The sequence below is a fragment of the Canis lupus genome, chromosome 17, assembly GCF_003254725.2.
Source record: "Canis lupus dingo isolate Sandy chromosome 17, ASM325472v2, whole genome shotgun sequence".
In the NCBI taxonomy this organism is placed as follows: Eukaryota; Metazoa; Chordata; class Mammalia; order Carnivora; family Canidae; genus Canis; species Canis lupus.
This window is the reverse complement of record NC_064259.1, coordinates 12,802,707-12,874,795: the sequence shown is the minus strand read 5'-3', so window position 1 is coordinate 12,874,795 and position 72,089 is coordinate 12,802,707.

Below are 72,089 nucleotides of genomic sequence, written 5' to 3'. Positions count from 1 at the left end.
GAAATATAAAGTGCTCCTTACACATTTCCTTAAATCACGCTCCTTCAAATTATTCATGTTGCTGATTGTTTGAATCTCCTAGTTTCCTTTTATTGGAATAGACAGTTTCTCAATTAGTAAGAGTATGACAATCAGAGAAGGACAATCATCATATGGTTTCACTCATATGGGGAATACAGGAAATAGTGAAAAGGATCTTAAGGGAAAGGAGGAAAAATGAGTGGGGAAAAATCAGAGAGGGTGACAAAACAGGAGAGACTCCTAACTCTGGGAAACAAACAAGGGATAGTGGAAGGGGAGGCAGACGGGGGATGGGGTGACCAGGTGATGGGCACTGAGGGGGGCACTTGATGGGATGAACACTGGGTGTTATACTATATGTTGGCAAATTGAGCTTCAATTAAAAAAAAAAAAAAAAAGGAAGAGTATGAATACCATTGCCCTGGTCAGGCTGTTGAACTTTTCATGTCAGTTTCTTATGTCACTAAAACCTTTTCTGTGTTTTAATTTCCACCTAAAGTTAACTCCTGGATTGGCTGAGAGCAAGTGTTCCCCTCATGTATCACTGCATAGCAAACTACTTGAAACTTAGTTATTTTATGCAAACATCTTCTTTGGCTCATGGCCCTAGGTTAGGAATTCAGGAATGCTTCATCTGGTAGTTTGTATATGGCATTAGCTGGGATGGCTGGGGCCTAGATGATCCACTTCCAGGATGGCTTCTTCATTCCTACCTCTGGTACCTCAGTGTTCCCTGGCATCTTTCTCTCCAGCTAGCATGTTTAGGCTGCTTCTAACTGGCTCTTGAAGCATGATGGTCTCAGGGTAGCCAGACTGCCTACAAGAAGGCTGACTTCAGTTAGTGTGAGCATTTCAGGAGATTTTTCCCAGAGACCAAGGTGGAAGCTTCAAAGCCTTAAGAAGTTCCACAGTATCACTTCTGGTACATTCTGTTGCTTGTTCAGGTCCAGGTAAAATTCACTGTGAGAAGTAAATACAAAAGAAAGTGAATACAGGGAGGTATGATTCACTGAGGAGTCATTTTAAAGAGCAGTTCTCATCGGCATTTGTTTGAACAAGAAATCCTGCCCTCCCCTCCTCTCTTCTCCACTTCCTCCCCCCACTCCTTTCCATTTCTTGACTTACTGAAAATTGCCAGGTTGCTTTCTCAGAGCTCATCAACCTAGACAAACGCTATGCAAAGAGAGCATGTTCGGCATGATAGGTATGGAAAAATGTGAATGGCCAACTCTTTCCTTTTCCCAGTACATGTTGGAGATTTCATCTCAGTTTTCAGTGGGGTGAATGTTCATGAGCACACTCCCCCCTTGCAAAGTGAGCTCACATGAAGCCAGGAAATCCTCAATGGAAAGAACAATTAATGGATTAGGTGCATAGTGTTTTCCTTAGACCTCTTAAGACACTGGCAACAAATTAAAATGGCAATTCATTTACATAAATCAAAGAAAACCAGGGGACAGATAGTGAGATTAACAACATAGAGTATGAGAACAGGAGGAGTTACACATAAAGAGGTCATGAGAAATGACCATACACTGCAATTGGCTCGAGGCAGAGAAAAGTAATTCTACGCTTTATGGCAGCACTTCAATTATTCACTATTGGTGCCAAGAAATATTTGTCAGCTCTCAACTTGTAAATGGAGATAAATCTTACATGTTCAATTCTGTCAGGTTATCACTTGGTCTACACTAATTAAATTTGTAATAGACCAATCCAGGTCCCGACTCCACAAATCTGACTACTCCAGCTCTACTTTATCTATAGTCTAACATTGTCTTGACCTCATAGCTCGTATCCCAAGTAGTTTTATATGATTCACTTTGATTAACTCACTAGATTATGTTTTAAGGCCTCAGATAAGCATTTCTCTTTCACTATGCTTTCCCCACTCCCTACCCCTATTTAATGCATGAGCGTACGTGTACACACACACACACACGCACACACACACACACACACACACAAATCTTCTTCTTCTCAGTTCGGGCCTAAAATCCATTGGAAGCAATTAACCAACACTGAATAAAAGAATCGAGTTCCCATATGTTCAAATCTTTACTACAGAAGCAATCCATAGCTGTTACTGCTTCGTTTACAGTACAAAGTTACGATCTAACTTCAGGTGTTATCACCAGGGATAGCTTGCCCTGTTCTCTACCAACTGTGTTGGTGGTAGTAGTTTTTCATTTATTAACATTTCCCAAAATGATTCCTTTGAATATAACTTTGAGATGTTATACATGCTGTATTGGGAGGCCTACAATTCATATTAGCATATTGCTGTGAGAAGACCTACAGGGGCACCTGGGTGGCTTTGAAGGCATCTGACTTCCATTTTGGTCTGGTTCTCAGGGTCTTGGCATGGAGTCTTGCTTAGGGCTCATCACTCAGTGGGGAGTCTGCTTACCCCTTTCCCTCTGCCCCTCCTCCTGCTCATGCTCTCAAATAAATAAATACAATCTTTTTTTTTAAAGACGACCTGCAAAAAGCCATTTGTTTAACTAAATATTTTCTAAATTATTTTTGAGCATAGAGCACTCTTTCAAGAAAAGATAATAGCACCTACTTATTTTCCAAGGGAATGGTGTTTTCTGGAATACATTTTGGCAAGAAATATCCTTCACATTCCAGCTTTTACTCTTTGTGTTCCTTGGTCTTATGCTTCCACCACTGTCTTGGCTGCCTCCCCATGTCTCAGACTGAAGGCTTAACTTCTGCCTTTAAGGAGGCAGAAACTTTGAGAACACACAGGAAGATGACTCTTTTTTTTTTTTAAGATTTTATTTATTTATTTGAGAGAGAGAGAGAGACAGAGATAGTGACTGAGTGAGCACACATTGGGAGAGGGAGAAGCAGGCTCCCTGCTGAGCAGGGGGTCTTGACCAGGGCTCCATCCCAGGACCCTGGAATCATGACCTGAGCCAAAGGCAGATGCTTAATCGACTGAGCCACCCAGGCACCCCCAAGGGAAGATGACTCTTTGGGCTAAGTAACTTAGCATTTCTGGGGACTAAAAAGGGCCTTGAAAATACCATACCCAACCTTTCATTTTAGAACTGAGGAAATAAGTACAGATGAATAGAAGTCCGCTGCACCCATAAATGTCAAAACTGGGACTAACATCCAAGTCTCTGAGTTCCAAGGCAAGAATATTTCTCCCTTCTATTTTTTCCTCCATTTATATAGAACTTTCCTAGAGAGTCAGCATTTGGGCCCTGCTGGCTTCATTGAAAATAAACAGGCCCAAAAGCTGGTACGAAGGATCATGATTTCCACAGAATATAATTAGTGATTTTGAGGATTTCAATGCATGCCCTGGAAATGGAGCAGATTAGTAATAGGAGCCCATACTTTTGGCAGAGGATGAATGCTGCCTCTAAAACTCAGAAGAATTCAGTGTATTAACTGCTCTGCCTCTCACCTTGAAATAAAGGCTTCTGACTCCCATCGGCCAGGCAAAGCAGGGAGGAAACAACTTGATTTTCAAGGAAAGACCTTTGAAAAGCTTCTCAGGAGATAAGATATGTGGGAGCACTACCAGTGGTAAATGATGACATGGCCAGCAATGCCATGTTTGATCATGGCCCCCAAAGACCTAGATCAAATTCCCAAGGGATGTGTGAACTCCAGAGGGATAAGGCATGCTTTGGAAAACAGTTTAACCTTATGAGGCTAGGCTGGCTACTTCCTTTGGGGTGGCCTGGTGCAGGTGGGTTTGTTCTAATAGATTTATTTGTTTGTTGGAAGCTCTGTGGTAAAGATGATGTTAGAGAAAGGTGAGGGAGGTAACTAGAGCCAGCTAGTGAGTATTGGCTAAAACTCAGACCTTCCTAAAGCTCCAAGATCTAGTTAGAACATCAAACCCAGGGAGAATCTTATGGTGAAGATTTCAAGTTGGCAAGAAAGACAGTGGGAAGGGAAGACTCTGGTGTGGTCTCCCAGGCTCCTGTTGCAGTTAGCTGCATGAGGCCTTGGGACTTCAAGGTCCTTCCGTGACTATTGAGAGACAGTTGTGTGCTGATTGCCTGTGAATCACAAATTGTTTCTGTCCTGAAAAGATGAGGACAATGAGTAAACTATGCTCAACTTTCCAGTGTCCTACTGGTTCACTTTAGTGGGGACAAGGGAATGGGACTGAATCCACACACTTTCCATACCTGCCCACGTTGCCTAAGCCATAAGAGGCCAGTCACTAAGAAGCTTTATGCCTTTGAGCATATCGAATTCTCTGGAGGATTATCCTTTGTCAATATGGTAGTCATGTAACAATACTGGAAGCCAAATGCTCTGGCCTTCACCCTCCTCTGCCCTATGCAACAGACCTCCACCTGCACACACACCTGCACACTCATGCAAATACATCTGGGCAAGGAGGGAGCAGCCCAGAGTCCCTCAGCCTTGGGTTTCTCCTCCCTATCCCCTTTAGACCCTTGGGGATGTGGGTCCTGGACTCAGAGTGAAAGAATCCAGCCATTGTGGAAGGAGGCAGAGGTGCTGCTGTAGAACATACATCAGCGAGACCTTCTCTGGGTGGAAAGCAGAATTTACAGAGGACAGAAGGGTTTGTGGGGCTGGCCCTTTAGGAGGCTCTGCTCTCATTCAGACCAAAGGCTGTAGGATCATGGATACTCTGGCACAGCTGTCCTCAGGGGTTGTGTTGTGTGGAATTGAGGGGATCCATGTAGGCCCATGTTCTGTAAACCCTGACAGTTGGTTTTTCTTCATTTTTTGTAATGCAAGTTCCTGACTTAATGCTCTGATTGCTGAGGCATCCATTTCAAAGAGACATTGCTTCAAAGTCAGCTCTCTGAAATAAACATTGCCAGCTGCAGGACTCACTGAAGAGCCAGGCCACTGCTCCCCACCCAGGCTCCTTTGCTTCGGAGATCTTGCGGATTTTGGTAACTGACCATTTGGTCTCCTTACCCCTACTCTTCTCACACTTTAAATTCCCACCCCTGTGTTTCAAATTCACCAATTAAGAGTGAGCCTGCAAACCTGAGGCCCCACCCTGGACCCCAGTAAAAGCAGAAAGCACCCGCCTGCGTGCTCTTTCTGTCTCTCTTTCTCTCTCTCAGTGACCTCATTGTGTGTCCCCAGGTGTGCTGTGCTATTTCCAGATCCTGTAAGTAATAAGCCTCCATCTTCAAAGTTTCCTGATGGTTATTTCTGAAGGGCATCTTGCAACAATAATAAGAACCACAGGGATTGGTCCAGTTATAATATCGTCTTGGAAATGTTTGTGGGAAGCTTGGGGGGGCAGGTAAGTGCCCCTAGGCATTTCTAGCCATTATTATTACTACTTATAGACTGAAGTCTGTGCCAAAACAGCCAGAGGATGGAGAGTGGGTCTTCTGAAGGTGTAATTCATTGACTGAGACTTCCCAGGATTGTTCTATGCCAGGGAACAATTAACAGGCCCTGGCCCCTCTTGACTTGCTCGAAACTGCAGGGATCCTAAAGAACCCAGAAAAAGAATTTGAAATATGTGCCAAAAAGTGTTACAAGTGCCAAGGCAGCCCTAGCAAGTAGAAAGGCAGAGCACCAGCCTGAGGATGGGAAGGAAAACTATATGTTGGTGGGGCTGAGAGGAAAGAACCGAACCATGACTAAAAGTCAAGTATTGTGGGTTTAGCTTCTTTATTTTTTATTTAAATTCAATTAATTAGCATATAGTGTGTTATTAGTTTCAGAGGTAGAGTTCAGTTATTCATCAGTCTTTTATAACACCCAGTGCTCGTCACATCACGTGCCCTCATTAATACTCATCACCCGGTTACCCCCTCTCCCCATCCCTCTTCTCTCTGCAACCTTCCGTTTGTTTCCTAGAGTTTAGAGTTTCTTATGGTTTGTCCCCCTTCCTGATTTCTTCCCATTCAGTTTTTCTTCCCTTCCCCCATGATCCTCTGTCTTTTTTCTTAACTTCCACATAGGAGTGAAATCAGATGTTATTTGTCTATCTCTGACTGGCTTATTTCACTTAGCATAATACCCTCTAGTTCCATCCATGTCATTGCAAATGGTAGCTTCTGGTATAGGCAGAAAGGTTCCTTGTAGCTGGAAATGTGGGCTTGCCTTTTCCACTCAAGATGAGTGTCCTGTGCCTCATTTGGTCTCTCCTGTTCCTGTCTTTACAAGGCTGATACACAAACCTAGCTTCCTATAGGTCTAGACTGAAGCCACACAACTGTTCACTGGAAGTCAAGGTCCCATCTTGGAAGTTTCCTTCCATCCATGTAGTCTCCCATTCATTCACTGAAGGCACAAGGACTCCATACCACACTGTGCAAAGGCACAATATGGACACATCTGAGATGTCATTTCTAATACTGCTTCCACCACATACCCTTGTTATAATGAGAACAGTAACTAACTAATATGTCATGGGGGCTTCTCTGGAATCTCAGAGCTAGAAGATCTATCAGGAAGATGGTCTTTCTGTATCATGCAGGAAACACATTGAAAGGAGGTTGAAAGAGGAGAGAAGGTTGGAAGAAGACACGAAGAACATATGGATAAGTCAATTGGAGAAGGACAAACATTATATGGTCTCATTCACTTGGGGAATATAAAAAATAGTGAAAGGGAATAAAGGGGAAAGGAGAAAAATAAGTGGGAAATATCAGAAAGGGAGACAGAACATGAAAGACTCCTAACTCTGGGAAACAAACTAGGGGTGGTGGAAGGGAGGTGGGCAGGGGGTGGGGGTGACTGGGTGGCGGGCACTGAGGTGGGCACTTGACGGGATGAGCACTGGATGTTATTCTGTATGTTGACAAATTGAACACCAATAAAAAATAAATTTATTTTAAAAAAAAGAACGTATTGGGACACGAGCTGCTATTCATGTCATCGTTCCTGTTATTACTTTGGGCCCCACAGTGTTCCAGGCACCTTGCTGACCACATGGTAAAAATCCCATGAGAGACTGAGACCGCAAGACAGAAAGTAACTTGCCTAAGGCCACACAGTGAGTAGATAGGTGACAGAGCTAGGATTCAGACCAACATCTGTCCGGCTGTCAAATCTGTTGTTTCAACCACACTACACAACCTCTGAAGGCAATTATGATTTCCCTCTTGGGTTTTCTCTTCTTCTGTGAAACTGATATCCTGGTGGAAAATGTTTTTCCCCTCCTATTTATCGAGTCCTTTTTAAAAAAAACTTTTTAAAAAAAGATTTTATTTATTTATTCGTGAGAGACACAGAGAGAGGCAGAGACATAGGCAGAGGGAGAAGTAGGCTCCCTATGGGGAGCCTGATGTGGGACTCGATTCCAGGACCCCGGGATCACAACCTGAGCCCAAAGCAGACACTCAACCATTGAGCCATGGAGGTGTCCCTGGACCTTTTGACTTAAGGGAGACTCTTTGCCCTGGACCCTGGAAATTTCTGTGCCCTTCCTGGTGGGCCACAGCAACCCTGAAACTGTCCTTTCCATCACCTACAAGGGGCGGCCATGCAGGCTACAGGAGTGGCAGGCATGGGTAGATATCACTCATTCCTGCGAACAGAGGGAAATATTTACAATTCTATTCATAAAATATTTACCAGGCTCTTATGTAATTTGTTGATAACAAACAGATTTTAGTTAACTTGGAGGTGATGAGCAATCCTGTTAAACAGATGGGACCAATAACAAAATCCTGATTAGACAAATGTTTTTGTAGAACAGTGCTGTACCACGTTAGATTTGCCGCTGGAAGGATAATTCCAAACAGAGAAGTGCTCCCAAGGTGAAAATAGCTTTGGATTCTTTAATGCGTTTGTGTGTGTGTGTTTTCCCTCTTTTTTTTTTTTTTTTTTTTTTTCTGCAGAAAATTTCTCTTGTATTCCCAGTCAAGGGGCTGTTTTGTGGGATGCGTATTCACCGTAAGCCCCACTGTCCAATTACGGAAGACAATTTTAGGGCTAAGGACTCTGACCTTGTTCTATTTGCTTTTCCCCATACATCCAGCTCCCGTGCACACAGCATTTCATTATTGAATCCTCTGCAGCAGAGTTTCCCTTTGCTCTCAAGCCAGATTGGCTGATTTCCAATTTCGATTGTCTGAAAACTTGATATTGCCTTCCCCCCTGCTCCTCCCTTCTGCATGGAGCAAGCAAGCTGGTGATTTTTTTTTTTTTAATTAAAAAAAAAATTCTCTTAGGTAATGATTCCCAGGCAGCAGCATCTGCCTGTCTGCACCTGCAAGGCTCCCCAGCCTCCCGCAGATCCGGTTACATAACAGGTGCCTGCAGGGCTGCAGCTCTCTCCTGCGGGGAGCCTGTGGGGCTCCCTGTCACTTCCCGCAGAATTTACTTCCTCAGGGTTCCCCACTTTCTCCTCTACCCCATTGCTTGCCAAGTGCAGGGTGCCCAGCAAAAGCAGACTTCTATTTGTTTTTGTTTTTTGTTTTTTTTGCAGACTTCTATTTGATTCCAGGTTCTTCCTGGTACCAGCAGTGTGACCTTGAGGATATAACTGACACTCGTGGCAGCTTCCTCGTGTGTAAAGGCAGGGCTGCCGTGAATGGGCACAGAAGGGCGGGGAAGTTATGTCTAGCACAACGTCTGACACCTGACACGTGCTCAACAAATGGAGCTATTATTTATATCAAGAGGATGGACCACACTACATAAGGATTTGGATGTTTTATTTTAGCTTTGCTGCTTAAGGCAGGCTTTGTCCTTAGACTTAGCCTCCAGTAGAGAAGGGAGTGGCAGTCAGGCCACACAAGTCTCAGATTTTCTTTTTTGAGATTTTTAAAACTTATTATTTATGAGAGGCACACACAGAGAGGGGCAGGCTCTCTGCAGGGAGTCCCATGCAGGACTCTATCCCAGGACCCAGGGATCACAACCTGAACCAAAGGCAGATGCTCAACCACTGAGCCACCCAGGTGTCCCTTGTCCAGAACTTTTCTTTCTTTCTTTTTAAAGATTTTATTTATTTATTCATGAGAGACACACAGAGAGAGGCAGAGACCCAGGCAGAGAGAGTAGCAGGCTCCCTGCAGGGGGCCCGATGTGGGACTCCACCCCACTGGCATCATGACCTGAGCCAAAGACAGATGCTCAAACACTGAGCCACCCAGGCATCCCAAGTCTCAGATTTTCATCTGCTACATGAAAGCATCATACAAAATGATTCTTGTGATCCTTTATAGCTCTTATGTGCTTTATTGAAGATGCTTGAAGAAAGGCTGTGACAGGCATCACAAACTCTGTAATAATGATTTTAGGAGATCGATCGCCTGCCCCTTATTCCATTTGGGGTTGTCCAAACCCTCTTCAGGACACAGTCCTGCCCTCATTCACCTGATAAAACCTCTCAAAATATCCTGCCTGTCCACCCCCAAGCTAATGGCAGAGTTTGTGTTCATGTAGGTTGACTCTGAGGTCCACTCTCTTTCTGCTAGAATTTACTGCCTTTCTGGAAGGTGGTCTTTGACCGTGATTCACTCGTCAAAATTTGGGATCCAAGCATTTTGAGGATTGGTCACTAACTTATAAATATTCTAATGGTATTTATTATTTATTTTTAAAAGGTTTATTTATTTGAGAGAGAAAGAGAGAGTGTGCACGAGGGGAGGGGCAGAGGAAGAGGGAGAGAGACAACTCAAGCAGCCTCCCTGCTGAGTGTGAAGCCTATGTGTGACTCAATCCAATCCCATGATCCTGAGATCATGACCTGAGCCAAAATCAAGAGTCAGTGGCTTAACCGACTGCACCACCCAGGTGCCCTTCTACTGATATTTAAAATATATTCTGTGTCAGGATTGTAACATGAGAAATCTCTTGGAGAAAGCTGTCATGGGGAGAGGCACATTGCCTAATCAAAACCACTAGTTTCAAGCACTTCCTGAGGTGCTACTGGGGACTTCATAGTTCAGATTTCTGGGTCACAGTAGGTGTTTGAATATAGTGTTGACTCCAGAATTGTCCTGCACTGAGCAAAGGAGAAATATCTTATGCAGGGATGCCATTAATTCAGTACCCCATTGATTTGAAATCTGCAGTTATTTGTGCTCAATGTGTAGGGAACAGATTTGCTTACCAAATTAATAACATGTAAAATTGCCAGGGTCTCTTTATCTATTCAAGGAAACTGGCTTTTCAAACTTGGTAATTCTTTGTTGTGGTTTTCTGAAGCAAATCTTCTAAGTAGCTTTGTACAATTCTCTTGAATCCTTTGAAATTTACCATAATTCAGACATTTTTATGTTTGCCTCTCTTTCGCCTTTAGTTAGCTTATTTTATTGGGGCTTAAAAATACATTTTAATGTATTTTAAAATCTGTAGGACTGCAGAAGGGGGTGTGTCTCATCGCAGCTTCTGCCCTTCTTTGATCTTGCCAGTTCTCTACTCCAAGAAGGGATTGATAACCTGATTGCTCAATTCCCAAGACACTGATTGGGACACATTTCCTTTTTGTTACTAGGAAAAATCAATGTGACTAAAAGGCAGGAGTGCAAGTAGCACTTTCTCTCCTTTCTGAACTACACGACAGGGTAGCAGTTGAAGTCAAAGGCCCTCTCTTGAGTACTGTCATTCTTCTTTTTGCAAACACCTCTTAGCACATTGTCTTCATTCTGGCATGCGCCAGGGAATGGGAGGATCTGGGGACATAAATTTATAATTAAGAGATGTATGAGACCTCATGTTGTCTTACAGGCTAAACCTTAGGCCTTGACCTAGCTTTTCTAGACTGTTTTAGGGTCATATTAGACACTGATCTAGGAAATATTTATTGATAGCTTTGCCATTTGTCTGTATATATTATATCTTATAGAGCATAAAGGTAGGGAGTGAATGAGTGCAGGTTGTTACTGGCACATGCCATCAAATGCCCCCACTATGATTGTTAGCAATCTGTGTAGAGGTATCTGACATTCCAGGTCTTCTCAAGCTTCAAAATACAAATTTTGAGAATTGTAGCCAATTTAGGCAAATTCTACTTACCAGTAGAAATGGTCTTCCTGCTGCATCCTGCACAAGTGCCTGTTGGGCTTTTGTTTGGACTGTCCCAGTGGCAGGAAGACCACCAATGATAAAACGGCCTGCACACTTGCTGGATGACTCCGGGATGTGGGACATATGCTGGCATTGTCCTTTCTCTAATTTTAATAATTGGCTCTTTATAATAATTTGAAATAACTTTGGAAACAACCAAAATTCAGGCTGATCCCTGGGAAATGCATAAAAATACCTAGTGGTTTCTGCATTTGACTAAACTTTAGGCTCTCCAGATCTACCACAGAGCTTCAGAATAGCTCCCAGCATACTGTTAATGTGACAGAAGCTTTGGGAAGTATATGTTGGCACTCAGGGGGATCTGAGCCAGCTTGTCATTCAGAGGTTGATAAGCACATAGGTATTGCATGCCCGTCTGTGTCAGGCATCCATCAGCTTTCTGGGAGCCAGAGATATTGCAGTGAGTGAGACAGATAAAATCCCTGCCTGTAAGAAGCTTATATCCCCTTGGTGGAGAAAGAGGCAATAAACATGTACACTAAGGTATAAATGACTAAGGTGATTTCAAATGCTCATAAGTGCTCTGGAGAAAATAAAATAGTTACTGCAATAAGCAGTGGTAGAGGTGGTGAGCTCTGGTGGTTAGGCCAGGCCTCCAAGTACCACATGCTTTCATGCAGGTACAGGGCCTCAGAGGTGAAAGTGAATTCTGTGTGTGTGAGGAACAGAAACCAAGCCAGGATGGCTGGAGTGCAGTGAAAGATGAGGAGAGCAGAGGGAGATGAGGTGAAAGTAGGCTGGGACCAGAATGTGGGGCCCTTCTAGGCACGACTGGCTGCATTTTTTGTGGGGCCTGATGCAAAATGAAAATGCAGGGTCCCTTCATGGAAAATTTTTAAGGATTTCCAAATGATGACATCAGAGAAGTAGAACAGGCACGGTCCCTTCTAAATGTGACTGCACAGACTACATACTCATGAAGCAGGCCCAGCCTGTAGGCCGAGGTGAGGAGGCTGGATCTGTGTTAATTGCTAGTGGAAGCAATTAGAATAGAAGCAGGAGGAGGAGGATCTAGAAATCATGTAACTCAATTACTTAATTTGAGAGAAAGTTCTATGATGCAGCACAGAGAAGACAGTGACTACATATCTTAGGTGTTAGGAGACTGAATGCTTCCAGCCTCTTGCTTGTCCTGTGGTTTTGAACATGAAGAAGCCTGATATGTTCCTCCCACTCCTGCTCTCTTCAGCTCTGGCGCCTCTAGAAAGCTGGATTCTGGAGCAGGGCCTTGGAATGTGCATTCCTAAAGATCTCTGTGTGCGTCTAATGTGGGGTCAGATTTAGAAATGATAGCACCGAGGCATCTATGGCAATACCTATTCATATGTAAAACATTCTCTGCTTATCTGTTGACTCAAGGTGGTCTTTAACAGATACCCTGGAATTTTCAAGGTAATGCTTTGCCAGTTCCAGAAAGAGAAGGCTTTATTGCTAACATTGAATTAGCATGTTAGTAATGCCCTGGTAGGAATGGTGCTTCCCGGGCATGTGTGCTGTGTAGACAATGCCAAGAAGAGTCAAGTCAGGGGTGGCCCAGGCTCAGCGCCACTGTGCTCCCATATCCTAAAAAGGTAGACTCCTTTACTATGTTAATTAATTTACTCTTTGTAGGGAAAAATATTTATCATTGTACTTTGCCATTTTTTTTTTCTGAATTCAGTTTCTATTTTAAGATTAGGCAAAATGATAACTTCCTTTGCGCTCTCTCAGATTGGAATTTGACATCTCCCCTTAGCTATGTTCTGACACATGGTTGATGATGCTGGGGACACGATAGCAGCAGATTCAGCATTTTCTAATCATCTAAGCTTCAATTTTAGGAAACGCCGACAATCAAAAATTGTAAAATTAGTGAACATGTGTGCAAAATCTCTAAATAGTCATAAAATGTTCAAGGACCATTTTCGGATGTAGCATGACCTTTGAAACATCTTATCGCCGCATTTAAAAAGCTTCATACTGCATGGTTTACTTGAATTAGTGTGTGGGAGGAGGATCAAAGAAAGTCATTTTGTATTTGGAAAAGAAAGAAAAGCGAGCTAATTCTACAGTGCGGAAATGGCTCCCTTTGAAAGGTGTCCTTCACTTGCCTTTGTTTGAGGTTAATTATATACTTTTAAAAGTACTTCCCACAGGAATGATTTTTGACTCATGAGTTATTTTTGTATGTATATGTTACCCCTCCAAATATTTTCCATATTGCTAAGAAAATAGTAGTCAAAGAGGCATTTCTTTGCTGGTATCTGAAGGCCTTTTGACTTTGTATTGTAAGAACAATGTAACCATAAGACAGCTTTGCAAGAGAAATAAATAATGCCCTCAGTCTTACACAGATTTCTGTCTTGTACTTTCCCTTTGGCCTAATATCATTTTTAGTGACACTCGCACAAGATCGTATGTGGGACATAATAGGAAAAGGCTGGTCAGAATGTAAAATTAAATCTTTTTCTTTTCTTCCCTATAAGCATATTTGTCTTCCTTTTCAGAATGGAAGAGTAGATGATAACGATGCTGCTTTTATTCTAGAAGTTGTGATTGTTTTCTTCTAGAAATTAGTATCCTCATACTTTGCAATATGTCTCCTTCCCTCCTCCATCCTCTCCCTGGTTCAGGCTCATTGCCTCTCTTTCTTCCTCTGGCCTGCCATCTCTGGCATGTGCATGTCATGCAGAATTCCAGGTGATGGTCAGGTACAAAAAGGAATAGATGTCTCTCAGTGTTCATTGAAACATCACAGTGATTCACTCATTTCCATGAGAACCTCGGGCTGTTATTTTATCTGTGTAGATATGAGTCAACTTTGTTCTACAGAAAAGATGGCATGATTTAGCTTCAGCATACATCACAAATTATATTAGTAGTGTAATAGCATTGTCAGAGCTGATATTACCTACTGTAACAAAACAATTACCAAAAGACCAGAAAAAAAAGGTGTTTGCTGCAGCTGCCTGGCAATCAAGGAAAGTGTAAATCACACATAAAGAACCTGCTAAGCAGATTGAGAACTTCAACAATGGTCCATGAGGATCATTTCTGACAGTTACTTTCTAGGCAGAGCCCTTGGGCCAGTGTGGAGGGAATCATGTCATTCGGGACCATTTTTTCTAATTTCTACTCAAAGTCTCGGTTTTGGTGGTCAAAAGTCCTCATGACTCACATTTTATAATGAATCTTTAACCTTTGCTTTGTTTTCAGATTTTAATTTATACCCTTTCTTATGTCCAAGGTAAGAATACAATAACCAAAATATGAAATTGAGAGGATAATCAAGACAATGACATTAAAGGATTGAATGCATTTAAATTTAAGATGTTCTGATTACAGAGATCGTTTAATATGAAAGTATGTGAGGGGCACCTGGGGGACTCAGTTGGTTGAGCATCAGAATCTTGGTTTCAGCTCAGGTCATGGCCTTAGGGTCCTGGGATTGAGCCCTGTGTTGGGCTCTGCACTCAGTACAGAGGCTGCTTGAGATTCTCTCTGCCCCTCCCCCCGCTCATGCCTCTCTCTCTAAAATAAGTAAATAAATCTTTTTTTAAAAATATGAAAGTATGCGATTGATAAAGTGTTATCTACCTAGAGTCAATCACATGTTTGGTCCTTGATGGCTGTACACTGAGATATTCCATTTTATACTTCTGTTTTCCCCATCTTTTACTTCTTTCCTCATGTATTTATTCATGAATTGTAAGTCCTCAAACATATAACTAAATATCATTCTGTTTTAATTCTTATTTTAAATAGCTTTGCATGCTTTCTCTTTTGGTAGATGGCGGGTCCATTTTGCAGAGAGAAAGCCTAAGTCACTCTGTAATTATTCAGAATCTTAACCTGAGCTGAGATGCTGACTGCCCTATCTTCCATGTTGCTTATTCAGTTTTCTTTCAGCTTGCCTTCGGCCAACCTTTTCTAGTAATTCCTGTTTCATGGAGCTTAAAGTGTAAAGCAAAGGAAGAAATGGCCAAAAGATGAGCTAATTTCAATGGCAATGGACAGAATATATCATAAAGGCCATCTTTAGTGACAGAGGGAGTCTAGAATCATAGACTCTGGACAAGAAGGAGCCATGTAATAGGATGCTTTCCCCAAGTGCCCACCCCCAGCAGCCTCACAGTCTCAACTTGAACACCTCTACAGAGACTGCCTATAGTAGATTTATTGCTGATGTTGAACCATACCTGTCTTAATTCAAGCTGCTGTGACAAACCACCATAACTTGGGCAGCTTCAACAACATTGATTTTCCACAGTCCTGGTGGCTGGAAAGTCCAGATTAAGGGCTGGCAGATTTGGTGTCTGATGAGGACCTGCTTTCTAGTTCATAGACGACTATATTCTCACTATATCCTCATTCGGCCGAAGGGGTAAAGGAGCTCTTTGGTCTCATACAAGGCACTAATCCCATTCACCAGGGCTCCATTCTCATAACCTAATTACCTCCCCAAAGGTCCCACCTACTAATACCACCACTAATAGCATCACCATCACATTGAGGATTAGGTTTCAGCATATGAATTTTAGGTGTACACATTCAGTCCATAGCAATACCAATCTTCAGGATGATGGCCTTAACTGAGAAAAAAAAAATCAGCTTTCTTGAAATTGTGGTTCACTTAATTTAATCCACAATGTTTGAGTACTTACTATATGCCAGGATCTCCACTTGGCATTGGGTTACAAAGATGAGTAAGGAAGACACACAGTTCATAAAGCACATAATGTTTTGTAGGATTTTTTTAGGGTAAAAAATAGAAATCCCCTGAAGCAGTGCCGAACACAAAAAGATAATTTATTAAAAAGACCCAGTGATCGATCCAACATCAAGTAAGGTGAATACAGGTAGTCAAATCATAGCAATTCATCTCTTCAAATCTGGGATCTTCTTTTCCCTGTGGATTTTCTTCTCTGTTGGGCCCTGTTCAGGTGGTGGGAAAGATTATTAACATTACTAACAAAAATCCAGTGAAGGCTCTGATCAGGTTTGGGTCTTATAACACCCCAGAAGGGGCCGGGTGTTGTTTGGGGGTTGAGAACCTAGCATTTAGCTCTGTCTGGACCATATGGAATAGATTTCCCAAAGGAAAGAGGATTCTATTCCTAGAAGACACAGTGAAAGGAGAGCATGCTGTAGTAAAAATTATTATCTATTGACAGCAATCCATCATGGAGGACATGACATGTCTTCAGCATTTGAACAAAGCTACTTCGCTCCTTCATGTCTATCATAAATATGCCCACACATGTGCAGGCATGTGGGTGCACACACAGATACCCCCACACATTGTCTCTTCCCTCATTTTTCTTGCCTCTAACCCAACAACCATGTTTTTTTCTTTAAGTGTGTTCCTTCTGTGGCAAGATGCCTAGAGCCCTCCTGGTCACAACCTACAGCCACCCTTTAGTCTGTCAACACAGATCTCTACACATTTCACAGTTACCCATATGTGATTGGACTAGGACAGATTTCTGTGGAACTTTCACTTTTATTTGAATTCTTCTGTGACTCTCACTGATGATGCTGATTGAAGAGTGATTTTAGGTTCTGAAGTATGTATTTCAATAGGTGTGTCTTGTTTAGGCCCAGCATTTAAAAAAAATGACTTTGCTTCCAATACTTAAATTAAGATGATTCCAAATAAAAATCTAAATTTCCGCAAGACCCTTATTCTATGGAGGTAGAATCCTTGTTTTTCAGTCTGTGTTTAGTGCTCAGAACATAGAAGAAACTCAGTAAGTGTTTCATAAAATGAGTTCTGTGAGCTTAGTTGGAAGGTGGATTCTACGTATCACATGAGCTCTTCAGTCTAATGTTGTGTCATTGGAAAATATGATATGTCTTTTGTCTTCTTTCATGTCATTTATAAAAATGTAGAGTGGGATAGGATTGTTGATGGGGCCTTGAAGCAACTTTCAAGATTCATTAGCATAAATTCGTGGTTGGATTATTCAGTCATATCGTGGAGCCTCCTGTCTGATTTTTATTTCAGCTAATAACTCTGCATCTTTTCTATAAGCTTATTTGGCAATACTGGGCAAGTATTTTATGGCAATTCCATTGAATGTGTTTTCTAATAATCAGACTAATAATGCCATTATAAAAAAGAATGGTGCTAGTTTAGCAGGAGATACTTTCTTGGTGAGTCCATTTTGGCTCTTGGTGATAATTTCCTTCTTTTCTAGATGTCTAGAAATGTTCTGTTTATGAACAACGAATTCTAGAAGTCAGTCAGAGAGTAAGGGTCTCTCCTATATTTTGACACTTTTAGGATCAATTGCAGCAATTGCCTGTGGTCAGTAGAGGGCAGCGTGCAAGAGGAGTGGAGTACAAAGGTCTTCAGGCAGGAAGAGCTCTCCCCTTCCCAGGGACAACCATCTTCTGAGTGTGGTGGCTGAGAAATGCTGTACCTTCCATGGAAAACATGTCTACGTGAATTCCTAGTCAAACAGGGAGGGGCTAGACTGGAAGGAAGCTAACAAAATCTACTCTTGATGTTCACTTGTCTCACCTATCTGTGATGATCATCTCTAGTATATTGTGATGGTATTTTAGTCTCTAGCTTCAGGTTTTCGTTAGAGAGACAAATACGGGTTTTTAACTGCATCTTTGGTAGATCGACCTAGATAATATCCAGCCTAAGTTAAGCATGGGACTTAACATATATAAATGAAACTTATTATCTGCCCTGGTCACTTGCCTTCCAAACCAGGTTCTTCTCCTGTAATCCTGATTTTGACTACAAGTCTCACTATCTAGCTAGTTAGTTGTTCAGACCAGAAGCCTTGGATCCAGGTTCATTCCTTTTTTTCAGAGTTCCCAACTCCACTTAATTACTAGTTTCATTTTGGGTCTTAACTGCTACCACCCAAGTTCAGACTTTCTCATTTTTCACTGAGCTATTATAAGTACTTCTATACTGGATTGTTTGCCTTTATTTTTTTTTCCACTCATTTCTCACTGCCACCAGTTTCCTTTTTATAAAGAAAATGTAATCCTGACATTTCCCTGCTTAGCAATCTTGGATTGGTTTTTCATATGTGGGATGATTTCCAAGAACCTACCGTCATCAGAAGTTTGACTGTTAATAGATATGTAGCAGGTCCTCACTATAACAATAACTTCTTTCTACCTTTCTATCCTCATCAGGGGCTATTCACCACACACACACACACACACACACACACACACACACACCTACCTTATAACTGTATAGCTTTGTTCAAAGGATTGCCTCTGGAAGCCCTCCCCTAATCTCTAATATATGATGAACTCTTTCCACTTAAAGGTCTATTGTTAAAGCTTTCTGATCCAGGATGCTGAGATGGCCCAGTGGTTGAGCATCTGCCTTTGGCTCAGGTTGTGATCCTGGGGTCCCCGGGTTAAGTCCTGCAACAGGCTTACCACAGGGAACCTGCTTCTCCTTCTGCCTATGTCTCTGCCTCTCTCTGTGTCTCTCATGAATAAATAAATAAAATCTTAAAAAAAAAAAAAAAGCCTTTCTGATCCCCCTCACTAACCAGGCCATTGTATGATAACAGAATAAACTGGAAAGTAAATTTCTTTAAGGGAGCATTTGCTTTGTTGAAATGATGATCTGGTAAGCTGTCTGTGGGTTGCAACATGCCTAAATGACCTTCATGTAAAATTGGGGCATACATTTCTCCAGGAAAGAAAACTATTGTGCCTCGTGGAGAGAGAATAAAGGAGCTGAGGGAGCCTGGGGCTGGGTGAGAAGATACAGTGAAGGGTCTTGAATACCAGACTAACAGTTGAGATTTGAGGGATCCCTGGGTGGCGCAGCGGTTTGGCGCGGGCCTTTGGCCCAGGACGCGATCCTGGAGACCCGGGATCAAATCCCACATCGGGCTCCCGGTGCATGGAGCCTGCTTCTCCCTCTGCCTATGTCTCTGCCTCTCTCTCTCTCTCTCTGTGACTATCATAAATAAATAAAAATTAAAAAAAAAGAGATTTGAATTTTAATGAGGAACCATCAAATGCTTTTAAGCTATGGAGGGACATGATTGGAGTTGTATTTTTGAAAGACTATTCCATTAGCAGAGTGAGGGATGGTTTGGATGTAGGGGTACAATGACATAGACCAGGCATTAGCAAGCTTTTTATGTAAGATTAGATAATAGATATGTTTGCCTTTCTGGGCCATATGTAGTCTGTGTTACAACTACTCAACTCTGTTATTATAGTTTGGAAGCAATTCTGGACAATCTGTAAGTGAACGGATGTGGCTGTCACTCAATAAAACTTTTATTTATAAAAGCAAGTTGGGAGCAGGATTTGGTCCAAGGGTTATAGTTTTCTTAAAACATTTTTAATTAATTAATTAATTAATTAATTAGAGAGAGAATGTGTGTGAAGGGAGGGACAGAAGGAGAGGGAGAGGCAGAGAATCCCAAGCAGACTCTGTACCCAGTGCAGAGCCCAACTCAAGGTTCAATTCCCTGACACCTAGATCAGGACTGGAGCTGAAACCAAGAGTTTGACATTCAACCGACTAAGCCATCCAGGAGCCTCCCAAGGTGTTGTAGTGTGACAAGCAATCGTAAAGACCTAACTTGAACTAGGGTATAGTTAGTGGAGATAAAAAGAGAGAAAGTTGGTAAAGCTTGTTAAGCAATTGAATATGGATGGGAGGAGTGGGAAGGAAGAAAAATCAAGGTAAGCTTCAGGCTTCAGCATAGGCTCCTGGAAAGTACTATCATCAAAGACTGACAATTTAGGGTGTATGTTGGGCTCAGTCTTTCATTGGCTAAATTTTAGGTGCTCAAGGAGCTTGGAGAGACCCTGTACACCAGAGGGTATGTGGTCTGGTGGACATTTGACTGCCAGGGAAAATGCTACTGTTACACAGCTTAAGAGTCTCCTATCATATATATCTTTTGAGTTGAAATATGTTTCTTTTAAACATTTCACCAAAGAATGGACCATTTTTAATGCATTTTATGTTTTGCCTTTAAGACCAGTACCCCCTTGTAACCAAGTCAACTGTTAATAGACCCTAGCCCTCAAGGTCATTCATATCATGCAACAAAAGAACAGTCCTATTATTCTTTCTGGAAGATTTCAGCTTACCCTTAGGAAGTTTAATTTACCTCCACAATGCAGATAGGGATCCCGTCTGCTGCTTCGGACTATAATTTGGTCAACCACAAATCTGTGTTTGCTCATAAAGTTACCCTTTATCTGCTTCCATTCTTCTCCCAATTGTGAGCTTGTTCCAGTTGTTCAAGGGAATACTTGATACCAGGAATGGCATTTCCGTTTTTGACAAGAACTGGTTTTATATGGCTTCAACTTCCCATCTCTCAGAAGCAATGAAGGCCGAAGTGCCTAGTGATATGTAGGCACCATTTTGTTAGTGGGTTGTGATTGGCATCCTCCTTGCAGAGAGGTCTTTTCTGGGTTATTTGCTAGGAATTGATCCTAGCAGCTGCAGTATGGTTCTGTGCTTAAGACCCAAGGTACCCAGACTTTTATTATTTATTTATTTATTTATTTATTTATTTATTTATTTATTTATTATAAATTTATTTTTTATTGGTGTTCAATTTGTCAACATATAGAATAACACCCAGTTCTCATCCCACCAAGTGCCCACCTCAGTGCCCGTCACCCAGTCTCCCCCAACCCCCGCCCACCTCCCCTTCCACCACCCTTAGTTCATTTCCCAGAGTTAGGAGTCTTTCATGTTCTGTCTCCCTTTCTGATATTTCCCACTCATTTTTTCTCCTTTCCCCTTTTACCCAGACTTTTAGAAATGCCATTGGGCATTCCATATCTTTTACTATTGTACCTTTTCTGTTATGACCTAATACATTCCCATTTTTCTGCAGCAGCATAGGAGATGGATTGTTACTTTTAATTATTTTTGGAACTTAGGGCAGCTTCTGGTTGAGGAATCAAATCAAACACAGTATCAGTGGTTCTCAATTCTGGTCATACTGTACAATCACTTTGGGAGCTTTTAACAGATACTGATGCCTAGACCAATCACATCCAAATCTCTGGAGGTAGGGCCTGAGAATTTGTGTTTTTCCAAATCACTCCAGATGATCCTAAAGTGAAACTATGGTAAGAAGTATCATAGTAGAATCAGGATTTAATTTTCTGTTATCTAGAAGATGGCGAGGAAAGAAAGCACTGAAAACAAAATATTGCTCTCATCTGATTCTGTGGAGAGTTAATTTTAATTAGGTAGCCACAAGTCCTCAAAGGACATGCCCTTAACATTAGAAGTGTCTTAAAAATGGAATCTACCAGCATTCCCAGGAATCACCACAGCCTGTTCACCCTTGCCAGTGCTTGTCCCAGCTTCTTTTGGGTCCATTGATATAAATACATTAGAGGACATTTCATCATAAATAGTTTTTCCAAGTAAAGCTGCCAGCTCTTTGAAAACCACATTACTGACAATAGCTGTAGACATTCTTCTGCCCTATATTCTAAAGGAAATTGGATATATTTAAACTTTGAATTCTATATATACATGAGTGAAATATAATAAATGCAATATGTGTAATATATGTCAACAGTACATGCCGACTGACTGCCTACAACGTCTTGGGCTATGGTTCAGAGAAATGAAATCTCTTTTTCTGAAGTCTTACCCAGTTTAGGGGGAAGATGTGAAGTGTAAGTAAATGGCATTAGAAAACGGAAATGCTATGAATCTTGTGCAGACATCTGGACAAGTTCAATGGCAGGAAATGGGCTCAGGAAGGAAGGGAGATGGGAGTGGGTCAAAGAAGTCTTCTTGGAAGAATGGAACCTAGCTGAACCTTGAAGGAAGACTAGACTTTAGGCATGTGGCCGTGAGGGTAAGGGCTTTATGAATGGATAACAAATCAAATGGAAGGGGACATTAGTACTATGGTTATTTTGGTAAAGGTTGGGAAGCAAGAGAAGAAAGATCTGAAAAGTCTCACTTTCGGTAGGAAAGTAATTTATTTTTCATTTTCATCATTGACAGTTTTAAAATGCATGTTCTATTCTCTTTTCTCTTTCCAAATAACCATCCTACTGAGAGTTAAGCTTTGTTTTGATAAATAAAACCATCACTCCCTGATGAATCATAACTCAGCACAATATTAAGTATTCAAGGTTAGGTATAGGAAGCTCAACAGTATGGAAAATGTAAATACAATTTCCCATCTATTCTTGCTTAATTGCTCGATAACAAGTCTCAGGGATTACTCAGAATCAGAGCAGACGTGGAAAATCCTAAAATAGATTCTTTCTGTCAGATCATAGATTGCAGTGAAGAAGGGCACATCCAGGCAGTGTGGTTGATCATAGGTTTGTCCTGAGTCAAGTCCAGAAGTGTCAGGTAAAAATGACTCCAAGGCATCCTCCAGTTCTGGTCTTTTCACTATAGTAAGTAAGCAAAGAGGAGAACCAATTACAAAAACACTGAAGAAGCACTTACTTTAGGTTTGCCTCTGCTAATCAGGAAAAACCAGTATTTAGGGCACACCTCCTCTGTCTCCAGGCGTTGAAGCTGTGTGTGTGGGTGGGGCTGGAGCAGTATTGAAGAGTAAAGACATGAGCAGTGGTCCTAGGTCAGATAGGCCAATCTTCACATCTGCGTTCCTGCGAGTAGGAAAAATTACTGACTTCCTCAGCCTCAGCTTCATTGATTCACCTAAAAAATGGAGTTTAAAAAGCAACATTGTTACAAAGATTAAAAAAGATAATCTATGGAAGTTACTTAGCACAGGAGACATTAAGAATGTTAAGTGTTTTTCCCCTTCTGCCTGAGTCTCTTTTCTCTATTTTTGTTTTTGCTGTTGTAATAAAGTACACATAACATACAATTTACCATCTTAACCATTTGAAAGTGTAGAGTTTAACAGCATTAAGTACAATTCACATGGTTGTGGCCACCACCATCTCACTCCAGAACTTCTTCCATCTTGCGAGACTGAATCCATAGTGATTGACCAATGACATCCTGTTCTCCCCTCCCCTGGCTCCTGGTGACTGCATTCTTTCTCTCTGTATAAATTTGGTTACTCTAAGTACTTCACTTAAGTGGAGTCATACAATATTTGTCTTTTTATCACTGGCTTAATTCGCTTAGTATCACGTTTTCAAGGTTCATCTATATTATAGTGTGTGTTGTGTCAGAATTTCCTTTCTTTTTTAGGCTAAAAAACACCCCATTGCATGTATATACCACATTTTACTTATTCATTCATTCACTGGGGGACAGTTGAGTTGCTTCCCTATTTTAGTTCTTGGGAATAATGTTGCTATGGACATGGGTGCCCAACTGTCTCTTTGAGATGATGCCTTCACTTCTCTTGGGTATACACCCAGGAGTGGAATTACTGATTCATATAGTATTTCTATTTTTTTAAATTTATTTATGAGAGACACAGAGAGAGAGGGGCAGAGACACAGGCAGAGGGAGAAGCAGGCTCCATGCAGGGAGCCCCACGTGGGACTCCATCCTGGGTCTGCAGGATCACACCCCGGCTAAAGGTGGCGCTAAACCACTGGGCCACCAGGGCTGCCCACTGTTTTTAATTGTTTCAGGAACAGGCTTACTGTTTTCCACAGTGGCTGTACCATTTTACAACCCCACGGACATTGAAGAAGAGGTCCAATTTCCCCACTCCCCACCAACACTTGTTACTATGTTTTCCTGCTAGTAGCCATCCTAATGAGTGTGAAATGGTTGGCTAACTCTCTGAAAGTGGGTGAGATCAGTCTTAAATCAGGAGATGCAGGAGTTAAGTGAGACAGTGATCTAAAAGAATGTGCTACAGAAGGACCAATTTGATTTCTAATTTATAGACACAGGCTATCTATGCTACAGGTGAAGATAAGGGGGACATCTGGGAGTTGATTTAATTTAGGAAGGTTTCCTGAATGAGGAGAGGTTGCAGTTGGAGATTCACAACAGGGAAGAATTGGAGAGGGCAAAGATGGGAACCCTTGTATATATAGGATGGATGTATCTGGCCCAGACATCAGAACTAGTGTAGTCATGTTGAACAGTGATGAGATGCTTAGGACAGGAGCAGCCTAAAGGCTGAAAGGGAGAAGTGAAGAACAGAGGAGCCTTCATGCCAGGCTAGCATCCACCCTTTAGTCTGCACTGTCTTAGAGAAAAGACCTAAGTGGTGAAGATGGCTCAGGTTTTAGTTAATTATATATACTAACTAAACACATACATATGGGGTGCCTGGGTGGCTCATTCAGTTATGGGTCCAGGTCTTGGTTTCCACTCAGGTTATGATCTCAGGGTTGTGAGATTGAGCCCCTAGTCATGCTCTGCACTCAGTGGGGAGCCTGCTTGAGATTCTCTCTCTCCCTCTCCTGCTGCCCCCCCACCACCACTTGTGCATGCATTCTCTCTCTAAAAATAAATATTTGTACCTACATATTAAGTTAGTAAATATGACTGACTAGTTAACCACTAGTTAATAAATATATTTAGTTAACATACATAACTAACTAGTTTATGTACATATATATGTATACACATATATATCCTTTTAGACAAGCCTACATTCCATTGGTGACTAAAAATTGTAATGACATGTGCTTTCTAAGGATAAAACTGGAGACGTCAAGGCTCTGTTTTCATTTTGTCTTTCCATAGACTCTTTCTCTCCCATCTGTGTTTTCAGCTGTATATTTTGGGATAGGGTCTTATGATTAGATGCTAATTCCATCAAACATGGTCTATATCTCATCAGTCTTCTGTGCAATGGATGCATAAGCTATTATTGGAGATTTGTTCAAAAATACCGTATTTTTTTGTAGCCAGGTGATTATTACCTCTAAAAATGAAAATGAAAATTTTGAGCCAAAATTTCATTAGGTGTAACTGTTCTATGTACAGTGGATAAGATGGCTTCACATTTGACCAGGATGAGGTCTCATTCCGTGGCTTCAGTCCTTCTGGCCTGTGTGCTAAAGAGCCAGCTGTAGCATCTGCAGAGCCTCCTTCGAGGCTGACCATGAGGGAGCTTAGTGATTCTGGCAGTATAGTCAGTATTTTGCTTCTGTGCTAGGCTTCAGAAATCAGCTTATCTGTCTGGAAAGGAGACTAGAGTATCAACTTGGAATAATGGCTGGAGACTTGGTGAAAAGTTGACTAAAAATCCTTGCTGGACAACCACTTGTAACCCCTACCAACTCTTTTCTTTGGGGTTGCAGCTAAAGTGGATCTGACATATCTAGCAGCATTTCCAAAACCTTAATGCAGTATATAGGATATGCCCTGGTGCTTGCTCAGTTTGAACTATGCAAGACTCTGGGCAGGTGAGCTAACACCATGTATGAGCAAACATATACCTTGTCAGAGAAATAATACCAAGAACAATGCTAAAAAGTAAATTTGGGTTTTGTTCTAAGGAGTGAATAGTGTGGGACAAAGTTTGGATGCTGGGAGTCAGGAAGGTGAATAATCCTTCCAGAGGTGAGAGAGAAGGAGAAAAGTGAAGGGAACTTCAGAGACTTTTGTCACCAATGGGGCTGGAAGGTTCAGGCTCATTTTTATTGGCCACTATGGAGCAATCTATGGGATTTGAGGTAGTTGGCCTGGTTTAAAAGCATGGTTAGGTAGATACTCTTATAGCTGAGAAGGGAAGGTACTCTTTTCCCTCCAAGGCAATGTTTATCAGTGGGTGCTTGTTGGAAGAAGTGGGAGTATCTAATCCAGGAAATCCTAGTGAAGCCAGAATGAGTTGAGAATACTATAAGCACACTCATGAAGTGTTCCTTGAATCTGAGAGAACATTGTTAAAGAGGGCAGGTGGTGGAAAGGGCAAGATACTGCTTTCTGTGGAAAGGAGAAATACAGTCATGGGAAGGACTCAGTTTAAGATTTTTAAAATAGATAGCACTCAGACTGAAAAAAGGTAGGACAAGGAAGCCTGAAAACATAAGTCAGGACTTGAGGTCCAATGAGAAGGGTTTCAGAGAAGGTATCTGTAACAAAACTTCAGGAGGAATTGAGTGCTAAGTTCTAGTGTTATCTTGTAATGTTGTGTGCCTATTCCCTTCCAGTAGCCAAGGTCATTGTGAGGAAATAAAGCATTGTCCATATACTGACAGGAATGGTGTGTGCTTATGTGGGGAATGGCTAGAGGGGAGGACCTGAGGCAGGGAGATTGAGAAAGGTCTGTACCCCTTAGCAGGGGCAGAGAAGAAGGTCTTTCTCTGTGCAGCCTGGAAGGCAGGTCCAGCACCAACAAAGAAATGTTCTGATAGTCAGAGTTGTGCAGCAGTGGTTGACAGGGAGGGGGTTATCCAGCCCAGGCCCATAAGCCCTTGGTTATCCAGCAAGGGCTTATGGGGCCACTTACTGAGATAGTAGAGAGGGAAGGATATCATCAGGCTGAGAGCTGAAATAGTGACTATTAAGGTCCTTTCAGTGAGTTGACTCTGGCCCATGGCAGTAGGCAACTGGCTATTGGGAAAAGGGCAGGAATTACCTGGAAGGCCAGACCACAGGAGAGAAGTTTCTAAGAGCTGGAATGAAAGCAGAGAGTGGGAGAACACTGTGTCTTGAAAGGTTGGCTTGCAGACTACCACAGTTTTCCCCATCTCAGGGTGAGGGAAGACAGAGACATCTAAGAATGGAGCAGATATTGCAGGCCAGAGCAGAAAGACAGCAGGAACACAAGTGGAAACTGCAGTGAGGGGCACCTGGATGGGTCAGTCAGTTGAGAGTCTGCCTTCAGCCAGTCGTGATCTTGGGGTTCTGGGATTGAGCCCTGCCTCGGGCTCCCTGCTTGGCATGGAGCCTGCTTCTCCCTCTCCTACTCCCCCTGCCTGTGCTCTCTCTCTCTCTGTCTCTCTCTCTCTGTCTCTCTCTATCAAATAAATAAAATAAAATAAAAAAAAAGAAAAAGAAAAAATAAACTGCAGTGAGAAGCCAACAAAGGAGATCATAGGGATGGAGTAAGGTCTGAGGTGGGCTCAGAGAGGTGGTTCAGGGTCTGTCTGTTTATTCCCAAATGTCCTTTTCTGCTGCTTCTGGTGCCTAATACTAAGATGGGGGAAGATTTCTAAAAGAACCAGTCTGAGCTAGGACCCATGGTTCTCAGCAAACTGAATAGCAGTAGAGAGGTTCATCTCCCAGTGTTAGTACAGCACGAGTATTTGGGCTATAGAGATGTACTTTGGGAAATTCAAGTGGGAGAGGTGTATAGTGATGTCCCTCTGTACTTCATATAGACAGTTCTCCTGTAAAGACTCCAATTCCTAGCATCTCTGACTCATGTCCCCCCAAGAAGCCTCCCTGTAAGTGAGAAGTTATTGTTTCCTTGACAACCACAGAGCCTCAGAAATTCAGCAGGATACTTTTGTGGTGTCGTCACAAACCCTTGATTATATCTAGTTTCTAAGTATCTGTGAGCAGCAGGAAGGGGATAGGTAGTAATGTTGGTTGAATTGAATTGAATTCTCTCCTTATCTTACCCACTCCCCCATAACAATGTTTTTCCGTATTGGATGTCCATATTTCCAAGCCATGGAATTACTGAATCATGAAACTGAAGATGCTGGAAAAAACAAGCTTTCTCTGATAATTCAGGTGATATTTCTGTGCCAGACTGATGGAGAACAGTGATGATCACAGCTTTGCAGATAGAGAGACAGGGCCTTAATCCTGGCTCTTTTGTGTACTAACCATGTGACTTTGGGTAAGTTAAGTCACTTAACCCTCCTGAGTTTCTCCTTTCCCATCTGGAATTGGAGATGCTATACCAATTTCACAGGCTCTTGTGAATAAGGTGGCCAGCCCATTGTCATACAGGCCCTCAGAAGTCAGGGGGAATTTCTCCTTGGACTCAGACTAAGATGATTCCTTATTTTGGTCCCCAGTCGGCACTAGGACATGCTAAACCCTGAAGTCAAACCATATCCATCAGTCCACCATCAGTGGAGTCTCGTGTGCTAGTAGACCTCTAGAAAAAGTAGTCTAAAATCCTTAAAGATAGAAAACTGAGGTCCAGAGGAGGGGAGTGGTCCAGTAAGTAATCTTAGCTCCAGCATTTATTAGATGTGTGACTTGTCTGTGCCTCAATTTCCTCATCTGTACAATGAAGGCAAAAATGGCACTTGTTGATGGAGATTAAACAAATTATTATTTAAATACACATTTATATGTATATCTATATTATAGCTAATATTTATAATCTCAGAACAGTAGTTGGCACATTATAAGCACTGTATATAAGCATATGCAACAATTACTGCCATTGGTGACAGTAGTGAGAAATAATTAATAATTAGAGGATGATGCATCCTATTTTACTAATCTATTACCCTAAAATAATTTTAATACTGTTCCCTTTGGCTCTTAAATGTCCTAGTCTGGACATTCCACCCTAGATATAATGGAAAAATACATTGGTTGGTAATCAAAAGACCTAGCAGAAAATTTACGTGAGAATTTGGGCTCTTAGCCTCTTTGTATCCTAGTTCATCTTTAAAACGGATTGTTAGTCTAAATCCAATTTAAATTCATGCCAACATCCATTTGTCTATTATATGCATAGCACTACTAAAGACACCTAAAGGTATGCAAAGATCAAATAGGATGTTTGTCTTCATCCAAAATTTTATTTTGATGAGTTAAAAAACAAAGTGAGTGATGGATGAGTAAGATGTACCAGAAATACAAGAGACTGTTCTGTCCTCAATAATTTCATGGTTTGTTTGAAGAGACCATTAACGACCAAGAGTCATCACCCTACAACACCTGCCTGGTGGCCAATGAATAGGCAAAAAGGGTGTATGAAGTCATTCAGAGTTATATATTCAAAGAAGACTTTCTGGAGGAGGTAAACTTTGAACTGGTCTTGAGAGAAGAAGCATAATGCGAAGAGCATGGATTTGATTTAAACAGACCAGAGTTTAAATGCTAGTTCTAGCACTGGTTGTATATTATGAACACATTGTTTAACTTTGTTGAGCCTCTGGTTCTTCATTTGGAAAATGGAGACATAAATTCTTTCAGTGACTCAAATGTGGAAATAGATGCACCCTATTAGGTAATTACAAATGACAGCCATTATCCTTAGGGTCAGAGAGGAGCTGGAATTATATTCTAGGTGTATGATCTGAGTAAGCATAATCAAACATGAGTAGGCACAGGGAGGTGGAAGGGTGTGGAAAGTCAGTGAACAGTGCTGTTGACTGGAATTGAGGGTTTATGTTGGAGGCAGTGGGGAATTCAAGTGGACTCACTCATCACTTGACCCAAATGCATTCGTCCTCAGCAAGGTATTTCTGACATTTTCACAGGTCTGTTGACTTCATGTGTTCTTGCAAATTAGATTTGAGCACCATAAAAACCCTAGGAGGTTAATAAAATTTTGTCTAGAGCTAGACATGAGCTGGAAAAAATCACCTTGACACCTGTCTATAACGTCCTAAAGCAGTTCCTGTTAATCTGGACGTCATGCTGGAGACTAATAAATGTGATTTTTGTCTGGTAGTTAGAAATCTCACTGAAGAACTGCCTAGAACAGCTTGCCTTTTTGGATTTATGAGATAGTTTACATAAATCTACATAATTGCCAAAGGCATTCTTAATGTGATAGTGAGGAGCTAGCTAGATTACAGCATCAGCAATGCAGCTCAAATCCCGGACTGCAGGGCAGAGAGAGCTGGCCAGCCCTGACGCTGGAGGCTCCCTCAATTATTGATGAAGGCTTCTTTGGGATAGCAAAGGGCTTGACCCCACTGAACTCCCCAGCTCAGGAAGGAAACAAGGAGCAGAATTTAGGAAAGACACCATTTGTAAAATCTCTCTGCTTCTTTTTTTGGAAGATTTCTTCCTGATAGTTATATCAAGAATTTTAGTGCTTTTTGCATTGTACTCACTCATTATTTTATCTTCTTTGTATTTTTAGTTTTAATAAAAATAGCAAATGATTCTTTTAATAACATTGATATTATTCTAATATTAGAATTTTAGTTATATATCACACTAATATATTAAACTATATTAATATACATTAAGAATAAATATTTTAATAAATAGGACTCATGTTGGGGGAGGCAGGTTAAGAATCACTATTATGTTTTTTTTTTTTTTTTGCATTTCCCAAAAATCATTTATTTTTTTTATTTTTATTTTTTTCACTATTATGGCTTTACAAACGAGAATACTGAAGTTAAAAATTGAAAATCTGACTGCCAGCCCACAGCTAGAAAAGGTTGGATTCCAAAATGAATGTGCAGGTCTTCCCCTTGATGAAAGGGTGATCTGCTGGGAAGAGCTCTACATAGGAAGACAGGAAATCTGAGTATTATTTCCAGTGTCATAGTTTTCTACTCCTGTACTATTGGGCAAGACACCGCATCTCCTCTATAAAATGCCAATGACATTTGCTTTGCGTACCTCACAGGAATATTGTGAAGTTCATGTTATTTAAGCTAAGAAGCATTATGCAAATGAATGCAAATGTAGGCAATGTTAATTACCAAATTATTCAGAGAATCTTATTTCATTAATACCCTTACTGCTTCCTACAGCTTTCTTGGGAATTCCACTGCCAGTTATGTTAAGGCCAAGGCAATGGGGTGAACTTGTATCTGTCACTTATTCAACAATGAACCACTCACTGTATGTCAGCCATCACACTAGACACAGAGGATGCAAAGGTGAGTAAAATGTGACCCCTATCTTCCTGGATCTTACAGTCTGATTAAGGAGATAATATGTAGGCTAAGGTATGTATGATGCAACTTCTAATCCAAAATTTTAAGTGCCCTTTCATGGATAATGATTAAGAGCTAAGCAGTATGCTATTTCCTAGATGTATAAAGATTAATAAGGCACAGTCTTTGAATTCAACCTCATAGTCTATTGGGGAACACAAATGAGTAAGCAAACAAAGTTAATAGCAAGCAGAGGCAAAGTGGAAGTGAACCAGGCAAAGACTTCAAATTCAGATGGAACATAGGTCTTAGATTCTATAAATCAGTTTTCCTGTATTAAAAAATTGGACTAAAGATAACCTTCTTAGCATGGTTGGGAATCTCTGCAACTTTGGAATTTAAAAGAAAAATAAAAAAGCTTTGAGTAATTAAATAAGGTGTATACCAAGGCTTTTATCACAGATAAAAAACAGTGATACGTTCAAACAGTGATACACTGGCAATGAAAGTGGCAGTGTGTCTGAGGTACTAAATGCATCAAGCAGCATTTCTGGGCTTATTGGTTGGTAGCTGACAGTTATTTCCTGACATGTCTGCATGATGCTGACTTGAGTCAGCTCTGGGCCATATTCCCAGTAGATTGAACTCCTAGGAATGGAATTCAGATCAAGGAATAGAAATCATTTTATTTTTAAAAAATTTATCTATTATTTTTTGAGATTTTCTTTATTTATGTGAGACAGAGCATGAGTGGGGTGGGGGCAGGCACGGGGGCAGTTGGGCAGAGGGAGAGGAAGAAGTAGGCTCCCCGCTGAGGAGTGAGCCTGATGTGTAGGGCTTGATCCCAAGACCCTGAGATCATGACCTGAGCCGAAGGCAGATACTTAACTGACTGAGCCACCCAGGCACCTCTCATTTTATAAAAGGGCATAATTTTTTTTAACATGGTCTTTCTATAGTTTTCAGAAAATTCTAGAGCCTCCTTTGATCTCCTTAGAAGGAAGAAAAATTGCAGATCTCCCCATCTTTATCTTTGGAGACTCTTTCCTTGTGCAAGGAAATGGGGATAGACTATTGTTCCAGAAGCTGACTTTAGAAAGAACAATCTATTGGTTGCAAAGGTCTCATGTGGACTGGTTCACCTTTTGGGAACATGGTAAAGAGAGGCTGCATTTTTTAGCACTTTCCAGATGCCAGGAGACCACAGTATGTCCATTCTTCTTTAATGGCTCAGCAATACTCTAGAGGTTTCATTAAATTTATTCCAAGTAGTATGATTTGGTTTGTTTTTTTGCTATTGTAAATAGTTTTATCTTAGTTGTCAATTGCTGGGTACAAACTACCCCAAAATTTAGTGGCTTGAAAGAACAATTTTTGTTTTGTCTTAATTTGTTCTTGCCTTTCTGTGGATAGACTTGGTTCTGCTGGGTGATTCTCAGAGGTGATCATGAAGTTGCCACCAAATAGTGCTGGAACTGGAGTCATCTTGAAGGTTCAGTTGGGCTAAACATGGAACATGGATCACTCATATGGCTGGCAGCTGATACTGACAAATAGCCCCGCTAGGACTATCGGGTAATGTGTCTATATGTGGCCTCTTTATCATCCAATATAATCTAGAATAAATGTGGTAAGAAGAGACATCCATGCCTTCTTCTTGATCTTAGGATGAAAGGCATTCACTGTTTTGTAATTAGTAATGATTACAGGTTTAGGTTTTGTGTAGATGTCTTTCATCAGATTGAGGAAGTTTCCATCTATTCTTAGTTTCCTGAGCGCTTTTCTTATGAATGAATGTTGAATTTTGTCAAAGCTTCTTCTTTGCAATCATCATAATTGCCATATGCTTTTTCTCCTTTAGTGTACTAATTGAAAATTACGTTGATTTTTGAATGCTCAGCCAACATTATATTCCTGGGGAAAAATCCATTTGGTCACCATGTATATCTTTTTTATATAGTGGATTCTGTTTACTGATATTTTGCTAAGGATTTCTGTTTGTGTTCATGAAGAATATTGAGATAGGCTTTTCTTTTTTTCCCCTCCTATTGTCTTTGCTTTTTTTCTTCTCCTCCCTCAATCAGGGTAGTACTCATAGAGTAAATGGAGAAGTACTCCCTCCTCTTCTATTTTTTAAAAAATATTTTGTATAGAATTGGCATTATATTTTCTTTAAATGTTTGGCAAACTCACCAGTGGGCAAAATCATCTGGGACTGATCTTTCTTTGTGGAAGGGTTTATAACTACAAATTAATTTTAAAAATAGATATAGAGCTATTCCTGTTGCCTATTTTTTCCCTGAGTGAGCTTTCCTAGTTTGTATTTTTCACATGTTTGTCCATTTGATCTAAGCTGTGAAGTTCATTGGCATTAAATTGTTCAAAATATTCCCTTATTTCTATTTTAATTTTATAGAATCTGTTATAATGTCACCCTTCTAATTTTCTCAAACACTTCTACATCAATTGAGATGATCACGTGCTTCCTCCCCCCACTTCATTCTGTTAATGTGGTATATTAATCAAATTTATTGATTTTTTGCTTATGAAACTGTCCTTACATTCCAGGAAGAAAATTCGCTTGGTCTTGGTGTTTAATTTTTCAAATATGCTGTCAAATTCAGTTTCCTAGTATTTTGTTGTGAATTTTCACATCACTATTCATAAGGATTTGTAGGGTATTTACCTCGTAGTGTCTTTGTCTGGCTTTGTTATTGGTATAATGGTGGTCTCATAGAATGAGTTAAGAAATGGTCCTTCCTCTTCAATTTCTTCTAAGAGTTTGAGCAGAAACCATATGGTTTTGAGATTTCCCTTGTTAGGAAATGGAAGTTTTTGATTATTGATTCAGTCTCCTTACTCGTTATAGGTCTATTTGGATTTTCTATTTCTTTGTAATTTAGTTTTGATAGGTTGTGTGTTTCTCAGATATTGTCCTATACATCAGATTATCCAATTCTCTGGCATGTAATTGTTTATAATACACTTTAAAAACTCATTTCACTCCTGTAACATTGGTAGTAATGCTGCCTCTATCATTTCTTATTTTATTTAAAATACCCTTTCTGATAGCCACTCTAAAATGATTAGACTTTGAACTATTAAAAATTAAACATGGTTCTATTTTAGGAGATAGATAGCATCTAGGAGTTTAGAACAATTAAATTATCTGCTGGAAATGTCTGATGAGCATTTGTCTATCTTCTCTCTTTTTTCTTAGTCCAGCTAAATTTTTTTTTAATTTTGTTGATTTTTAATTTTTTCAAAGAACCCATTCTTAGTTTTATTCATTTTCTCTACTGCATCTTTATTCTCTTTTCTTTGTCACTATTTTAATCTCTATTATTATTATTGTTATTAATCTCTATTATTATTATTTCCTTTTGCTAGATTTGGGCTTTGTTTTTATTGTTCTAGTTCTTTAGGTTGCAAAATTGGTTATTGATTTGAGACTTTTCTTATTTTTAATTATTAATTTGTTTCAAGTTCTTATTTAAGTTCTAGTCAGTTAACATATAGTACAATATTAGCTTCAGGAGTAAAATTTACTGATTCAACCATTACATGCAACACCTAGTGCTCATCACAAGTGTCCTTCTTAATCCCTATCACCCATTTAACCCATCTTCCCTCCCACATCCCTTCCAGCAACACTCTGTTCTCTATAGTTAAGAGTCTGTTTTATGGTTTGTCTCTTTCTCTTTATTTTTTCCGCTGTGTTCATCTGTTTCACTTCTTAAATTTCACATATGAGTGAGATCATATGGTACTTGTCTTCCTCTGACTGACTTATTTCACTTAGCATAATATACTTTAGCTTCATGCACATTGCAGCAAATGGTAAGATTTAATTCTTTTGATGGCTGAGTAATATTCCACGATATATATATATATAGCATGACTTCTTTATCCATTCATCAGTCGATGGACATTTGGGCTGTTTCCATAATTTGGCTATTGTTGATAATGCTGCTATAAACATGGAATGCATGTGTCCCTTCAAATCAATATTTTGTATCTTTTGGATAAATACCTAGTAGAATAATTGCTACATTGTAGAGTAGTTCTATTTTTAACTTTTTGAGTAACAATATAGAGCAAACTCTATACTGTTTTCCAGAATGAATATACCAGTTAACATTCCCACCAACAATGTAAGAGGGTTCCCCTTTCTCCATATTCTCACCAACATCTGTTGTTTCCTGAGTTGTTAATTTTAGCCATTCTGACAGATGAGATGGTATCTTATCATGTTTGATTTGTATTTCCCTGATTATGTGTGATGTTGAACATCTTTTCATGTGTCTGTTGGTATGTCTTCTTTGGAAAAAATGTCTGTTCATGTCTTCTGCACATTTCTTAACTGGATTATTTGTTTTTTGGGTGTTGAATTTGATAAATTCTGTTTTTTTAAATATTTTATTTATTCATGAGAGACAGAGACGCAGAGAAAGACATAGGCAGAGAGAGAAGCAGTCTCCATGGAGGGATCCCGATGTGGGACTCAATCCCAGGACTCCAGGATCACGCTCTGGGCTGAAGGCAGGCATTAAACTGCTGAGCCACCCAGGGATGCCACCCTCTTAATACATTTTGGATAATAACCCTTTCTCAGACATGCTATTTGCATATCTCCTTCCATTCCAGAAGTTGTCTTTTAGTTTTGTTGTTTCCTTTGATGTGCAGAAGTTTTTTATCTTGATGAAGTTCCAGTAATTTATTTTTACTTTTGTTTCCCTTGCCTCCAAAGAGAGATCTAATAAGAAGTTGCTATGGGGATCCCTGGGTGGCGCAGCGGTTTGGTGCCTGCCTTTGGCCCAGGGCGCGATCCTGGAGACCCGGGATCGAATCCCACGTCAGGCTCCCGGTGCATGGAGCCTGCTTCTCCCTCTGCCTGTGTCTCTGCCTCTCTCTCTCTCTCTGTGACTATCATAAATAAATAAAATTTAAAAAAAAAAAAGAAGTTGCTATGGCCAATGTCAAAGAAGATGCTGCTGTGTTCTCCTCTAGGATTTTAATGGTTTCCTGTCTCACATTTAATTCTTTGATCCATTTTGAATTAATTTTTGTGTATGGTATAAGAGTCCCATTTCATTCTTTTGCATGTTGCTGTCCAGTTTTTCCAAACACCAGTTATTGAAGAATGGTCTTTCTTTTTCCATTGGACATCCTTTCCTGCTTTGTCAAAGATAAGTTGACCATATAGTTGTGGGTCCATTTCTGGGTTTTCTATTCTGTTCCACTGATCTATGTGTCTGTTTTTGTGCCAGGACCATATTGTTATGATTACTACAGCTTTGTTGCCTCCAGCTTCGCTTTTCTTCTTCAAGATTGCTTTGGCTATTCAGGCCTTTTGTGGTTCCATACAAATTTTAGGATTATTTGTCCTAGCTCTGTAAAAAATGCTGTTGGTATTTTGATAAGAATTATATTAAATGTGTAGATTGCTTTGGGTAACATAGATATTTTAGCAATATTTGTTCTCCCAAACCAAGAACATGAAATAGTTTTTCCATTTCTTTGTGTCCTTTTCAGTTTCTTTTATCAGTGTTTTATAGTTTTCAGAGTACAGATCTTTTACTTCCTTGGTTAGGTTTATTTCTATGTATCTTACAGGTTTTGGTACAATTATAAGTGAGATTGATTCCTTGATTTCTTTCTGCTGCTTCATTGTTGGTTTATAAAAATGCAATAGATTTTTATACATTGATTTATATCCTGTGAGTTTATTAGATGCATGTATCAGTTCTAGCAATTTTTTGGTGGACTCTTTTGGGTTTTCTATAGAGTATCATATCATCTGCAAATAGTGAAAGTTTGACTTCTTCCTTGCAAGTTTGGGTACCTTTTATTTCTTTGTGTTGTCTGATTGCTGTGGCTAGGACTTCCAGTATTACATTAAATAACAATGCTAAGAGTCACATCCCTGTCTTGTTCCTGACCATAGAGGAAAAGTGTGGAAGCATTGTCTATAAATATGAAAAAATTCTTGGCCTAAACATCTACAAATAGGATAATGGATAAGTACATTGCAGTATATTTTGAAATAGAGTAATATGCCAGAGTTAAAAGTCAATGAAATGGAACTGCAAAACATAATGTAGTCATATTCAGAAAAAGAATGTAGATCAGATACAGCAAATTGCAGAATGATATGTATTGAATACTGCCATTTGTATGCATCTGAAAATGTTTGCAACCATGCTGTATTCTATTTATGAGTACATACAGAGGTAGCATCAAGATAAAACACCAGAGGAGGATTAACAACAAAATCAAGATAGTGGTTAATTCCTGGGAATGTTGGGACGACAGTGACTTTTTGAGCTGTTATTTTCTATGAGTCTCTGTATGTTTGAAGTATTTCAGAAAACAAAGCCAAATAAAATACAATAATTAGACCATGTAATTAAAAAGAAATAGTATTTTATTTGCATTTTAATTATAATTGTGAAATATTTACTACACTGAATGGAATTGTGTCACTTCTCAGCATTTTCTCTTGCCTCCTCTGCTTATGTTTTAAATATTGGTGCTCTCTATTTTCTCTGTCTCCATCTCTTCCCTCATCATATACTCATTGAATCATCTTAGCTGATTCTGTGACTAAAACATAGTAGACTACTCAATAACAATCACAGAATGAATGAATACATAAGTAGATTCCCATTACACCTTGATATAAATCATAGATTATTTCTAGATGTATAGCTTTGGTATAGTGCTCTATCTCCTGACCCAAGGATAGCTACAGACCCAAAATCCAATTGTTTACTTGCATGATTCCTGGTATTAAAAGCATATTCACATTGGAACTTATCTTCATTCCAAAATTCATTTCTCAGTGAATGACAACATCACCCACCCAGTTGCCCCAGACACAAGTCTGAGGTCACCATGGGTCTCTTTTCCTCTTATTCATGTTCATATTCTGTCAACTTTACTTGTTTATCTTTCAAGTCAGTTTATTTTTCCTTCTCCACACTGCCATTATTTTATATTATGTCATCATCATTGTCATCATCATCATCATCATCATCATCACACTTCTGATAACTTTAGTATCATTTGAACTTGTCTTAGAGTCTTGCCCTTTCCAATACATTCTTTGTACTGCAGCCACTGTGACATTGTATAAGCCATATCTGATCACTTCACTTTATACTCCCTCCCTGGGTTAGCTCATCTGCCTACAGTATCAATTTTTACCTACTCTTTCTCTCCCCCTCTCTGTTCCCCCCTCTCTCTTTTTATCTATCTATCTATCTATCTATCTATCTATCTATCTATCTATCATCATCATCATCATCATCATCATCTATCATCTATCTATATCATCATCTATCTATTTATCTATCTAATCTCAGAACTGCGTGCCTAATTGACATTTCTACTTAGCTCTCTCAGTAACAGCTAAATCTCAACATGTTTCAGACTGAACTCATTTTTTCCTAGGACTGGTCCAGAGTTCCCATTTCAGTAAATGACAGCATCATCCACCCAGTCATATATGACAGAAACTTCTCTCACCATGAAAGTCTTGTTATTTTGATACCCAAGTCTGCAAATCTGATCTTTACTGCCATCATCAAAGTCCAAGTTACCATCCTCTCTTTCCAGGATCAAAGCTAGTGTCCTCAAAAGTTCATATATCTCCCTTATTCTGTACTCCACACCACAACCAGACAAGTCTTTTCCAAAGCCAAACTATAATCATGGAGCTCTTGCATCTCTTCCAGGACCTGGATTAAAAGCATCCCTGGTTTCCTGTTACTCATACCATGAAGACTAAAGTCCTGATCACTGCAGAAAAGTCTCTCTGCATGGAAAGGCTCCTTCCCATTTCTTCAACTTAACCTCTCTGCATATTCCCTTGAGCTTCTGGGGTTCAAGACACCTGATCTTTCAGCCTCTCAGGCAAGCCATGCAGCATCCTTCCTCAAGGTCTTTGCTCAAGTCTTTCTTATTGCCTGGAACTCTCTTCTTATTCCTAACCCACTGTCCTTAGTTACTGCAGTTCTTCTTTCAGGTCTCAGGGCATTGCCACTACTTCACAGAAATCTCACAGCATCATACATGGCCTTTTCATGGCACTGATGCTGTTGCAATATCATATTGTATGTTTGCTTTTATTGATGTTTGACTCTCCCATTAGATAGTGGGCATCTCCAAAAAAGAATATTTAGTTTCAGGCTTTAGTCACTATTTTTAAAACACCCCAGCATAGAGGTATCTGGCACAGTGTCCTGCTGAATGAATGATTGAATAATTGCTAATCTTAATTGAGTCCTGACTATGTGGTAGGCATTGTACTGACCACTCAATGACACCTTGTTGCCCTCGGGATAAAATATAAATTCCTTAATATAAGAATATGCCCTGATCTGGCCCCTATCTGGCACTCCAGCCACATTTCTTAATACTCCTCAATTTTCTCTCTTTTAACTCTCAGACTCTTTTCTTTAGGTGTACTAAACACCTGGCAGTTTCTAAATATGTTATACTTCCTCTTATTGACTTTTGCAGTGTTTATAGGACTTCTTCCTATAAACATTCCTCACTCTTCTGGCCAAATTTTACAAAATTATAGAATCTGGTTCTGAATTTTCCTTTCTGAGGCCGACTCCTCTGAACTCTCCAGCAGGATTTCTTTCCCTCCTGAGACTCCCGGTATCCTCTTCTCTCATTTTTAGTAGTACTTTTCCTTTCCTTTTCTCTTATTTTCTTTCTTTTGAATTTAAATTCAATTTGCCAACATATAGTGCATCATTAGTTTCAGATATAGTTTTCAATGATTCATCAGTTGTGTGTAACACCCAGTGCTCACCACATCATGTGCCCTTTTTCATGCCTGTCACCCAGTCACCCCATCCCTCTACCAGCTCCCCTTTAGAAATCCTTAGTTTGTTTCCCAGAGTTAAGAGTCTCTCATGGTTTGTCTCCCTATCTGATTTTTTAAATTTTCAATTGAAATTGAGCATTTGCTTCTTGGTCTCTGGATGGAAAGTTTTGTTAGCATGGAGATTCAATCTCATTTCTCACTCCATCCTTAATACACGGCATGGTGCCCAGTACACAGTCAGCACTGAATACATTTTTGTTGAGAAACTACATGAATGAGGTTGCCAGTGGCCTCCAGGAAGGTACAGCTTGCTTTAAGGCAGACTTTAGGCCAATGCATAATGGCTCTTTGGGTGCTTCGAGAGCTACCATGAGAGATATTGCCCCAGCAAGAGCCAGAGAACTCTAGATGCGTATTCAGCTTTAAAAGCTCGAGTCCTTCCAAGTAAGTCCTATCCCACTGAATGGACTTTCCAGATGGAAAGAGTTTCCTCTCTAGCAGGATTAGCTGGCAGGGCTACTTTGCTTGGGCCACTGGGTATCCTATCAGGGAATCCTAACGTTCATGGTACAGTTCAGAAGCATGCTCAGATTGGGGTTCTTTTCAGCTTCTCCTTTTTTTGCATTCCTGAACTCAAACAAATAGGCCATCTGTTGCTTAGTTCCTTTGGGTTCTTGCTTTCAATGAACTATTCTCTCTTTTAGCCAGGACTTGTGCCCTGGGCTATCAAACCTCAACGTCCATGGCATGGTTATCATCTACTACTGCTACTGTTGTTATGATTTTTTATATGTGCTAATGGGTTTAACCTAGGAATGTGTATGTATTTTAAGAAATATATTGAGATCTCATAAATTTCAAAAATCTTTAATATCCTAAAAGGGGTGATTCTTGAGCGACAGAATTTAGGTGTCATGCCAAAGTTTTAAGAAATGTTTCAGGCTAAAGTAGTTACTAGGACTAGCCCTGCCTGGGAATCTCTTCCCAGCTATGGTAGCCATGGAGATACACCTCTCAGGGTCCCACTTAAAAAAAGTACTCTTCTTAGCCCTAGAGTGTGATTAGTTGACAGCTTCTAACTATTAGCCTTGTCAGGGTCTCAGCTCTGGCTATGATCACACTATTCTTAGGCTGGATATTTGCTAACCAAGGCAATGGTACGAGGGGCTAGGCACTTAGGTCCATTTTGGGATTTCTCTGATGGACAATTTTTGTTCTGGGGCTCCCTATTGTGCTAGTAAAGCATCATTAAATTGGCAACTCCTTCACAGCTCTTCCTGCCTGGTCCTGCTTCTTCTTTTTGCCCTCCACAAACATTACTGATCAATAAGCCTTTGCAATCTTAACTTTATATCAGTATCTACTTCCTTGGGACTTAGTTGGTGACACTGGGTATATAGAGTGTTCATAATTCCAGTGTATGCAATAGGTATTTTGGTAGCATGATGGCCTAGAAGGCAAGGGTGGAGAAGTATTACTACTATCGTTGCTTCTCTGACTTTGGATATTAACAAGCAAAAATGATGTGTAGGGTCTCTGTTGGGGAGAGGGATAACATAAGCAGACTCAAGGATGTCACTGGTTGACTGCTCCAAGGTGCTTTGTATTTGACAGAACTTCAGGGCTTTGTGGAAAGAGTTTAGTCTAAAAAGGTAGTTTGAGGTCAGCCTTGGATATCATGGTAAGGAGTATGGGTTTTATTTTATAAGGAGTTACTGCATTGGAAACAAGGTCATGCTTAATGTACTTTGTGGGATTATCTGGTTTTGGCCCACATTGGGATTTATGCATTAAATCTATCTAAGCAGAAGCTAATTAATAAGCAGGTATTTTGTATTTGCGTTTACCTTAGAAATTTGATTTTTAAATATAGGATTAGGTAGGAGGAGGAAGCACATTTCAGGCTGTGGGGCAAGCTGTGTTTAATGCCCTCTGATCCTCTGCAGCCTGTCAACTTCTTTCTCTGTCCCAAACCTCCAGGTTTTTAAAAGATGACACAGGGGCAACACTCTTACCAAATATATACTACATTCTAGGTGGGCCTCTTCATTGAGTCCTTTGTACTTTCTGATCTGAGGAATAAACATCCAAAAATAGACTTGAAATTAGGGTTGCCAGATTTAACAACAAATCAATAAATCAAACTCAGAAGAACCAATATCGAACCATAAAATATATTTACATGCACACATGCATATACTTATTCTAAAAATATTCATTGTTTAACTGAAACTCAAATTTAACTAGATATCTGGCATTGTATTTGGCAGCCCTACCTGAACCCTTTCCTCACTGCTTTTACTTGGATCTTAGGAAAGTAAGGCAACCAACCTCTTTGACACTGACCTTTCTCATCTGTACAGTAGTGTCTGTTCAATACTTGTTCCTAGTGCTCCCAAGGGGCTTAAATGTGATAATCCTGCCCCTAGTACAGCCTTGACTGGCAGTTGTGTTCAAGCCCTGTGGGCTGCTACTTCCATTTTTCCTCTTCCATTTCTGTCTCAGGAAAAGGCATCACACGTGGAATAAGCTCAATGCCTGTTGTTGAGTGAGTCAATGAATGGATGCTTCTGGGAAAATACAGAAATACCATTAACCTCACTGAGGAAAAAGAGTGGGGTTCAGGACCTTGGGGGTCCACCTGGCTCAGAAAACAGACTCAAGGAGTAGGTGCGAACACAGGTGCCAGACAGGGGTCAGGAAGTAGCAGGACAAGAAGAAAAGTGGCACTGTGCCCACCAAGTATACTGAGGGACTAGCAATTCTTCTGTGTGGAAGAACTGATATGGAAGTAAGCTCTGGAATTAGGGGTGTCAATGAGCAACAAGAAGCCATGGCAGTTGTGCCCTATGAAAGAGCCCAAGAGGGCTCACCATATTCTCCAAAGTCAGTATAAGTCGAACAAATAAAACAAGCCTGACTACTCATGAATGTTTAAAGGAACCTCTGTGGTTCCATAGCATCTTCCCCAGGGTAAATTGTCTCTGCCTAGGTCAGCCATACAATTTATTATCTTAACAGGGTACTTACGACACTTAAAGGGGCACTATGAATAGTTATCTTTAGTTATCTAGTTGGGATATCAGACTTAGACTGGAACTTTTTATGAACTCCCTGGAAAGTAGCCTGGGTTCGATAACCCTGTTTCTGGCTGGGGTATCTCCTTTTGTGGAGGAAAGAGGCTTGGGCTGTCATTTTCAGAGTTATCAATACTTGAATGTTAATTACCCAGACCTTCCCTTGTGCAGTGTGGTATAGATATTTCCAGAAGCAGGAAGGAGCTGTGGTGAGCTGCCTAGGCACTTGGCTGGGGAAGGCTACACCCTGGCTAGAGAATATAGGACTCTGATCAATGTTTGCTATCATCTTCTTCAATCATTTGACAAGTATTTATAGATTGCCAATGTACTTTATTCTGCAAAAATTATGAAAAGAAATTTAGACAAAATAAGAGAAAATAGCATTTACCAGATATTTTAGCCCTGATTAATAAGTTTACCTATCTGTAAGCCAGAGAACCAAATTGATACCATTTATCTGTGTATCCTCAATGCCCAGGAAAGAACCAGAAATACATGAAGGACGCATTTACTCTTTCTTAACTAGTTGAGTAAATTAAGAAATATAAAAATTATCATGTGAAAAATAAGAAAATAATAAGATCCTCTATGGATAGTTTATTCATTCAATCAATAGTTTGGAGTGCCTCTTCATGCTGCCTCTGTTTTAGGCAGTAATGACACTGTCTTCATGGCTCTCGTTAGAAATGAATGTGTTTGGGATATTAAAATATTTCAATTTCCAATGTAGTAACACTGGGTAAATGTTAGGAGTAGGAATAGATCATCCTGGGTTGGATTAAAGCAGACTTTGTACTACTCCTGACTTGGGCTTTAGGAATGGTATAAGAAGAGAGAGAGCATCCCTGGCAGGGGCATTCAAGATGAAAGGTTAAAGATAAGAGATCCCATAACATCTGTAGGGCTCTAGGGTGAGTGCTGAGGGTACATGTTGGTATATTGGGAATTTGGATCAAAAAAGTTAGCCAGAACAAGATGTTTAATGCTAGAAAGAGTTCAGACTTGATGTGCATTAATTTATTCGGGCTACCGTAATGAAATACCACAGACTAGGTGGCTTAAAATCATAAATTTATTTTCTCAAGTTTTAAAGGATGGAAGTCTAAGATCAAGGTGTCAGCAGTTTTGATTCCTTTTGAGGCTTCCCTCCTTGGCTTATAGATGGCTGCCTTCTTGCTGTGTCCTCACATGGTCTTTCCTCTCGGTACCCAAACCCCTGGTGTTTATTTACATGCCCAAATCTCCTCTTTTTATAAAAGTACCAGTGAGACTGAATTAGGGCCCATGCTAGTTGCTTTATTTTAACTTAATCACCTATGTAAAGGCCCCATCTCCAAAAACAGTCACGTTCTCGGGTACTAGGGTTAGCACTTCAACAGATGAATTTTGGGAAACCCTTGTTGAGGCCCCAAACAACCTGGTACATCATAAATGTGTACTATCTCTGTGATCTATCAGAGATTCTTGAGCAGGGGGGTGATATCATAAAAGTGGAATAAGAGTGATTGCATCTATATGTGATGTTGGTGGGAGGTGGAGAGAGTCGTTAAATTATAACCTCTGAGTTATTATAGCTTCAACTGCTGAATGTCATTGTGAGCCATCACTAGCTGCACAGCTATTAAAAAAGAAAAATCGCCCTCTTTGACTTACTGCTAATCATTGCAAGCTCTGACCACATAATTCAGTCACAGTTCAAAATGCTTTTGAAAATCAATGATTTTGTCCTTTAGCTAGCCATAGCTGATAATGAATATTCTCCCCAGAGTTTCAGCTAATATAAGTTGTTATTTCAAATTTCAGCAAGGGAACATCATGATTTGACAGAAACAAAAGGAAAATACAAATTTGAGAATATACAGGGTGCAACTTGATACCTTGGTGGGGGCATGGCTGGGACTACTTCCAGTCAATCGTCTGTCCTTGTCTAATGATGACTGTTTAGCTACATAGTGTCAGCCACTTTCAAAAGTGGAATTAATTGGGCAGTTCTGCAAATAACTGACTTTTATTGGATTTATTGCTTTTTTTTTGCATGGAGAATTACTTTTCATCCTAATTGAATGAAAACCTATACTGCCAAGAGGTACAAACAAAATGATCATATGTTCTTTTCATTAAGATAAATGTATTTGTTGAAAACTTGTTTTAGGTATTGTGACTGATGCTGAAGATGTGGAGATTATTAAGAAATGTTACTTTTCGGGCAGCCCGGGTAGCTCAGCGGTTTAGCGCCGCCTTCAGCCCAGGGCCTGATCCTGGAGTCCCGGGATCGAGTCCCACATTAGGCTCCCTGCATGGAGCCTGCTTCTCTCTCTGCCTCTCCCTCTGTCTCTGTCTCTCACGAATAAATAAAATCTTTTTTTTTTTTTTTTTTTTTTTTTAAATGTTGGGCAGCCCCAGTGGCGCAGTGGTTTGGCGCCGCCAGAAGCCCGGGACGTGATCCTGGAGACCCTGGATCGAGTCCCACATCGGGCTCTCTGCATGGAGCCTGCTTCTCCCTCTGCCTGTGTCTCTGTCTCTCGCTTTCTCTCTGTCTCTATGAATAAATAAAATTTTAAAAATCTTTAAAAAAAAGAAATGTTACTTTTCAAGAACTTTCTAGTATGATTTGCCACTCACATTCTGGAATTATTATGTTCTCACTACCCAGCTTCATCTTGGTCTTCCCAAAAAGCTTTGGTAATGACCTCAACATAGAATCTTTCCTTCCTTCTTTGTATTTTAAAATCTATTTTATACATCAAAATGTAAAATGACATTGTCCCCATTTATTTTTTAAAAGATTTTATTTATTTGAGAGAGAGAGAAAAATAGAGAGAGAGAAAGAAAGAGAAAGCACAAGCCAGGGGAGGGACAGAGGGAGACATAGAAGCAGACTCCCTGCTGAGCATGTGGGGCCTGATCCCAGATCCCTGAGATCACCACCGCAGCCGAAGGCAGATGCTCAACCAATTGAGCCACGCAAGCATCCTGACACTGTCCCTATTTAAATGCCAACTATTAATCTTTTAAAAATTTCAGAACAAAGCATGTACTCACCATCACTATAATTTGTTTATATAATCTAGGCTACCACTGCATAATTATTTTTGACAATTTAACTTTCAATTATCTATTTATTATCTGGTTTTAAGTAACCGAGTTTAACGTTAAGGTCTCCTCCCTTGTCTTAGATACCGTAGTTTCTTATAAACACTTTCAGTGTTTCCAGTTTGTGAAATCTGTTTTCCATTTCTATGACAATGCTTCCTAGAATTTTTGGTGTATCCATTGATGATGCCCATGTGGGTATAAGTTCAAAGAGTCAAGTAGTTTTGCTTAAACTGAACTTAGAAAATATAGAAGGCAGACAGAATGTAGCTTGGTGCAAATGGATATGTGTTTTTTCTGGATAGTCTAAAAGGAAAAGTGAATTAAGTCTAAAGATAGATCTGAAAGAAAAAGGAGTCTATATGTTTACTGATTAACACTTACCCTCTTAAGCCAGCTGTGTTCACTTTATTTGTTTGAACTTCGATCTTTTGTCTTCCTCATCATCAATAGTGTCTCAAGTAAAGACCTAGAGGAGAACTTACATGCTCATTAGTGACTTCGGAATGACTAATGTTTTCATATATCTTGTATCTGATTAAGGCATGAAGTCTTAAGATACAAGCAATTACCATTTGCAGTAAGACTACAAAAGAACCTCATTAATATATATGCTAATTATTTTCCTTTGATGTGGTCATAGTCCTTAACAAGCCTGTAGTTATTATATCTAAATATTACTAGGTCTCTTGTGACCTCCATAACACCACTGGCAAAATCAAAGAGAGAACTGGAGCATTCTGAGTACTTATGGTCACACTCCTTACTGCTTCTCACTTCCATCATGGCATTCACAATCTCACCACCAATATTAGTCAGTTTCAGCTAGGTCTTCTAACATAAACTCAAAGTTTTAACAGAACAGGTGTTTATTTCTTTTTCACATTTCAGTTTAATACAGGTGGTTTCCTAAGTAGTGATTCCAGGACCCAGCCTGCTGCCATTTTGTTTCCATTGTCTAGCAAGGACTTGGGGTCCTATACTGGATCCTCTGTGCCCATACTGTGGGTGAGGAAGAGAGAGTGAGTGTGGAAGATTGTGTATATTCATATGGGTTCCTAGGAAGAGTGTGTATTAGTTTCTTGTTGTTGCTGTAACAGGTAACCACAAACTTACTGACTTAAGACAAATTTGTTACCTGATATTCTGTAAGTCAGCAGTCCTAAAATGGTGGTGTCAGAAGGAGAAAAATTCTGAGCTGTGCTTTCTGAACTCATTTTAAATTTATGAATTCTAACCTTAGTGGAGTCAGTGCTCTTCCAACTAATTCTACTACATTTCCCAAGTCTAATAATTCTCAACATTTGTATATATCAGATCTCTTAGAGGACTTCATAGAAACGTATTGCTAAGTTTCTGATTCAGCGAGTCTGGGCAGAGCTAGAGAATTTGTATTTCTAACAAGTTTTGAGATGCTGCTGATGTTGCTCATCTAATAACCACACTTCAGGAGCTACTATAGTAGTCTGTTCACTCTTGAAACTCTCTGATTATTTCACATCTCTTCTGGACTTAAATTTCCAACACCTCTTCTCTTATCCCTACTTTTGAGTTGGTGGTGGTCTGGAGCCCTATCAGAACTTTCCAAACTGTGAGTGGCGAAGGACAATTTTCCTTTCCTTTCCTTTCCTTTCCTTTCCTTTCCTTTCCTTTCCTTTCCTTTCCTTTCCTTTCCTTTCCTTTCCTTTCCTTTCCTTTCCTTTCCTTTCCTTTCCTTTCCTCTCCTCTCCTCTCCTCTCCTCTCCTCTCCTCTCCTCTCCTCTCCTCTCCTCTCCTTTCTTTCCTCTCCTCTCCTCTCCTCTCCTCTCCTCTCCTCTCCTCTCCTCTCCTCTCCTCTCCTCTCCTCCTTTTCTTTTCTTTCTTTTTTTTCTTTTCTTTTCTTTTCTTTTCTTCTTTCTTTCTTTCTTTCTTTATTTTCTTTCTTTCTTTATTTCTTTTCTGGTACGTTGCTCATTTTTAATTTCTAAATTTAAAAAATTTCCAATCTGTTACTTTGGTAAAATATAATAGGTATTTATTCTGGTGTATGAAAAAAGGAAAAGAAGAAAACAAAGAGCAAAAATATAAGCCTAATTTTTTAAAGTTTTTATTTAAATTCCAGTTAGTTAACATGTAGTTGGGGTGCCTAGGTGACTTAATTGGTTAAGTGTCTGCCTTTGGCTTAGGTCATGATCTCAGGGACCTGAGATTGAGCATGGCATTGGGCTCCCTGCTCAGCGGGGAGTCTGCTTCTCTCTCTGCCCCCATGTGCTCTCTCTCACCCTTGCTCTCTCTTAGGTGGATAAATAAAATCTTTAGAAAAACATATAGTGTAATATCATAAAATTGAGATTAGATTCAACACCAAACACTCTGAGAAGACATCAAACACTCTGAAAAATTGCCATAATACTTTCTAAACACATATTCTCAATTTATGTCTTCATTTCATTGAAAGCCAGAATCCAATGGGTGGTGGACTAGTGCCTGTCTGCACAGTCCAGTAGCAGTGCTCTATATCCCTGAAAACAGAGCAATCAGAAGCAACCTCTCATGCCCCATTACCACATACCCACCCACCTACCCTCCTCAAATATTCTCCATTACTACATATAAACCATCAACACTCTTAGAAAGGATCAAGCCGTTTTGACTACTCAGTGCAAATGATCTAGCAATTCTTTCCTCTTTCTCACAAATTCCCTTATTTTTTTTCTCTACTACACTATTCCTATCAGAAAAACCACCACCACCACTACTACAACCAAAAAATAGTGGCATCTTTTTTGGACCTCATATTTCTCTCTAGCTATTTCTCTTATAGCAAAACTCATCAGAAGAGCTCATGTTCATAAAACAAAACAAACAAAACTATGCTTTCATGAGAATTACAGATTCTTCAAACTATTCAATATGCTGGTTCAGAATTAAACCTGACCTTGTATTGCTAGTGCAATACTGACCATGTATTGGCAGATAGGTGCCGAAGGATGTGTCAATCTGTCCTCACAAATGTGTTTTTCACCAATACCCCAACCCACTTTCCTCACCTTCCCACCATCAGTTAAACAAGGCTGAGGAGTTTAGTTCAATCATTGTGGCTACCTTCACCACATCATTGATGGAGACATGAACTGAGGTGGATCCAGGCACCATACTTGACATCATCTAACCACTCACCTCCCAACAGACCCAGTTAATTGCTATTGCCCACATGTCTTTCTTTGCAGTTTCTGCTTTAATCTGAGACAATTTCAATGAATGTTTCAAGTGTGATTTCATTAGACGATGTCAAGCACTTAATAAAAATCAAGATCTATTGCAGTTATGTTTTTCTTTCTTCTGCTTCATAATTTCCAAATTAAAAATAACCACATGTCTGTCATGATTTGTCTTTGAAGTCTTGATCCTCATTGCCCCCAAAACTGTTATCTTCACACAGGCCAATCTTTCTTTTTTTAAATATAATTTGCCTAAGATGGTTGTTGACTTTGTCTTATGAAAATTTACAGGATTGTCATCTCATGTCTTGATTTGTTTCTTCCCTTCATATTCAATTTTCTGTATTTTCCCAGGACATTTTATTTTCTTTGAAGTACACTAATATAATTTATTCTACCTTTTTTTTTTTTTTAAAAAAAGGATTTATTTATTTATTTACTTACTTACTTACTTACTTACTTACTTGAGTGGAGGGAGGAGGCAAAATCTCAGGCAGACTCCACTGAGCATGGAGCTCAATGTGGGGCTCAATCTCTTGACCTGTGGAATCATGACCTGATGATGTAAGCTGAAACCAATTGTCAGATGCTTAACCAAATGAACCTCCAGACACCCCTAATTTATTCTACTTTCTTCACATTATCTATTTATTTGACAAAGGAATCATCTCTCTGCTCCCCTTTCCCACCAAGAAGTATTTTCTTTTGCCTTTCCAGGAGCCATTCGCCTATGAGTCTATTCTGATTTTGTGAGGATAAGGATGTATGATTTCTACACATCATTCCTACCAACTTTGAATTTTGTGGATGTGGGAATGGAGGAGGTTTTAAAAGATAATTTAGACCAAGAAGTTACTGTAATCATCTTATTCTTTTCTTTCCTGAACATTTTTCAGCAGACACAAAAGGGCCTGGTGTACTCCTCTGCTTGCCCAAGACAAAAGGGAGCAAAGAATGCTACTCGTGTTGGTTACGGAGGAATTTGATCCTTCTGAATATATGCCTTGAACCTGAGGCCACAGGGCTAAGTCTGAACTTAGAAAGATCAGAGCTGTTCATCTATCCACTTGCCTAGAATGGTAAGATGACTAACTTATCCTGATTTGCCTAGGATTTAACCAGTTTTAACTCAATAAGTACTATGTCTTGGGAAACCCCTTAGTCCCAGGTAAACCTAGACAATTGATTATCCTGTATGGCACAGAAACATCTTATTCCCTGTTGAATATCCATGTTGAATTCCCTGTTGAATATCCTGTTGAATATCAATGAATGACTCTCCTGGCAGTGTGCTTTCAGAAGTGTGATTCTTTTTTGTCTAACTCAAGCAACATACACCTCCCCAATTTGTGATTTGTGTATGTGCATATGTAGAGGGTGGGTGGGTGAGGGACAATGGGAGATGGTCAGGGATTGGGAATCAAAGAGAGATAAAAATCCTCACAATAGGGCAGCCCCTGTGGCTTAGCAGTTTAGTGCTGCCTTCAGCCTGGGGCATGATCCTGGAGACCCGGGATCAAGTCCCAGGTCAGGCTCCCTGCATGGAGCCTGCTTCTCCCTCTGCCTGTGTCTCTGCCTCTCTCTCGCTGTGTGTCTCTCATGAATAAATAAATAAAACCTTAAAAAAATCCTCACAATATAAGTAGCACAGGGATATGGAAACTTCTTTGTTCCCACCATCATTATATTAGGGTCCTCTAGTTGTTGCAAATTTTGTATCAAATATTTAACATTCAGCATCTCTATTACAAATCTTACTTATTATTGATTTATCAATACTTACATGTGAAATTGTAAAATTCCTTTGGCTAGGCCAAACAGGAATGGATGGAGAGCTCTTCTCCCCCCATTTTCTTCCAACTTAGAAAAGTACTGGGGAGGATACTTCTATATCTCTTTCCACCATATAGTAGCTCTTCCTCAAGGGAGGATGAAGGCTACTCTGGTTGTCTAGAAGCTAACATTTAAGCCATACTTTATTTTATTTTTCTATTATCTTATTTCATTTAAATTCAATTAACTAACATATAGTATATCATTAGTTTTAAATGCAGAGATAATTATTTATCAGTTGCATATAACACCCAGTGCTTATTACATCACATGGCCTCCTTAATGCTCATTACCCAGTTACCCCATACCCCTACCCACCTTCCCTCCAGCAACCCTCAGTTTGTTTCCTATAGTTAGTAGACTCTTAGGATTTGTCTCCCTCTCTGATTTTGTCTTACTTTATTTTTTCCTCCATTCCCCTATGATCTTTTGTGTTGTTTCTTAAATTCCACATATGACTAAAACCATGTGATAATTGTCTTTCTCTCGTTGACTTATTTCACTTAGCATAATACCTTCCAGTTCCATGCATGTTGTTACAAATGGTAAGATTTTTGTCCTTCTTGATGGCTGAATAATATTCCATTCTATACATATCCACATCTTCATTATCCATTCATCTGCTGATGGGCATCTGGGATCTTTCCCTAGTTTGGCTATTGTGGACATTGCTTCTATAAACATTGAGGTGCAGGTGCCCCTTTGGATCACAATGTTTGTATCCTTTGGGTAAATACCTAGTATACCTAGGTATACCTAGGAGTACTGGGACATAGGGTAGCTCTATTTTTAACTTTTTGAGGAGCGTCCATACTTTTTTTCAGAGTGGCTATACTAGCTTGCATTCCCACCAATAGTGTAAGAAGGTTCCACTTTGTCTGCAACCTCACCAACATTTGTTGTTTCCTGACTTGCTCATTTTAACCATTCTGACTGGTGTGGAGTGGTATTTTATTGTGGTTTTGATTTGTATTTCACTGATACTGAGTGATAGTGAGCATTTTTTCATGTGTCTCTTGGCCATTTGTAGGTTTTCTTTGGAGAAATGTCTGTTCTTGTCTTCTGCCCACTTCTTGACTGGATTATTTGGTTTTTGGGTGTTGATTTTGGTAAGTTCTTTATAGATCCTGGATACTAGCCCTTTATCAGATATGTCATTTACAGATATCTTCACCCATTTCTATAGGTTGCCTTTTGGTTTTGTCAACTGTTTCCTTTGCTGTGCAAAAAGCTTTTTATTTTGATGAAGTCCCAATAGTTGATTTTTGTTTTTGTTTCCCTTGGCTTTAGAGATTTTTGTTTTTGTTTCCCTTGGCTTTTTTTTTCCCTTGGCTTCCCTTCCCTTCCCTTTTTATTTCTCCCTAGCAAGAAGTTACTGTGGCTGAGGTCAAAGAGTTGCTGCCTATGTTCTCCTCCAGGATTTTGATAAATTTCTGTCTCACATATAGGTACTTCATCCATTTTGACTATATTTTTGTGTATAGTGTAAGAAAATGGCCCAGTTTCATTCTTCCACATGTGGCTGTCCAATTTTCCCAACACTGTTTATTGAGGAGACTGTCTTTTTTTTCCATTGGATATTCTTTCCTGCCTTGTTAAAGATTAGTTGACGACAGAGTTGAGGGTCCATTTCTGGGTTGTCTTCTCTTCCATTGATCTATGTGTCTGCTTTTGTGCCCATACCATACTGTCTTGATGATTACAGTTTTGTAATACAGCTTGAAGTCCAGAATTGTGATATCACCAGCTTTGGTTATCTTTTTCAACATTCTTCTGGCTATCCACACTGTCAAAGAAAAAGTCAAACTCTCACTCTTTGCAGATGACATGATACTTTATGTAGAAAACCCAAAAGACTCTACCAAAAAATTGCTAGATCTCATACAGGAATTCAGCAATGTGGCAGGATATAAAATCAATGCACAGAAACCAGTTGCATTTCTATACACTAACAATGAGACAGAAAAAAGAAAAATTAAGCAATCAATCCCATTCACAATTGCACCCAAAACCATAAGATAACTAGGAATAAACCTAATCAAACAGTAAAGGATCTATACTCTGAAAGCTATAGCACACTTATGAAAGAAATTGAGGAAGACACAAAGAATGGAAAAACATTCCATGCTCATGGATTGGAAGAACAAATATTGTTAAAATGTCTATACTATCCAGGGCAATCTACACATTCAGTGAAATCCCTATCAAAATGCCATCAACATTTTTCACAGAGCTGGAACAAATAATCCTAAAATTTGTGTGGAACTAGGCCATATTTTAAATTGCAGAGTTACCTTTGGCCTCCCAAGTTTACACTTATTTCCATCCATTTCTCTCTTTCACTGCCTTCCTTGTGAGTCTTTAAGTGGGCCCAGGGCTATCTTCAAAGTCTCTCTGCAAGTTAGTTAGCTTCTCTGCTTGCAAGTGGGTAAGCAAATGGATAAGAAATCTATTCTTCAGGGAAAGCCTCTCCTCAGGCAGATCCTAAACTCTGTATGGAATGATGTGGTGACTGTAGTCTTAGGTTCAAGTTACATTTCTGAGTCCAACTTTTTAAGAGAGAGTACATATGTTAATGTTATTGGATGTTGTAGGTCACTAATATGGTTGATTCCAGTTAAGGAACAGCAACAAGGAACAGGTACCCCTAGCTAGGAGTAGAAGATAGATCTTTAGAAGAGGTTTTCTTTTTTTTCTTGAGATAAGATTTGCTTATTATTATTATTTTTTTTTTGAGAGAGAGAGAGAATGAATGTGGGAGAAAGAGCATAGGGAGAGGGAGAAGCAGACTCCCTGTTCCCTGGTAAGACTGTGTTTGGTTTTATAAGAAACAGTAAAATTTTCCTCCATAATTGGTATTTTGTTTTTCACTCCCACCAGGAATAAATGAGAATTACGGTTGCTTTGCATCTTAGCTAGCACTTGGTATTGTTACTTATTTGCATTCTGGCATGTAGTGGGATTTTTATTAAAGAAAATTACATGTATAATTGCCATTTTCCCAATAAACATTTATTCTACATAATCTTTCAGGATAAAGACTTACAAGTCTCTATATCTAAATATGCAGTCATGGATACAAACCAGACATTACAAAGTGACTTCTGATTGGGCCAGATCCTTTATAAAAACTCGAAAAATTCATCTTCTTTTCCCTCAGTTGACCCAGAAAAGACTCAAATGTCTATTGGAATCAAGCAGATATATTCTGTAATGAGCAGGCCCCCTAGAAGACAACAGTGGTGAGGACTGTGATAAAATGGGAGAGGCATGTCTTGTCCAAATTTGGTACAACAACTCTGTTCCAAATGCTTGTTGCCATATGAAATCAGATGCAGTGTGACCAAATATAATTTTTCAAGAGACATTATTCTAGATTGCATATGAAATCTCCTGATTTTTAAAGGTGGGCATCTAATTAAAATCATCTTAACATGCTCTTCAGGGCATAACAAACACAGAGGCTCAAGCTTCTGGGATGCCACTTCTGATTGAAACCTTTGTAAGTGAAGAGTAGCTTATTCTAGAATTAAGTTTATTTTATTTTATTTATTATTTAGCAAATTTTTAAATTTTTATTTATATTATTTTTTAAAATTCCAGTACAGTTAACATACAGTGTTATAGTCATTTCAGGTGTACAGTATGGTGATTCAACAATTCCATATATTACTCAGTGCTCATCAAGATAAATGTACTCTTAATCCCCTTCACCTATTTCACCCATCTCCTTACCCACCTTCACTATGGAACCATCTGTTTGTTCTCTCTAGTTAAGAGTCTGGTTTTTGGTTCATCTCTTTTTTCTTTCTGTTCCTTTGTTCTGTTTCTTAAATTCCACATATGAGAATATCATATGGTATTTGTCTTTCTCCAACTGGCTTATTTTGCTATCATTATACCCTCTAGATCCATCCATGCTGCAAATGGCAAGATTTTATCAATGGGCTATCACCTCACACCTCACATCTTTCAGAATGGCTAAAATCAACAACAGGTGTTGGTGAGGATTTGGGGGAAAAGGAAGTCTTGTGCACTGTTAGTTGGAAATAAACTGGTGCAGCCACCTGGAAAACAGTATGGAGTTTCCTCAAAAAGTCAAAAATAGAACTAACCTATAATACAGCAATTGCACTACTGGATATTTACCCAAAGAATATGAAAACAGTAATTCAGAGGGAAACATGCACCCCCTGTCCTTATTGCAGCATTATTTACAATAGCTAAATCATGAAAGCAACCTAAATGTCCATTGATAGATGAATTGATAAAGATGTGGTGTATATATGTATAATGGAAGACACCTCTAAAGGGTACTTAATCTGAGAACTGTCATGGTCTGAATTATATCCTAAAAAACACTACTGAAGATGTTTTGGAGAGATTAAGTGGGATATCAGTTAGGAAAACATCTTAGGGACATAGGCAAGATCTTATGCTACTTGGAATTAAGTTTTGGGAGTACAGACAGTACTATTTGCAAAAAGTTTGAAACTGGACTATTTGCAGAAAGTTTGAAAAGTTGATTTAACTGTATCTGGTGGTAAGCTGGATAAGGATGGTTTGGAGTAGAGGAGGAGTATGGATCAAAACTCATTCTGCATGTTTCTAAGTGAACTAAGGGAATAGATATGCTATTTATTGAGACAGAGAAAACTGGAAGAGGAGCATGGGAAAATGTTGAGTTGGAAGAACAAGTTATGTGGTATTATTACCTCTGTTGTATAGGTAGAGGAATTGAGGTTTTGAGAGGTTAAGTAACTTGCTCAAATATCACACAGGAAATATATTACCAAGCTGAAAATCAGAGCTAGGACTTTTGATTCCTAATTCAGGATGACTGCCACTGTTTCATGATCCTAATGTGTTTTCATTGTTTTTGATCTGAAGTGAATGTCAGAAGGAAGAGATGAATGATTTCCATTAGAAGCAGGATGTGGTAGAGAGGATGGTGCCTTGTTGACCTCTGATGGCCTCCAAGCTGGAAAATGAATGAAGAATCACCAGTAATTGCACATAGCCCAGATAACAGAAAAAATATCATTGAGTGAAGAATTACAGTTTGTAAACCTCCCCTTATGCTGTGAAGAAGGAAAGGGAATGAAGAAGATGGTAAGAAAAAAATTGCATAGGGTATAAAACTACTTGTACCAGACAGCTGCAAGTCATGTTTTGATTTATCTGTTCTAATCACTGTCTAAGAAGTTTCAGACATTAACACTGGGCTGATTCTATGGTATCTCGTTTCTACTATTCTAAATTATAATCAGAGAATTGCTCCCATGAGGGATATGGGGGCCAATAGAAACAAAGATATGCTATTTAAGACAGAGATTTACAAAACAACTTAGTGGAAGAGGGAGAAATGAATAGGAACAGAGCCCTAAAATGAGAAATGGCTTCATTTCTTCTGTTGTCTCTTCTGGGACCTTGTCACCAGCTTGATTCTCTAAAGTGAGTGCTTCAGACCTTAGGGAGAGTCTTTGCCTATAGATGGGTGGCAAGCCTAGACAACCAGATAAGCAGGTGCACATAAAGACTGATTGGAGTCTTTGCTGGAAACACCTATTCAATTATGGAGAAGAGTATTTGAGTGGGCAGAGAAACATTTTGATTGGCTACTTGAAGATGGAGGTTGAGACCTTAAAACCATGTATTTAGTTGAGGTCTAGAAATCAGGAGGGACAGCGACATCACTTTGCTATGACAATGAATAATATGTGCCTGCAGCCCAGCAAAGGAGAGGGGGATGGGGAAAGAGAGCTATTGCCTAATATGATAGAAATAGTTGAGAGACATTTAAAGAAGAGGAATGTCTAATACTTAATTTTAAGTGATTATTATCATGATCATGTAAACCACCCCCCTCCTGCCCTGTACTAGTTCCTTAATGTTTAGTAAAATCTGCTACACAACTGTATTCATTTCCTGGGGCTTCCATAACAAAGTGTCACAAAATAGGTCAGTTTTGTGATACTCAAATAACAGAAGTGTATTGTCTTACAGTTCTAGAAATGAGAAGTCTGAAGTCAAGATGATGTCAGGGTTGGTTCATTCAGATGAATCTTAAGTGGAATCTGTGCCTGGTAACCTGAGGCATACTTTGGCTTATAGATGGTGATCTCTCTGTACCTTCACACCACTTTCCCTCTATGTGCCTCTCTGTCTTTGGGTCCAAACTTCTCATTTGTATAAGGACACAATTGTATCGGATTAGGGTCCACCCTAGTGACTTCATCTTAACCTGAGCATCGGTAAAGTCCCTCTTTTCAAATAAGGTCATATTCTATATTATACTAAGGCACTAAGAGTTAGGATTCTATCATCTTTTGTTTGGGGGCAGAGATACAATTCCACCTGAAACAACAACAAAAATCTGTTTTGTGTCTTCTATTCTGTATCTATCTATCTACTAATTAATTAATTAATGGAGTAAGTTCAAGGAAAAGGAATGAATTCTACACCGAAGTCAATATATTGAAGAACAAAGATAATCCTGGGGGGATGATGGTATGATTAAAAAAGAAAAACAACAATGATAAAAACAAATTAACTAATACTATGGGAACCATAGGTAGGTTTCGAGAGATGAGTCATAAGCCAACTGCCCTCCCTCTTATTCCCAAGTTTATTACTGGAAAGTATAATTGAGTTTGAGCTATTTCATAACACCAAATAACATTTGGGTTACAATTTTTGTCAGTATGAACTTTCACTTTTATATAATACCCAACTCTATTTTACGCAAAATTCTTACCCTGGGACAGAGCCAAGACATGTTCTTACAATGGCTGCCAAAGACTTTTCTGGTACAGGAGAAGACAAATTAAACAACCTGGACTGTACTTTTCCTTGAAATAGCACTCCAAAGCCAGAGGGAATTTATGAAACAACTTTGAGAGTATCTTTACATCTCAGTTTCTCTCTCTCTCTCTCCATATTTCAGGCAGAAAGTCAGTTATATGCAGTACTTTGCAAACAATTTGGCTCAAGAAATCCTCTAGCAAAGTAGGCATGAAAGAGTCTTGGGATCTGTAATCTCTGTACCCATACTTTCTTTGAATTTAGTGTGTCCTAGCCAAGCTTGGAGGCCCATGGGAAGTATACTTGTCATAGATCAAATCACTGAGCAATAATATTCAGGTAACTGGGCTCATACTGGGAGGCATATGATTAGCAAACATAACTTGAGAGAGGCCATTTACAATGTGAAAAAGGAATAGTCTCAGGCACTGAAGAGAAGGACTGAGAATTGTGAACAGACACTGTAAGAAGGAGATCATGCAATACTGAAAGATCTATCAGACAGGGAAAGAAGCTACCCGACAGGAAAGCTGTGAGGCCGACCATATACATAATCCATCTATAAGCTCAAAATGTCAAATATCTTTCTCTATGGCTATTGGGCTAACAAAATTGCTTGAAATCAGGAATCTGGATTGAATATCCTTAGAGTCCAGGGAAGAAAGTTTTCTATCTTCATGTCATTTTCTTTTAAAACCATGAACCAACTCATGAACACCACTGAATATGTTTTAAAAGTAGAGAGACTAAACCAAAGGATGTTTGAAGTGAGTGACTACTATTATTTATGGTACAGTTCTCCTAAAAGAATTTGAACTGCTAGAGAGAGCTGAGGAATTTCTCCAATTCCCTAATAAGAAAGATTACTTACTTAATTAAAGTGGCATTGTCTATTCTCAGGGGATAAGCCTGGAACAAAAGAGCAGTATTGGTAGCCCCAGTTCAGATTGGGGAAGACAATGATCTTACGAGAACGATTGAGCCACTTGAGGTTGAATTCCGTACAGATGAGGACCTGGAGAGCAGAGAGATGTATGACTCCTACCTCTCTACTTTCAGGAAGACACAGTCCTTGGAATATGATAGGTGACCACACTCAAAAATTGCTCTCTGTCCTTGGACCTGTGAAGATTATGCTGGTAATGGCTCAGGACATTGTGTCACAGACGGTAGGGATGAACCTGGCCATGGAAGAAAGTAGTATTCAGGTCCAAGTAGGGAATACATATGAACCAGAATCCTGCGACTGAGAGGAAATACCCTTTGCTGACTATGAGGAATGATGATGAATATTTTTTAGGAAACTACTTTTGCCAAGAGAATCGAGTTTGGATTATGTGGAAGCTGAGCCTTGGGAAGGATGATAATATGCAGGCAGGCTGGAGAGCTGAGCCATCCATTTCCCTGGTAGTGATTAAGATCATTTTCTAGAGCTTCCTTTTTTTTTTTTTTTTTTTCTGGAGGTAAGGACTTTAGAGAGAATGAAGTAGATAGGTTCCCTTCTATGGTAACATTTCTTCTTGTTGGGATATCAAAATTCCAGAAGTGAGTCCTGATTCTTAGTGTGAAGAGGAATGTTGGAAGATAAAATCTGGGATTCAACCCACTATTCTGGATGAATTAAAGGCTTAGAAACTTTCTTTAGGTTGGAAGAGACCCAATTGGAAATTATCATCCTAGAGTGGGATATTGGGAGAAAGAAACATCCAGTTAGAAAACAAGGAAGGGTGGAAGTTTCTCAGTTGGTCAAAGGAGGGATGTGGGAAAGCCAACATCCGAATGGGTAGAAAAATTCCCCACACTTCCAGATATTATTTCACATGGGGATGTTTGGAAAGTGGATTGATCCAGAGAAGTCTACATATGTTCAGAGGAAATCCAAACTCCTTGGAGATACTGGAAAGATGTGGGAATAACAATCCTATGGAGAAAGATGTTTAAGCCAACTTCACTGGAAATTGGATACCTGGATTGTGTAAGTGTGGACTGTCCACTTGATTGTCCTCTTTTAACTTTAAATAACATAAAGGAAGACCAGGTAGGAAAGAAGAGGGTCAGGGAGTTGGATCCAGAACACTACAATATGTTGCCATCAGGATATTCAGAATCCAGTTTGGGAAACAGGGCACCTTCATCTCATCCTGGAGAAGCCATGTGCGTTTATAGGAAGAGTTCAGGTATTACATGGTCAGACAGACATGGGTTTGAATCCTGTCTCTCCAAGATCAGTTATATGACCCCATCCAGTGTCTGAGTCTCACTTCCCTCATCTGTAAAATACACACAAGATTTTCGTCAAGATTAACAAGAATATATATATATAAAGCTCATGGAAGGCATTCAATTGTTGCTCATTGTTATCACCCCACAAGATGCTCTGCACATAATAAGAGCTCAGTGTGATTTTGCAATAATGGCATATTGTAACTTTGAGCAAAGCACACTTATCCTTGATTATGTACTTGCTTTGACTTATCTCTGGAGTCTACTCCAAGCATCACTATCTATCCTCAGGAGTCCTGCTGTTTCTTCCCATCTCCTCTTAGGGCAATATGGTGTAGTGGTTGAGAGTGCAGGCTCTGGTGTTAGCCTCCCTGGATTTGAGTCCCAGGTCTGCCATTTACAACCCGTATGGCTTGGGTAGATATCTTAGCCTCTCTTTGTCCGATTTTTCATATCTATAACTTGGAGATTATAACAATCCTGAATCCTCCAAAAGGACCATATGTATATCAGCCTGAAGCACTTAGAAGATTAGTAAATGCTCAATGAATGTTTGTTGTCAATGCTATAGATTTGCTTCATACACTATTCAGCCAAGAGGCACATTCCTCTGACATCAAGTAGGGAGGGAATGAACGTGTGCGTCCCTCTGACACTGCACTTTATGGAGCTACTAGACTGATCTGAAACTGCCTCCAGAATATGTTGATTATGAGAACTGCTCAGGGTCTTATGGAAGCCAAAATAGCTTCCATAATAGCTTATGGAGCTCATAATAGCTCATGATAGACCACTATGCTCCTGTTATTGTTCATGTATTAAAGGTTTCCCATTGGTCGGGGCCAAGCTTAAGTGTCTTGTCATTCCCCCACATGCACTGCAGGGCTGTACTCATAGAATGATCATTCATTCACTCAGTCATTCATTCATCAAATGTTTCCTGAGCACTGACCTTGCCAGGCAGCAACTCTGTAGTAGATGAGCTTAAGAAGCCATATTGGGAGGACAGTAGGAGCCAAGTGGGAAGGGACAGAGTCTCACTGACGTCCTTGTTTCTACAATGGCAGTGAGTAGACTGGGAGTAATTATAGGAAATTCAGCATCCTGGACAAACCACATGCAGATTCATGAGAATTCTGGGTGGTTGAGTTTCTGCCTGGCTAGGGGGTCAGGGGTGGGTCATTGATAATATTTCCTGAGGCTTGCCTCTTTCTCACACAGACCACTTTGTTTTCTGTTTTATTAAAGATAGGACATATGCCAAGAGGGGAAGCAAGCTTTAAGTACAGCTCAGAATAGAAACTGAGATCTATACTTGGCTGAAAGCCACTCTTGCTGCTCTTCCTCTGGGCATCTCTCTCATTGGCTGGGCTTCCTGTCCGCCAGGGCACGCTCAAGGTTACTGCTCTCAGGTTCACCACTTGTGTACTGTCTGAGTGTGCAGTAGAAGAATTAAGTGCATGCTCCCCTTCCATCCTACCCTCCCACACGATAGTGTCCTCTAAGTTAATGTTTTCTTAAACAGTTTTGAAATGTGGGGTTTCAGAGGAAACAAACACACAAGCAAACAAAACCATAATTCCATACCTGGATGTAGATTTTGCTGACTTTGTGATGAGGCACTCTCATACCACTATTTTATTTTCCATATAACAACACTATCAGGCAGGTAGGGAATTGGCAGCCATTTCCATGCCACCCTGTTGTGCTCAAGCACTGCACTGTACAGGAACATTCTCTTGTTATTTCACATGCAGTAGTTTGTCCTTTATCTGCAGTTTTGATTTCTGATGCTTCAGTTACCCTCAGTAACCTTTTTTTTTTTTTAAATTTAAAACATATTTTATTATATATTTAGGTGACTCTTGATTTCTTGCCATTCATTTGAATTTTATTCTTAAATGTCAGGATTGTGTGGGTTTTTTTAACTTTTATTTTAATTTCAGTTAGCGCACAGTGTTATATTAGTTTCAGGTGTACAATATAGTGATTCAACAATTCCACGCATCACCCTGCACTCCTCATAACAAGTGCCCTCCTTCATTGCCATCACCTATTTCACCCATCCCCCAACCACCTCCCATCTGGTGACCATCAGCTTGTTCTCTACATTTAAGAATCTGTTTCTTTTTTGTCTTTCTCTATATTTTTCCTTTGCTTGTTTGTTTTGGTTCTTAAATTCTATATGAGTGAAATCATATGGTATTTTTTTCTCTGACTTATTTTACTTAGCATTATACTCTCTAGATCCATCTATGTTGTTGCAAATGGCAAGGTTTCATTCTTTTCTATGACTGAGCTATTAGACTGATCTGAAACTGCCTCCAGATTATACTGATTATAAGAACTGCTCAGGGTCTTATGGAATCCAAGCCATATTAGCTCATGATAAACCACCATGCTCCTTTTATTGTTCATGTATTAAGGGTTTCTCATAGGTCGGGGCCAAGCTTAAGTGCTTCATCATTCCCCCACATGTAGTGTGGGGCTGTGCTCATAGAATGATCATTCATGCACTCGGTCATTCCTTCATCAAATTTTTGTATATATGTTTATATCTCACATCTCCTTTATCACACTTGGGCTGCTTTCATAATTTGGCTATTGTAAATAATTTTGCAATAAACATAGGGGTATATGTATACCTGTAGCATTTTTGTATTCTTTGCATAAATACCCAGTAGTGCAGTTGCTAGATCTTAGGGTAGTTCTGTTTTTAACTTTTTGTGGAATCTCCATACTATTTTCCACATTGGCTGCAGCAGTCTGCATTCCCACCAATGATACATAAGTGTTCCTTTTACTCTACATCGTTAGCAACACCTGTTGTTTCTTGTGGTTGTTGATTTTAGCCATTTTGACAGATACAAGGTGATATCTCATTGTAGTTTTGATTTGCATTTGCCTGATGATGAATGATGTTGAGCGTCTTTTCATATGCCTGTTGGCCATCTGTATGTCTTGTTTGGAGAAATGTCTGTTCATGTCTTCTACCCATTTTTAAATTGGTAAATTTTTTGGTTTTTGGGTATTGAGTTTGATAAATTCTTTATATATTTTAGATCTTAACCCTTTTATCAGATGTGTCATTTGCAAATATCTTCTCCTGTTCTGTAGATTGCCTTTAAGTTTTGTTGATTGTTTCCTTCCTGGGCAGAAACTTTTTGCTTTGATAAAGGCCCAATAGTTTATTTTTGCTTTTGTTTCCTTGCCTTGGGAGACTTATCTAGGAAGAAGTTGCTATTCCTGGGAAGTTACTTCCTGTGTTTGCTTCTAGTACTTTTATGCTTTCAAGTCTCACATTTAGGTCTTTAATACATTTTGAATGTATTGTTGTATATGGTATAAGAAAATGGTCCAGTTTCCTCCTTTTGCACCTTGCTGTACAATTTTCTCAGTACTGTTTTTTGAAAAGACTGTCTTTCTTTTTTCCTTTGGATAGTCATTCTTGCTTTGTTGAAGATTAATTGACCATATAATTGTGGAATTATTTCTTAGTTTCCTATTCTATTCCATAGGTCTATGTGTCTATTTTTTTTTTTTTGCCAGTACCATACTACTTAATTATTACAACTTTGTAATATAACTTGAAGTCTGGAATTGTGATGCCTCCAGCTTTGCTTTTCTTTTTCAAGATTGCTTTGGCTATTTGGGGTCTTTTGTGGTTCTATACAAATTTTAAGGTTGTTTATTCTAGTTCTTGAAAAATGCTGTTGGTATTTTGATAGAGATAGCTTCGGTAATATAAACTTTTTAACAATATTTTTCATCCAATCCATGAGCATGGAATGTCCATTTCTTTGTCTTATCTTTAATTTCTTTCATCAGTATTTTATAGTTTTTAGAGTATAAGGTCTTTCACCTTTTTGGTTAGGTTTAATTCCTAGGTATCTTATTATTTTTCATGCAATTATAAATGGAGTTGTTTTCTTAATTCTTCTATCTGCTACTTCATTATTGATGTTTAGAAATGCAATAGATATCTGTACATTGATTTTGTATCCTATGGCTTTATTGACTTCATTTATTAATTCTAGCAATTTTTTTTTTTTAATTCTAGCAATTTTTTGGTGGAGTCTTGGTTGGATTTTCTCTATATAGTATCATGTCATCTGCAAATAGTGAAAGTTTTACTTCTTCCTTACCAGTTTTGATGCCTTTTATTTCTTTTTGTCATCTGTTTGCTGTGGTTAGGACTTCTAGTACTACGTTGACTAAAAATGGTGAGAGTGGACATCCTTGTCTTGTTCCTGACCATAGAAAAGCTCTGTTTTTTCTCATTAAGGATGATGTTAGCTATGGGTTTTTCATATGTGGCCTTTATTATGTTGGCTATATTCCCTCTAAAGCTACTTTATTGAGGGTTTTTATAATGAATAGATGTGTTTTATCAAATGTCTTTTCTGTATATATTGAAATGATCATATGGTTTGTATACTTTCTCTTATTGATGTGATATATCACATATTGAACCACCCTGGTAACCCAGGAAAAAAATTCCACTTGATTATGATGACTTTTTAAAAATGTATTGTTGGGTTCGATTTGCTAGTATTTTGTTGAGGATTTTTGCATCTATGTTCATCAGAGATATTGACTAGTTTTCTTTTTTTGTGATGTCTTTATCTGGTTTTGGTATCAGAATCATGTTGGCCACATAGAATGAATTTGGAAGTTTTCCTTACTTTTCTATTTTTTGGAATATTTTGAGAAGAATAGATATTAACTCTTCTTTAGTTGATTGGTAGAATTCACCTATGGAGCCATCTGGTCTTGGACTTTAGTTTGTTGGGAGTTTTTTGATTATGATTCAATTTCTTTGCTCATTATTGATCTGTTCAAATTTTCTATTTCTTCTTGTTTCAGTTTTGACAGTTTATACATTTCTAGGAATTTATCTATTTCTTCTAAGTTGTCCAATTTTTTGCCATATACTTTTTCATGATATTCTTTTATAATTGTTTATATTTCTGTGGTGTTACTTCTCTCTCATTTATGATTTTATTTATTGAGTACTTTCTCTCTTTTTTTTTTTTTTTTTCCTTGAGTATGTCTGGCTAGTGATGTATCCATTCTATTGATTTTTTTCAAAGAACCACCTCCTGGTTTCATTGACATCTATTGTTTTTGTTTGTTTGTTTGTTGTTTGTTTTTAGTTTCTATGTCATATTTTTCTGCCCTAATCTTTGTTATTTCCTTCCTTATGATAGTTTTAAGTTTTGTTTGTTGTTCTTTTTTGAGCTCTTTTAAGTGTAAGGTTAGGTTGTTTATTTAAGATCTTTCTTGCTTCTTGAGGTAGGCCTGTATTATTATAAACTTTCTTTTTAGAAAACTTTTGAGGCAACTCAATGGTATTTGACCACTGTGTTTTCATTTTCATTTTCATTTTTTTCCATGAACATTTTTATTTCTTCTTTTATTTTCTGGTTGACTCATTCATCGTTTAATAACATATTATTTAATCTCCATGTATTTATGGTCTTCCCAGATTTTTTTCTTGTGGTTGACTTCTACTTTCACAGTACTGTGGTCAGAAAAGTTGCATGCTATGACTTTAATTTTGAATTGTTAAGGCTGGTTTTGTGAGCTAATATGTGATCTATTCTGGAGAGTGTTCTATTTGCACTGGAAAAGAATGTATATTTTGCTATTTTAGGATGAATGTCCCATTCATCACTTTGAATATATCATGCCACTCCATTCTGGCCTTATCACTCCATTTTGCCAATTTAATTACAATATGACTTGTGGACTTGCTTTTATTGATTTTGTTGAGGTTTTTCTGTGCTTCCTGGATCCAGATATCTGTTTCCTTCTGCAGGTTAAGGAAATTTCCAGCTATTGTTCCTTCAAATAAATTTTCTGCCTCCCTTTTTCTCTCTTCTGTTTCTGGGACTTCTATAATATGAATGTTACTATATTTGATGGAGTCAGTGAGTTCTATCAGTCTACTCAATTTTCCATAATTTTTTTTCCTCTTTTTTGTTTAGCTTTATTATTTTCTATTACTTTGTCTTCTGGATCATTAATTTGTTCCTCTGTTTCTTCTAGCCTGTTGTTCATTGCATCAAACATATTTCTAATCTTGTTTACTGCAGTCTTCATCTCTGATTGGTTCTTTGTTTATCTCTATGTTAAGGGTTTCACTGATATCTTCCATTCTGTTCTCAAGCCCAGTGAATATTCTTTTTTTTTTTTAATAATTTTTATTTGTTTATTTGACAGAGAGAAAGAGAGCACGAGTAGGGGAGTGGCAGGCTCCCCAGTGAGCAAGGATCTCAATGCAGGGCTCCATCCCAGGACCTGGGATCATGACCTAAACTGAAGGCAAACACATAACTGACTGAGCCACCCAGGTGCCCTCCAGTATTTTTATGATCATTGCTTTAAATACTCCATCAGACATGTTACTTGTATCTGTTTCTCTTAGAACTCTGACCATGACCATGTCCTTTTCTTTCACTTGGGACAAATTTCTCTGTCTTCTTATTTTGTCTGAGTCTCTGTGCCTGTTTCTCTGCATAAGGAAGGTCAGCTGTGTTTCCTTTTCTTGAGGGTAATGGCCTCATAAAGAAGAGGTACCCTGCCATGCAGTGTTCCCTGTTCCCTAGGACTGGGCACTTCCACGAGTGTCTCCAGTGTATGGTGTATGTTCTCTGCTGTTTTGTCCAGGTTGCTTTATCCTTCAGTCCAGTTGCCTACAAAGGCTCTCTTTGCCTTTGTGGGCAGTGTTTGGTCCTTGGCCTGAATGTCATGAGTTTTAACTAGGTTGATCTGGCCTGCTTGTGAAATGAGGCCTGTTGCCACTGCCACTGGAACCAAAGCCCAGTAAAGCTCTTTGGTCAGGAGACATGATGTGGGTGGTATTTGGGGTTGGTCTTCTCTGGGAGGGGGCCTGCTGGGATGGGACTAAAGCAAGTGTGACTGGGATGGATGGTTTCACTGGAGGATGGGGTCTAAGTTTTAGTGTAAGCAAGGTAGGTAGGGAATGTTGGTGCTGCACTAATTTCTGCAGGTGGCTCTGTCCTTATGCAATGAGATGGGGGAGGGAAATGGTGCTTGCCAGTTCTTTGTTCCTGGAGGATGTCTCTCCATGAATGCTACCTCTCTTGGACATGCTCCGACGTGAGCAAATAGTCTTCCCACTGTGTGTCCCATGTGCTCTTTAGATCACTATTTCCACACTATATGTCCATGGACTCTTTGCCCTGCTTCCTCTCTAAGAGGAGAGGAAATCCCAATGCCTCCAGGCTCTCCTTGAGCTAAGGCCGCTCACCTTTAAAAGTCTAGGCTTTCAGCCCTGACTGATTACAAGAACTTAGGAAATTCAGCCCCTCTTGCTTTCCAAGCTAATTGCTATGGGGATTTGTTTTCCCCTTGCACTCCTTTGTGTGCTAGTCTATCTCTCACTCTTCTCTGTGACCATAGAATCCTTCCCACTGCAGTGGCGATGATCTGTTTCTCTCCCAAACCATCTTTGGCCCTTCTACATTCTTTGAGATGTGGCCTCTTCTCTATCTTTAGTTGTGGAATTTGTTCTGCCAGTCTTCAGATCAATTTCTGGGGTATTTAGGATGATTTGATAATTATCTACTTGTACCTTTAGGAAGAGGCAAGCCTAGGGTCCTCTTTCTCTGCTGTCATGTTCACCCTCCCTTCCCTTAATAAGCCTAGGTTGGAAGCAGGTGATCCTCCTTCTCATGTATAACCAGAAGCTCAATAGTAGCCTATCCAGGGCTATGTCACAATGCCTACAGCCTTCATCCCATCACCTAGGCATTTTATTATGTCATAGAATCACAGGAAAAAGAAGGGTGAATACAGTATAATAAGTTATTTTGAGAGAAAGAGAGAGACCATATTCACTTAACAATTTTTTACAGTGCATCATTATGACTGCTCTTTTATTACAATAATTGTTGCTAATCTCTTATCATGTCTAATTTAGAAATCAAACTTTATCATAAGTATGTACAGGAAAAAATAGTATATATAACATTCAATACTATCCATGGTTTCAGGCATCCCCTGGGGGTCTTGGAATGTATCCCCTGCAGATAAGGCAAGCTTTACTCAGAGGTGAAGTAGGTGAAGTCTCAGTAAATAACAGAGTCATGAGTTGAAACTATATTTCCTACTTTCTACCTCAGTTTTCTTGCTAGTACTCCAAGTGCTTTTTAGAATTTTGTTGGAAAGAAGAGAGATGAATGCACTCCCACTGGACCTATTGATTTAACAGGCCCAGTAAGAACATAGTATCCTGAAGAGGTCTTGTCAGTCTAGAAAATATTCTGGCAACCTCCCCATTTAAGTGCATTCCTTTCAAATTCCTTCTTTATCATTACTGTACAAATAGTAGAGCTTCTCTTGCGTCTCCTACATGAGGATAATCTATCCTCCTGGATTTCTTAGCTTATTCTCACTCAGCTCCTCATTATCTCCTGTTATTGATTCCTCTATATATAGGAGGGAGAGAAGAGATATTGATTATCTCCTCTCTCCATCCTCTGTTACACTATCTCTCTGGACCTATTATTGTCTGCATTTTATCTTACACAAATCTCTCCCACCTCAAACATTTCTCCACCTAAATCTATTTGCCCCTCCATCTATCGCTATATCTCTTTTTTCCCATTCTAGCAAAGATTTGATAGGAATGATACCTACTTTCTCAGTGACTCATCCCTTAGCTATCTATAGCCTGGATTCTGTTCCCAATATTGCATCTTAAGTGGTTTTTCTGAGGTCACTACTGACCCCTGTGTTGGAGGACCCAGTGGGTACTTTCTAGTATTCATATTATCCGATGTCTCTAAAACATCTGACTGTGGACTAGGCTTCTATTTGTCATATTCCTGAAGGTCCCTTGTTCTCAGTTCCTCATACAGCATATCATATAAACTTATTCAACAAACGGTCATTCAATATTAACTGGTTGCCAGGTGCTAATCTAGATCCATGCTTTTTGCCATATTTCATTACCTTGATCTTTAATAATGAGATGAATGTATATGGGGGTACTTATGCAAGTTCAGAAAGAAATATCAACAAGGAGGATACTTGATGTAATGAGCACTGGGTGTTATGTGCAACTGATGAACCACTAAATTCTACCCCTGAAACTAGTAATACACACTATATGTTAACTGAATTGAATTTAAATTAAAAAATAGTAAAAAAAAAAAGAAATATCAGCTGGATAATATAAGCCAAGATTTTTGAGGTTGTTTTGTTATAGAAGCTGATTTATATCTTATATTTTATATTTATATGTTGACAGTGGGAAACTTCTGTGAACCTCATCATGAGAATAACATAGTCTACTTAATCACCAAATGGAAGGTTCCTTAGCCCCCACCCTTACATTTCACTCTAGGTTTTTAGCTCTAATATTCATAAGCCCCCTAAGATGACTTTATGTTGGAATGAGAACTGTCATTATATGATCTAGGATTACCAGAAAAAGAATATTCAGATCAGAGAATAACTTGAAAATTTGAGGCATCACAATTTCCCATTACTTGGGAGAAAACAGGAGATCTGGGGAAATGGCCTATTTTATAAAGAACCATGCAGTTGTAAACTCCTTGGATTGGAGATTCAAAGAGTGGTTCATAAAACCTGCACTACACCGAAGTGTAGTTGTAATTTGAAGAAAGCTAGGTAATGGATTTTAGATATTTTCTTGTTCATCCTTCTTACCTTGGAAATAAGAAAATTGAAGCATTTCCCTGATGGCAAGTGATGCAGAACATTTTCTCATATGCATGTTGGCCATGTCTATGTCTTCCTCTGTGAGATTTCTGTTCATGTCTTTTGCCCATTTCATGATTGGATTGTTTGTTTCTTTGGTGTCGAGTTTAATAAGTTCTTTATAGATCTTGGAAACTAGCCCTTTATCTGATATGTCATTTGCAAATATCTTCTCCCATTCTGTAGGTTGTCTTTGAGTTTTGTTGACTGTATCCTTTGCTGTGCAAAAGCTTCTTATCTTGATGAAGTCCCAATAGTTCATTTTTGCTTTTGTTTCTTTTGCCTTCGTGGATGTATCTTGCAAGAAGTTACTATGGCCGAGTTCAAAAAGGGTGTTGCCTGTGTTCTTCTCTAGGATTTTGATGGAATCTTGTCTCACATTTAGATCTTTCATCCATTTTGAGTTTATCTTTGTGTATGGTGAAAGAGAGTGGTCTAGTTTCATTCTTCTGCATGTGGATGTCCAATTTTCCCAGCACCATTTATTGAAGAGACTGTCTTTCTTCCAATGGATAGTCTTTCCTCCTTTATCGAATATTAGTTGCCCATAAAGTTCAGGGTCCACTTCTGGATTCTCTATTCTGTTCCACTGATCTATGTGTCTGTTTTTGTGCCAGTACCACACTGTCTTGATGACCACAGCTTTGTAGTACAACCTGAAATCTGGCATTGTGATGCCCCCAGATATGGTTTTCTTTTTTAAAATTCCCCTGGCTATTCGGGGTCTTTTCTGATTCCACACAAATCTTAAAATAATTTGTTCTAACTCTCTGAAGAAAGTCCATGGTATTTTGATAGGGATTGCATTAAACGTGTATATTGCCCTGGGTAACATTGACATTTTCACAATATTAATTCTGCCAATCCATGAGCATGGAATATTTTTCCATCTCTTTGTGTCTTCCTCCATTTCTTTCAGAAGTGTTCTATAGTTTTGAGGGTATAGATCCTTTACATCTTTGGTGAGGTTTATTCCTAGGTATCTTATGCTTTTGGGTGCAATTGTAAATGGGATTGACTCCTTAATTTCTCTTTCTTCAGTCTCATTGTTAGTGTATAGAAATGCCACTGACTTCTGGGCATTGATTTTGTATCCTGCCACGCTACCGAATTGCTGTATGAGTTCTAGCAATCTTGGGGTGGAGACTTTTGGGTTTTCTATGTAGAGTATCATGTCATCGGCGAAGAGGGAGAGTTTGACTTCTTCTTTGCCAATTTGAATGCCTTTAATGTCTTTTTGTTGTTGTTGTTGGGAAATACAAATCAAAACTACAATGAGATACCACCTCACACCAGTGAGAATGGGGAAAATTAACAAGACAGGAAACAACAAATGTTGGAGAGGATGCGGAGAAAAGGGAACCCTCTTACACTGTTGGTGGGAATGTGAACTGGTGCAGCCACTCTGGAAAACTGTGTGGAGGTTCCTCAAAGAGTTAAAAATAGACCTGCCCTACGACCCAGCAATTGCACTGTTGGGGATTTACCCCAAAGATACAAATGCAATGAAACGCCGGGACACCTGCACCCCGATGTTTCTAGCAGCAATGGCCACGATAGCCAAACTGTGGAAGGAGCCTCGGTGTCCAACGAAAGATGAATGGATAAAGAAGATGTGGTTTATGTATACAATGGAATATTACTCAGCTATTAGAAATGACAAATACCCACCATTTGCTTCAACGTGGATGGAACTGGAGGGTATTATGCTGAGTGAAGTAAGTCAGTCGGAGAAGGACAAACATTATATGTTCTCATTCATTTGGGGAATATAAATAATAGTGAAAGGGAATATAAGGGAAGGGAGAAGAAATGTGTGGGAAATATCAGAAAGGGAGACAGAACGTAAAGACTGCTAACTCTGGGAAACGAACTAGGGGTGGTAGAAGGGGAGGAGGGCGGGGGGTGGGAGTGAATGGGTGACGGGCACTGGGTGTTATTCTGTATGTTAGTAAATTGAACACCAATAAAAAATAAATAAAAAAAAATAAAAATAAAAATAAAGAAAATGAAGCATAGATTTACTTATCCATAGCCAAACAGAACTTGTGGTCAGAGTTGGCCTCAAAGTTCAGCACTGCTATATGGAAAGGAGACTGAATGTTCAAACTGGGATAATGTCCCCCTCTGTGCTTCCACAGTATGTATCTCACTGAATTGTAAACACCTGTTTGCTTTCTAGTTTTCTCTATTCATCAGTGGTCTCTTTGAAAGTAGACCTTTGTCTGATTTAAATATGTATCCCAAGCATCTATCACAATAAATAAATAAGCATCTATTATGTATATGGCATGATACATAGTGTGTTGGGTGCTTAGTATACTTAGATGTAAAAAAAAGATTTAGGCATTAGAATAGACCTATAATATGTCATTTAATTAATTGAGCCCACATATTATTTGAACATTTATCATAGGCCAGGCATTAGGTTAGGAGCTGTTATTCATTGGTGAATAAGACAGAAATGATTTCTGCCCAAAGGGAACTTAAAATGTGGTAAAAGATGTTAAGTAAATAAACACTCCAAAAACCAGATAATTTCAACCAAGAATAAGTGTGAAGAAAGAAAATAACGTATAA